Source organism: Heterodontus francisci, chromosome 22, assembly GCF_036365525.1.
Source record: "Heterodontus francisci isolate sHetFra1 chromosome 22, sHetFra1.hap1, whole genome shotgun sequence".
Classification (NCBI taxonomy): Eukaryota; Metazoa; Chordata; class Chondrichthyes; order Heterodontiformes; family Heterodontidae; genus Heterodontus; species Heterodontus francisci.
Genome location: NC_090392.1, coordinates 77,993,266 through 78,065,354, shown reverse-complemented (window position 1 = coordinate 78,065,354; position 72,089 = coordinate 77,993,266). Strand labels below are relative to the sequence as shown.

Below are 72,089 nucleotides of genomic sequence, written 5' to 3'. Positions count from 1 at the left end.
CGTGGGTGGAAAGAACATCTGCATACTTACAGACGTTGCTTGTGTGGACAAAGGACCATTCCTTGACACGTTCAACCCATAATGGATGCTAATCACCAGACAATGAGGGGCGGGGAAGCACATTCCAGGGCCTGCTGGGGTGATACAATCCACAGGGGCCAGGACTGGTTGAACCAGCTGGTCACATGACTAACTGGCTGGTCCAGGGTTTTTGAACTAGCCACAGAGAGTTTGAATTGATAGACTGTTTGCTCCTGGACTGAAGATCTCTCCTGTCTGCTCCCATCTCTTTCCCACAAACCTCTGAATCCACATGAACCCCAAGGGAGAAATGTCTCCTACAGCGAACAAGGTTTAAGAAGAATACTGGGCCCCAACACAAAGCAAGATCTACCTACAATCAAGGACTCTACAGTGAGCTCGAAGAACCGCAACAAAAACTCTTCAGATATTGCCTCAAACATTTCCACTTTATTTCTTTTCTTTTCTGTCTCTATCTGCCGGTGCGTATCGTGTATGCTAGCGTGGGCACGTTGTGTATCCATAGGCATAAACCGAATTAGAGTTAGAGTTTAATAAAGTTCAACCTTTCTTCTTTAAACCTACGAAAACCTGTTTGTGCTGGTTTCTTTGCCTTATAATTAGAAAGCATTGAACAAGGATTCACCAAGGGGGAATGAATGACAGTGTGTTTAAAATTAAACCCAGTTATGGTAAGACCAGGTGAAGGCTGAGAGGGCCCCCTAGACACCTTTCTCACCTAGTCGTATCAATATCGACGCATCAAAAACCTTCAATTGTGGAGCAACTAGAGGTGCATTTCATAAAATTGACCATAACAGATTTTAATTCCTGTCCCAATAATGATGTATTCTGTAGTGGGAACAGAACATGCCTCACATCCCAGTAAAAGTTAGGCTGAATATCTATAAAGGGCAACCAATAAAATATGAAGGATAGGCAATCTTTTCCCTCTCTCGGCTTCAATTATGAATGACTCGGTCATTGTCAGAGTATATTGTTTCTAGTCTATGGATCAACCCCCATCCATGAACTTTAATTCATCCTATAACCCACACCATATTGTACTTGCTCATCAACCCATCCTCACTAACTTGTACTGGTACAATCACCTCCGACTGAACTGAATTTAAAATACTCCTTTCAACAAATTCCTCTACAGCCTTACCGTACCCCAACAACCTCCACCAGCCTTACATCTCCTTCTGTGCATTCCAGTCTTCATTCTCCAGCCCTTTTGGTATTGTTCCCTTCTCCTCCCCCTCACACTTCACCACTGGTAGCAGTGTCTTCAACTATCCAGGCCCCACTCTCTGGAACTCTCTCCCTTGACTGCTCGGTTTATGTCTCCCTTTAAAAAGCACTCACAAAAACTCATCCCCAACCAAGCATGTGGCCAGCTCTCCTAATTCTCCCAGAATGCCAGCAACTCCTCCTTCCTCTGAAGTGTTCTACATTTTAAAAAAAAGGACCATATAAACACAAATAAAAACAGTGTTGGAAATACACAGCAGGTTTGGCAGCATCTGTGGAGAGAGAAGCAGAGTTAACGTTTCAGGTCTGTAACCTTTCATCAGAACTTCTGATGAAAAGGTCACAGACCTGAAACATGAACTCTGCTTCTCTCTCCACAGATGCTGCCAAACCTGCTGTGTATTTCCAGCACCTTATTATTTCAGATTTCCAGCATCCGCAGTATTTTGCCATAAAAATACAAGTTTGAGTTATTCTGTACTTACCATTTAATACTCTATCAAAACATGACCTGAAGTTCATAAACAGACTCCGACTGAAATTCTTATGGATAAAAAAAGAGGATAACTCCACTATTACAATTACCAGGCAATCTTCATCTGCTTTTGAATAGACTTCTTTAAAAAATGTAATTGCTTTACAGATGGAATTAAAGTTAAAGCTTGAAACGAAAATCAAACAAGAAAATGCACTTTTACTGTGACAACTACTGTATTTCCAAAACCAGAATTTCTCCACATATTTTGACAGCAGTACTGAAGGATTTTTACAATCTGGATGCTCACAGGCAAAGAACAAAACTAAAAAAGGATATATATTCACTAAAACTTAGCTGCTTGAAGACTCAGCATTTATTTTCAAGTCCTGATTGCTACTTAACTTTACCAGGATCACCATTTCAGAATTCGGTCAAAGCTCAAGGCAATCCCCACCTGCATTTGTATAGCATCACAGTAATCCTCACTTAATATTAACTGGTAATTACGTAGCATCTTTAACCTAACAAAATGTCCCAAAGCATTTCACAGTTTTTGGGGGTCGGGTTTAGTGGGATTAGAGGTGATGAGCAAGCAGGTAAGTTTCAGGCAGCTTTTGAAAGAAGGGAAGAAATGCAGCAAGATAAAGTTTAGGGAAGAGAACTGCAGAGTAGATTTGAAAGCTCTACCACCACCAGAGGCCAATGCTAGTCTCAGCCAGTAAGAAAATAATATACAGTAGTTCAGATTTAGTATTGTGGAGGGTGTGACCAAGGATTTGAGGTAGTAGAGGTTACAAATCAGAGAGGGAGAGGTTACAGAGGTTGAAGATGACTTAGTAAATTGCTGTTGAATTATCTCAGTAAAATCCTTAGTACAGTTTTAAACTGCAAGAAAGAATTTTTGTGAAAAGGGAGCTGTTTATTTCAATATAAAATGAAGTAAATAAATAATCCTTAACCCCTATCGTTTAATTTAAATAGAGTACAAATAAGTTTGTGTGTCTTTTCCTCATGTCCATGTTATACTCCATACAGCTCACCAACATAAATGCAATCATTTACTAAAGTTAAATTTTGTTACACACAAACAGCTATCCCATGTACGGTGATTAATCAACCATTTACCTTTCTACTACATTTATTTCTGGTTCTAAAATGGCATGAGCTGATGGGGAAAAGCTAAACACTAGCCCTCCTTCAAATGAGACTATTTCATTTTCAATCAGATGACAGAACTCTCACAGCCCAAAAGGGACATCAGTAAAAGAAAAATCTCCATCAGCACAGAGGTCAGAGGAACAGGGACAGAGGAAAGGAGAGTGGGGGGACTGCTATTAAACAATATTAAAACAGCTTGAGATACCTCTTATTTCACAATATTGTACCCAAAACAAATGTTGACAGGAAGTCTAATACTGTGCTATACAGAAGTCACTTGATTCTCAAAGTCCCGTATGCCAAAGACTTGCAGGTTGATAGGTTAATTGGCCATTATAAATTGACCCTAGTATAGGTAGGTGGTAGGGAAATATATAGGGACAGGTGGGGCTGTGATAGGAATACAGGATTAGTGTAGGATTAGTATAAATGGGTGGTTGATGGTCGGCACAGACTCGGTGGGCCGAAGGGCCTGTTTCAGTGCTGTATCTCTAAACTAAACTAAAACTAATGAATGCAAGTTTAACCAATTATTTCCTGCGAGCAAACAAATACTCATTTCAAGTTTATAAATTATTTTCTGGGGAGCATTCCTAACAGGTAAATCTGCTTATTTTAACAATTTTTAAAAAAAAAAAGTCCTTCAACTTCAATTTTTTTTCCCCAGGGCTTTTAGAGTGTTTGGTTTGAATGTTAAAATCTGTTTTAATTTTCACATTTTAAGCATAATTAGTAAGAAATGGGAATTTAATACAAAAACTTTGGCAATAACTAGACAAATGATATCAACTGTTTGACATATTATTCTACGTGGTCTTATCTAAACTTTCACAATGAGGTTCCAAGCTGAAACCACAGGTATATTCCAGAAAATATACTGTGTTGCAGCCCATCTTAAAGAGGAAACGTTGAAATATGTTGCGTACTAGAAATTTATCAACTACATCAGGAAATGTCTTAAACCCAAACATTTAAAGGCCTTTCTGCAACAACTTGAAATAAACTTTACTGTTTGTTTTCTTCAGAACTCACAAAGTATTTGCTTGTACAATCAACCAAAACAACACATGGAAATAGGATCTTGAGTCCCAAGTTTGGTTTCACTTTTTAGTTGTTCCATTTAAAAAGTACACCCAACCATTGGAGTTACATAAAATCTACTGCACAGAAACAGGCCATTCAGCCCATCTGGTCTGTGCTCCACAAATCTCTACTTTTTTTTAAAATAAGAGGGACACATCATTCACTTTTGCATCAAAATAAAACGTTATCTACTCTAACGACAGCCCCTCAGCTCTTATTAAAAAGAAATCCAAGTATTTGCAATAAATACATCAACGTCACTTGAAAAAGACAGTGCACGGGCATCGTCTATTCCAATAAAACATTCTACTTGCTGTCTGTCACATTGACTTTATCTCCAATGTTTGTACAAGTATATAGGTCATTCTCTTGATATAATGGGTGTGATAACAACGGGGGTAGTCATTTAGTAAACAGAATTTAGATTGAAGAGGATTATCAACAAGAAAATGGGGCAATAGTTTTTTTTAAAAACAGCAATTATTAGTCTTAAAAACAGGTAAAACAATTAAATTTATAGGCTGACTATCGGTAACTTCCGCATGCAACCATTAAATTAAACATTTGCAATATATATTGACAGGAATCTGCTTTTTTTTTTCAAAAAAAAAAGTGAAATTATTTAAGTAGTTTATGTCAAGGAAGCCTTTATTTTGTCGTTGTTGTTGTTCAGCTCCTGTACCTGTCCAAAGACCTGCAGCTGCTCCTTCGTGTCTATGCTCCTGCGCCACCGGCGATGGTTTTGGAGCACCGTCCCCGCACGTCGCTCGCTGAAGCCGGCCGCCAGGGTGGAAATCCCTCGGTCCTGCGGGTCGGTAGCCGATCCCCCGCCAAAGTGCAACGTCTGTGAACTGAAGTACGGCCGCCGAGCCATGCCAGAGGCCAGGAGAAGCTGCAGGAGGGCAAAACCCCACCGGACGCTCGCTCCGCCGCCCGCCATTTTAGCCCCGGTTGTGTTCAGTGATGGATTTTTTTTTTTTTCTGACGACAGATTTTATTTCTCTCGCTCGCTCGCTGCCCGCCCCTTTAAGTGCCTGACGCTCGAAGGGAGGGGGGTGGGGGCGGGGAGACAACTGTCAATCAAACAGTTATCCCGCCCTTCGCAGCCTGGGAGCAACGGTCGGAGGTGGCGCGAGGCGGAGGGAGTCAGCTGTCAATCAATGGGTCAGCTGTCAGTCAACCAGCTCGCCGTGCGCCGGTGCCAACGGACGGAGGTGGCGCGAGGCGGGGCGGGGCGGGGCGGGGGCCGTAAATCAGCCAGTCCAGCAGGGAGGCAGCAGGACGAGGGCGGGAGATCGCCTGTCAGGCAGCCAATCAGCGGGGGAGGGGGCGGGGAGTCAGCTGTCCATCAATCAATCAGCTCTCAGCGCTCATGTGCGGACAGTGGATGGAGGTGTCAATCATTCGGCCGCGGGTGCTGTGCCCGGTTCCTCTGAGGGAGCAGCGAACTCTGACGATGGATGTCATGTTCGTCTCCAGCTTTATCCTTTCTGCCACTCTTCCACCAATTTATCTCATCAGTCAGTTTACTGCTCTATCTGGCATCAGGTAGGGCAATACAGCATAGGAGGAGGCCATTCAGCCCTTCGAGCCTGTTCCCCCTTTTAACCTGATAGTGGCTGATCTGCAACCTAACCCCATATACCCACTTTTGTCCCACATCCCTTAATACCTTTGGATAACAAAAATCTATCAATTTCTGACTTAAACTTAGCAATTGACTCAGTATCAAATTCAGATTGTGGAACTCCAAGCTTTTCCCACCCTTTATTTATTTATTTAGAGATACAGCACTGAAACAGGCCCTTCGGCCCACCGAGTCTGTGCTGACCATCAATCACCCATTTATACTAATCCTACATTAATCCCATATTCCCTACCACATCTCCACCTTCCCTCAACCACCTACCTATACTAAGGGCAATTTATAATGGTCAATTTACCTATCAACTTGCAAGTCTTTGGCTGTGGGAGGAAACCAGAGCACCTGGTGAAAACCCATGCGGTCACAGGGAGAACTTGCACACTCCACACAGGCAGTACCCAGAATGGAACCCGGGTCCATGGAGCTGTGAGGCTGCGGTGCTAACCACTGTACCACTGTAGATCTCTCTCTCTCTCTCTTTTTCTCTCTCACTCTGCACAACCATCAGAAATAGTTTCTCCCTATCTGTTCCCCTTAATATATTGAAAACCTACATCAAATCACTCCTCAACCTTCTAAATTCCTGGGAATACAACCCTAGTTTGTGTAAGCTGTCCTCATTATTTAACCTTTGGAGTACAGGTTTCATTCTGGTAAATCTACGCTGCGCTCCCTTAAAGGCCAATATATCCTTCCTGAGGTGTGCTTTCTAGAACTGCTCGTCATCTGACCATTGCACCAGTGCTGCCTCTTTGCAAGACGATTCCAATTTTTACACATAAAGCTGCATCCTAATTTGTACGTTAGTATGTTCGTATTCCTCACTCAATCCAATGCATGCTTATACCACCTGAAGGAGTATGAATGAAATGCAATCAAGAAATATGCTAACAGGGAACTTCCATAAAATGAAATAGGGAAAAATGGATGGGATAGGATAGCATTCATATATGGTGTTCAAACTGGTTACATCAAAAGCCCCTTAAATTGAATAGTTTCATCAGAAAAAATCTGGAGATAACATTTTCTATATGAGGCCAGATAAACTAGACAGACACAGTGGCCTTATTTGTAAGGAGGGTTCCCTTGAGGAGTAGGGAGCCTGGTTTCAATGAATTCATGCAAGTTAAATTGGTGTTGGGAGGAAGGAACCCAGCACGAACCCCCCCCGCCCCCGCCCCATCATCTTAACCCATCACCCGCACTCTTGATGCAAGACGGACTGAGTTAACATTGAAACTATAGTGTTGATCTGGGGTCAGACTGAGTAAGGATGGTCAGTTAGATATTTATGACAATCTGGTAAGTTTCATAGGTTTTTTTCATGGTTTATTGCCAGTTTTATTGATTTCAATTTTGCAACTGACCATTAATACTGAATTCATAACCTTGACATTGGCAGCCTGCGACACTCCCATACCTGATAAAAAAATATATTTTCCAATAGATACAGGACAGCAACTATTTTAGTTTATCCTTAACTTCCAGAATATGTAAGGCCAGTAGTATCATAATTTTCAGTAATCTACATTTGTGACAAGTGGAAGGGATTGCAGACCTGCTGGCAAAGCTGTCTTGTGGTAGAGAAAACCATGGAAAGTTGCCAAATTGAACGCGATAAATCAGGTAATTTGTAGGCTGGCACCAGAACAAATGACCATGAAAGCTGTCAGATTATCACAAAAACACAACTGGCTCATTGATGTCCTTCAGGGATCTCTACACGTGATTCCAGTTCCATCTACATGGTTGACTCTTAAAGCTCCCATTGCAACTAGCAATAGGCAATAAATGCTGCCTTGCCAGTATCACCACAGCCATGAATAATAAAAAAAACTGCTCCACTACAATGTGTTGATACAAATGGACTGAATTACTTATGATGCACCACAGCTGGGAGAATGTTTTAATTAAGAAACCCCAATGGAGTTCCAAGGGCTGCAGTGCAGGATGCAACCAAAGGTGAACAGAGTAAAAGAGAAAGAGTTGAGGTAAATCAACCAGTCGGTTTATATAAGACATTAAATCAAAGCCCTGTCTACCTGATCTGGTGGTGAAGGTGGATGTTAAAGATCACATGGTCTGGCTATCATTCTTTCCTCAGCAACACCACCAAAAATAGATTGACTGGTCATTCATCTCTACCATTTGTGGAATCTTGCTGCATTCAAAGGGCTGCCACATTTGGGAACATACCTAGTTTGTAACTCCCATTTACCCAACTTTTCTCCATAATCCCTTTGATATCTAACAAAAATCTATTAATCTCATTTATGAAATCATCAATTGGCCAGCATTCACTGCCTCACGAGGTTGTTCCAGATTTTCATTATTCAATTTTGCCAATACAGCAGTCAGTGGACTTTAAAATAATTAATTACATGTGATGCAATTTGAGGCATTAAAGAATCACTTGGCACCATTGGTTAGTGATTAGATCATAGAATGGTTCCAACACAGAAGGAGGCAATTTGGCCCATTGTACCTGTCCCAGCTCTCAAGAGCAACTCATCTAGTCCCACTCCCTTGCCTTTTCCCCATAGCTCTGCAAATTATTTCTCTTCAGATACAGCATTACCATCACTCAATCCCCCACTATGAACATTCTGAGGGGTTACCATTGACCAAAAACTAATCTGGACCAACCACATAAATACTGTGGCTACAAGAGCAGGTCAGAGGCTGGGAATTCTGCGGCAAGTAACTCACCTCCTGACTCCCCAAGCTGTCCACAAGTCAGGAGTGTGATGGAATACTTGCCATGTGCCTGGATGAGTGTGGCTCCAACAACACTCAGGAAGCTCGACACCTTCCAGGACAAAGCAGCCCACTTGATTGGCATCCCATACACCACCTTAAACATTCACTCCCTCCACCACCGATGCACAGTGGCAGCAGTGTGTACCATATACAAGCTGCACTGCAGCAACTCATGAAGGCTCCTCCTTTGATAGCACCTTCCGAACCCGCAACCTCTTCCACCTGGAAGGACAAGGGCAGCAGACACGTGGAAACACTACCACCTACAAGTTCCCCTCCAAGACACACACCATCCTGACTTGGAAATGTATCACCGTTCCTTCACTGTCGCTGGATCAAAATCCTGGAACTCCCTCCCTAACAGTACTGTGGGTGTACCCATACCAGATAGACTGCAGCAGTTCAAGAAGGCAGCTCACCACCACCTTCTCAAGGGCAATTAGGGATGGGTAATAAATGCTGGCCGAGCCAGCAACACCCACATCCCATGAAAACAAAAAAGAGATAATTATCCAATTCTCTTTTGAAGGCCTCAATTGAATCTGCCTCTACCACACTCTCAGGCAGTGCATTCCAGATCCTAACCACTTGCTGCATAAAAATGTTTTTCCTCATGCGACCATTGCTTCTTTTGCCAGTCACCTTAAATCAGTGTCCTCTGGTTCTGGATCCTTCCGCCAATGGGAACAGTTTCTCCCTATCTCCTCTTTCCAGACCCCTCATGAGCTTGAACACCTCTATCAAATCTCCTCTTAATCTTTTCTTCTCCAAGGAGAACAGCCCCAGCTTCTCCAACCTATCAATGTAACTGAAGTTTAAAAACTTATCGGTCACAGAAGGAAGGAAGGCCTGAGAGATTAAAAAATTGCAGATTTAAAGTCCTGGGAGAGAATGAGTTAGAGTCATAGTTTCAGAAATAAATTTGAAATTGCAAACAAAAAGGGAGATTGTGATGGAGGGAAATAAAATGGAGATAAAGGAAAGAGATTGAAAAGAAAGTGCTGGAGCCAAGACTCATAACAGGATGAAAGAAGCCTTAAAAGAGAAAGGATTGATGGGTTACAAAAGCTAATTAGGTAAGGCTGCCCCATCAAGGAAACAGTTCAATTCTAATTATTTTAGTGTCACTATACTAATATTATTGCATTGCCATATTTATTTATAATTAACCTTATTCAGTATTTTTATAGCTTTTTTATAATACAGGATAATATTGTTTTAAAAATCCTTGGGGAAGGAGATAAAACAAAACAGTATATTTTTCAATGTTGTGGAAATTTATAATTACAAGCTAATTCCCATGTGGATGATTTATTTTCAACAGAATCACTGAGAGCATCTGCTCCTGGAGATTGTGGTGTTTGGGGCATAAGAGTAACAGGTGCAGCTCTTGTCCCACGTCAGCCAATTCACACTGAGAACAGCTTCTCTCCTCTGCTGGGTTGCTGTGATACCTGCCTGCTTCTATATTTAATTGGTGAGCAACAATTCTAAATTTAGTCAGAGTTAATCTATTGTATCTGTTCATATCTATAGATAAATACGCTTTGAATTCAAATATCAATTAAAAGGCATCCACAATGGCTCAGTTGATAATGAGAGCATGAACCAGTAGGTCCCAGGTTTGTTGAGTTAGCTGATCTCAGTGCAGTTGGTAATTGGAATGGTACAATTGGTCTCAGCCCCCTGAGCTGAGGCAAGTCAACAGGTGTGCCAACTGCTGATTTGTGTCCAGTGGCTCTAGGTGGAAAGTACATGTCTGGATGACATGTTCCGATGAAGGGTCACTGACCCGAAACGTTAACTCTGCTTCTCTTTCCACAGATGCTGCCAGACCTGCTGAGTAGTTCCAGCATTTCTTGTTTTTATTTCAGATTTCCAGCATCCACAGTATTTTGCTTTTATTATCTGGATGTCAGGTTTGGCAGGATTAAGTATGGCTATGGTGCCCCAGTGACTCACGTGAACAATAGGCACTTGGTGAAATAATTGAGTGCTCCCAGTAAACATGGGCTGCACCCCAGAATGAGTCAGAGGAGTTAAAAGTTTGCAATCTATTACAACTGCCTGTAAGATTCTGAAAAGATTGTGTTCCTAGCAAATATTCAGCTGGTACTATTAAAGAAAACAGATGATTTGCTAATGAACAAACAATTGCACACTAACTTCCACCAATACTTTGGATTGTTTACTGCATCACTGGTTACCTCATCGCAAAACAAGTGGCTGTGTTGCAAAACCACTGATGCTTGTGTGTTTTTGTGTTTGTAATTGCCTAATCAAACTGTATCTTGCACATTTATTACTCGCACAGAAATTTTCAACATTAATCTCTTTCACTAAATAAAATTGCATGCCCAGTTTTTCAATTCTCACAAAGGATCTAATAGTGATTATTTTCTAAGATAGAGATGATTTTTTAAAATCTGTTCTCAATATGTGGTTAACAATAGTAAAGCCACAATTATTGCTCACCTGCAGTTACTCTAAGAACTGAGTGACTTTCAAGACCATGTCAGAGGGTACTAAGAGTCAACCACGTAATGTGGTCCAGAGTCACATACAGATATACTATATACACATATAGTGAATCAGGTGGGTTTATAATAGGAATCCAAGAGCTCTTGTAATTTTGTTTTGCTGCTAGCCCGCAAATTGCCAGGTTTATTAAATTCAACTTCACAACTTGCCATGGTGGATTTGAACACATGTTGTCTGGGTTGATTGTCCAGTAGTATAACCATCCCATGGCCATAGACAGATAAAATGTGACTTTGAAAGACTGACCATCACAATGCATTCCTTCGTAAAAGTGAAGTACACATGGGGTGAAATTGGTCTTGAGCAAGAGTGAATCAGAAGCATGTTTTGGCCAATTTTCTTTTCCATTAACTTCAGGGCTACTGATTTGCTTTCACCCATTTTGTGCTGTTGCCCAAGACCGATATCTCAATTTTGCGCACAACAAATTCCTAATCCCTGTCATGTTCTCAGGGAGAGGTAGATAACACAGGCCAAATCTTTCACAAAGGGAAGAAATCCTGCTTAACCTTCTACAGTCCACCAGCTAGTCCTGGGAATGATTCTTGAGAGGCAAAAAAATATATATAAACTTCTATAAATCCTCACAACATTTAAGAAGTATTTAGATCAGCACTTGAAACGCCATAGCATACAAGGCTATGGCCCAAGTGCTGGAAAATGGGATCCGAATAGATAGGTGCTTGATTTCTGGCACGGTAAAGGCCGGCTCGAATCTGCAAAACAAACCCGACCCGAGTCCGACAGAACCACATCCAACCCCAAGACCAACCCGGCCCGAGTCCTTCCATTTTTTCCCGCGCCAGATCCGACCCGACCTTCCGTTTTTCGCTTTGTTGCTTATCTGCGGGAAAGAGGAGCCTGGTCGGGTTTTCGGTCTGAAACCTGCCACCTCTGGGAAGCTGATTCAGGTTGCAATTTTCAAGTGGGAAAGCCTTAATTGATATGGAAATGGGTTTCTTGTCCTCTTAAATCCAGTGGGATTGAAAATGGCTGTGGGTCAGATCAAGTCTGGGGCTCATGTAGACTACTTCCAACACTGAAGCTCCTGGTTGTCCTGACAGAAAGTTCTGCCATCCACAGAACCAGAGGGTGGTGAGATGTCATGGGGAGCTGGAGGCCTAGCACTAGGAGCAGGGCGGACCCTCGCGTCATTGATGTCCACCTGGATCTAATGCTGCAGACCGTGAGGGAGAGGAGGCAGGTCCTCTTCCCAGAGGGTGGCAGGAGGAGGCACCTCGTTGTGCAGAAGGGGCACCCCTCTGTTCAGTGTTATTCCCCCTCCGCCCCCTCTTCCTCTTCCTCTCTTATCTCCAGCTCCTCCCCGATGAGCTGTCTCCTTTCAGGGCTTCACTGTTCTCAAGGTCCACACGTCTCTGGAGGGCCTTATTATGGCAAATGCAGCAGACCACCACAATGACCGAGACCCTTGCAGGAGGGCATTGGAAGGTGCCACCCAACCAATCCAGGCACCAGAATCACATCTTCACAAATCCGATGGCCTGCTCAATGGTTGGCCTGCTCAGCAAGTGGCATTGATTGCTTCACCTCTGTTTGGGGCTCCCATAGAGGTGTCAGTAGCCAATCCTTCAAGGGATTTCCCTTGTTCCCTTGGATTCATTAACACACTTTGGGGGATGGAGTGAATATCCGAGGCAGCCTGGATTGGCGGAGGATGAAGGAGTCATGGCAACTGCCAGGAAAGCGAGCACAACCATGGAAGAAGCTCTTACTGTGCTAGCAGACCATTTGGACATTGAGGGATTGGACACTCTTCCTGTTAATGGATCTCACTGGCCAGCCACTGGGTGCCTTGATGGCCACATGGGTACAATCAATGATGCCCTGCAGCTGAAGGAATCCATCAGTGGCGTCAAAACCCAATGCCCTCTGTGCCAGCGCAGAACCATCTGTGTCAAAGTGGGTGCAGTCCCTGCTTTCCTGAAAAGGGATCCATGACCTGCCTAATGAGATGCCGACTGTGAGATGCCACCTAGGTCCAAAGCTGAGCCCTGGAACGACCAGGTTGCATATAAGGTCAGAGCACTTAAGACCTTGACAGCTGCAGGTAGTGGTTGCTATGGGAGCTGTGAGGCCTCAGGTCATTGTAGATCAGAGCACATAGGACTGAGACCATCTGCCCGGATAGGTGCAGCCTCCTAAGGCATTGAAACCCAGTCATTTGCAGGTATCTGACTCTTGGGCTGGCACCCAGTGTCTTGGGTAGCACCATCCGCCCCTTGCAGCCCCCTGCTGTGCTCCTCTGGTCTTCTGCTGCCGAGGAGGGTACATATGCTGCGGGTCATCCTGGCTGCTCTGTCCAATGTCAGAGTCGCCTGTTTCCATCTGACCTCCATCAGCTGGGCCTTTAACACTCACCAGGTGTTCCCATGCCATGCCTAGCTGCCACAGTAATGCCAGCAGGCTCATTCCCCTATCAGATCTTGTGTCAATGTCCAATGTAACATTTAATTCCTACATCTGCAACAATATCCTCAGTGAGACGGATCTGAGGTAGCTAAGCTTCATTTGCTACCCCTGCTTTAAATAAAACAGTCATTTCCATTGCCTTCATCTCCCTCCAGAATGCTCAGGCCCTCACTACCCTGCCATGATACCCCCATGGTGTTTTTCCCATTCCCAGCATTTAAAAATTGTTCCCTGAAACTGACAAGCCTGTTAAAGAGCTTCTTAATGAGCTCAACAGGCAATTAGTGTTATGGGATGCGCCCACCTGACTCGTTCCCTCCATGCCGGCTGAAGTTTAAAAATAGGATCGTGTTCTGGAGTCGGTGGGACCTAGTGCTGACCTCTGAAAACGCGATCTTCAAATTGTGCTTGCTGTTGTCCCCGCTCTCAACGGGGATTGAAGATCCAGCCCCAAGTCTCTTTCTTATGTTACCACCGTTGATTCTCCACAAAAAAGAGTGACTAGGAAATGGAGTGAGAAACCTGAGGCATAAACTTATATCCTGTGGTGTGGTGTTTCTTTTACGTCTAATGAATTACATGATATTTTGTTGTTAATTTTCCTTGCTTTGTACAATTTCTGTAAATCCTTTCCCAGTGGTTCTCAGGTAATATCAGATGTTAGTAATTTTTCCTCAATTAATTTTAAAAGGAGATTATCAGTTCATTTTAATCCCCTCCTTTCCAATCCAAAAATTACAGTTTCATCCAACTCCTAGGACTTTACAAGGTGAATATAATTACAGTTCCCTTGCAGTTATACAATATAATTGGAGTGGAATTAGCCTAATTTGCAATGTTTGACCTACAGTGACCAAGAGAAAAAAGATGACCTGCCTTTTAATGTAAGATAATATTGTGGAAGTGTTTAATTTTCATTTCCCTGATGGCATAGTGGTTAAATATGTCATCTGGTGTATTTCTGAGCTATTCAGATGCTCCCATGCTCCATCCCCAGTGTTCTGCCTTAGCTGATCAATTGGGTCAGAAGATGAAGCAGCAGAATTTATCTCAGCTGAGATGGGAAATCAACCAGAGTTCCTGCTTTTGATAATGTACTTAATGAGCACTAGAAAGTGTGTACTTGCAGATGTTGAGTGAATATGTACAACAGAAGCCAGTACCTTCAGATAAGGATTGGGGAAAACTGGAGAAAATACATAATTATTACTTTGTAATAATTCAATTCTAATATAATGTATGTCATTCCATTCTCTTAGTTGTATTCATTCTTATTTTCTTAATAGAGGCAAAGGTCAAGGTGATTGATGTCTATATGAATAATTAACAAATATACAACTGGTTAAGAAGGATCTGATCCAACTTGTTTCGTTGCTGTGCAACTTTGCAATTAATTCGGTTTGTTTTTGTCTCTTGTGCAGGACTGTTTCCAACGTTTTGGTAGGCAATAGCAATATTTTTGTTATAAAGAGAGTTGAGTGCATTAATGTGCTTTCATTCCCATATCTTGTCAAGAGAGATTTAAAATGCCTGTTCAGAATCTAAACTTAGAGCATTGTTACACATCTTTTCATTTCAGGTTGTCCAGTTTCTACCCTACCCTCAAACTCTTCCTCCAATCCATAGTCTATTTCTGAGCTCCTTACAGTAATCATCCATTTGATCAGAACGTTATGGATTCTGATCTCACTACAAGACTTGAGCATATAGTCTAAACTATTATTTTGGTGCGATACTGAGGAAGTGCTGCTTTGTCAAAAGTGCTGTCTTTCAGATAAGCTGTTCAATTTAAATTGCCTATTCAAGTATAAGATCCTACTTTCAAAGAAGAGCAGTAGAGGTCTCCTGCTATTCTGGCCAACATTTGTCCCTCAACCAACACCACTAAAAAGATTAACTGGTCATTTATGTCATTGCTATTTGTGGAACCTTGCTGTGTACAAACTACTTCCTGTATTTGCCTACATAATAACAATGACTGCATCTCAGAAATAATTCATTTGACTATGAAGCACTTTGGAATTTCCTGAAAAAGCTGCTGTATAAAGTGAAGTTCTTTCTGTCTTTCAAACTAGATTACCCTACTTTAAACTGCTCCATTAATGAGCTCCTCCGGTGCCTTTCACCGAGTTTGCCCAACACAATCCCTCACGCACACAACTCCGAGTCAAAGTACTGTACTGCAGGTTTTCAATGAAGTCATTGAATCTCCTTCACAGGGCAATAAACAGGGTGGTGCCAGCATCAGGCAAGTATGTTTCTGGTCCTGGGTTGCTGTTCATTTTATTTGCATGTGTTGACATCAATTACAAAGTTCACACTGCAGCAGAGGAGGCTTATTCTATCTGTAACTTTTTCCTGTGGTTAAATACTCTACCCTGTGTAATCATTGTAATTATATAGGTTCTAAATTCAATGTGTCACTTGTAACAATCTAATAGAATTGTACTCTTGGACTTAAAGCGGTAATCATGCTTCAGCAAAAGCTGTCCCATGTGGGTCAACAGTTTTCAATGTTGCGTTCACATTCTGACTTATTAATCAGCCCAAGGTGCCATGCTTTACACTTAAATTTTGAAGTGCATCCCACTCTTAATTGCAGACATGTCAAGATGCACAGAATCTACTTTTCAATCTTTTTCTGGTCAATCTATGGTTCTCAACTGGACACTGGGGCAGAACTCGGTGAAGGATGTAAGGTGCATATACCTTTGTATCTGGTACAAAGCAACATTTCCGGAAGCATGGGAAAGGTTGATCAGTTCTTCTGCATCCCTTTTTCAAAAACCAAGTATGCAGCTCCATTCCCCACACTCCCCCCACCCCCAACAATATCCATTGATTACTAACTTAACCATAAGACTCATATCGCATTAAAACTTTGTTGACCATACGTAAGATCTCCCTTTCACCAATAACTGTATTTTCTTTATTGAACCTTTTTGATATTTTGTGCAGTAATTACATATTTTTCTCCCCTCTCTTGAAGGCAGCCACTCTTGTTCGAGTACAGTTTTGCAGGTACCAGTCATCCTCCAGTACGTCACTTAAGAAACAATTCTTCAGGTGCGAACTTGGTTCGTGAGTGTTGCCAGGCTAGAGATTTGGATAGGAATACTCCATTCTTCTAAAAGTAGGCCAATTATCAACTCTGTGTATCATTCTATTGGACTCAGAGTCAAAGTGTGAAAACGGTAACTTATTTTGGTGAAGCTTGGCCATATCTTGTCCTGCTGTTGCCATTGTAAGGGTTTAGTTCCAAAGTTTGCATCTAAAATCTCTTTTTGTTAAGAAACTAACTGGCACCACCTAGGCAGTTGATGCTCTATTATCATTATTCTTTTGCTAGTACATGCCCTTGCAGAATACTTTTGCTTTGTAAGGGGAATAAATCATCAAGCAAGAATAATCAATATACATGAGAATCACCATCTCCAATGTCATCAACTGCCTCTATTCTGTATCCACTGATTCACTATCAGTTTCACAAACATACATCATTACTGAGAAAGGATGTAATTACAGTTCTGCATTTTTAGAAGGCCTGCTTGATGCAACATCAAATTTACACAGAAGAACTAGACAAGCACAGGGATCGCCTTGACTAAATGCCAAATGATCCTTCATCCAGCATGCCCATAATCTTACTGTTTGTATATGTCTGCAACATGTTACAGTCACAGTGAAAAAACTCTGCTTCGGGTCTGACCCAATGTATACTTGCGCCTCTGAATAGATGTCTTGGCACATATTAAATTAAAGCCCTATTTTCCATTGATGTGGTGGCATAGACGATATATACAGTGCAATTAAGGTAGCTGTTTGATGGTTACAAAGTATGTTTAGAACATTCTCCTTTGTAATATATTTAGAAACCAAATTCAGGCCTTAATGGTTAAGGTCCAATGCTAATCTTGTCAGAGTGGCAATGTATCATATAATAGTACAGCACAGAAGGAGGACATTTGGCCCATCGAGTCTGTCCTGGCTGTTTTGAACAGCAATCCAATTTGTCTCACCCACCTGCTCTTTCCCCATATCCCTGCAATTTTTTTTCTCCTTCAAGTATTTATCCAATTCCTTTTTGAAAGCCACAATTGAATCTGCTTCCAACAAACTATCAGGCAGTGCATTCCAAATCCTAACCACTCGTTGCATTAAAACAAAAAGTCACCTCTTTTTTGCCAATCACCTTAAATCTGTGCTCTTTGGTTATTGACCCAAACATGTCAAAAGAAGGATTCAAATTGGAGTACTTGTTGCTGACAGTAATGGTACTGGAAGCAAAAAAGCTTTAAAAAATTTAAAGCAACCAACGCAAAAACTCAGAAGAAACTAAGTGCCAACAGAGGGAAAAAAAAGACACACAAAAAGATTGAATCGGTGCAGAAATGGTCTTAATAATGTTTAATATTTTTAGTAGACTGTTTAAACCTACTTCTGAATATGGGTCAGTGCTATGCAACCCCAGATGGCCATTATGTATGGGCCAAAAATTTGCTGTTGAAATGACTGTGAGGCTAACAACACTCCCAGTTATTAATGTGTAAGTGCCACAACAGCTTCAGGTGAGAGCAGATGCATGAGTAAATGCAGAAATAGAAAAGTTGCTGTTGGAGGTGCACCGCTCTGCTGTTAGCTTTGCAAAAACAGCATCTCGCTGTCTGGCTGCCCATTCAAATGCATTGAGAGGTGTGAAGTTCCTGTACTTGCATGGTAGATACAAAGTAAACTCTCCACAGAAAGCTATGTCAAACCATTTGAAGTTTATGTACCCTCTTAGCAACAGGTTGTGTTAACTACTGCAAGCTGCCCTCTCAGGTACTGAAAATGGACATGTTATTAGTGTGGGGTGTCACTCTTTTCAGGTTTTAATTATTGGAGATTTTAAAAAAAAATTATATATTATTTTTACTCTTTTTTTCTGTCTCTCTTTTCTCTCTCTCTATGTACCCAATCTTTCTTTCCCTCTCTTTATTTCTTTTTGACATTGAATTCACCATTCTAACTTACACTTCCTTTTCATTACTTGCTCTGTTAATTTCATAATTCTTCAATCTGATTGGCTACAGAGATACACAGTTGCTTGCCCTGTTCTCTCAGATGCCCTGTAGAGGTTAGTGTGCCACTTCCAACTCACACTTTCAGCAACTTGCCACGTAAAATATCCTGGTGATTAAACGGGCAAGGGAAAATCTAACAAATGATGTCCACCGCTCATTGACCAGTTACAAAAACTTTTGCGGCATTATGATGGTGAAAGACCCAGCACAACATAAGGTGACATCCCATCTGTGTCAGTTGAAGCGTTGTGAATCAGCCACGTGGTAACAACAATACTCAAAAGGTATCACAGCCATATCTGATCCTGTACTCACTTGATATTTACACTCACATTTTGAGCAGGAGTCATTAGATAGCAATCTAGACTGGGAGTCCTGACTGTATTTTCCCCATCATAGCCCAGAGGCACTAAAGCCAATTTTGTAGCAATATCATGAACTCAGTCTCTAATGGCATTACAAATGGCACAATGGAATTTGAGCAGCATACTTAATCAAGTATGCCTGCAACTACATTGTATATTGCCAGCAGTTTAAAACAAAAACCACAAGGGCAGTTTGAGATATGCTGGTAGGTGCGCAGTCTCTCACTGTATTGTATTTATGGTTATGTGGCAGTTTAATAGCATTCTCTTCGTCAACATTACTGAGACTAACAATTCAATCTCCATGCAACAGAAATGTTAGCAGTCTGGTGTTTGAGGAAGCCATTTTGTTTGTTATAAATAATTATACAAATTTCCTTCTCAAGATCAATAAAAAAAAAAGGAACTGGAGTACCTATGTGAATTTTTAAAGTTCTGAATTTGAAACTGGGTTTTTATTATGCTCACAGACCAGTCAAGTAGATAAAACATTCCGAAGGGATCGTTCCCTCCGCGACACCCTGGTCCACTCCTCCATTACCCCCACCACCTCGTCCCCGTCCCAGGGCACCTTCCCCTGCAATCGCAGGAGGTGTAATACCTGCCCATTTACCTCCTCTCTCCTCACTATCCCAGGCCCCAAACACTCCTTTCAGGTGAAGCAGCGATTTACTTGTACTTCTTTCAATGTAGTATACTGTATTCGCTGCTCACAGTGTGGTCTCCTCTACATTGGGGAGACCAAGCGCAGACTGGGTGACCGCTTTGCGGAACATCTCCGCTCAGTCCGCAAGCAGGACCCTGAGCTTCCGGTTGCTTGCCATTTCAACACTCCCCCCTGCTCTCATGCTCACATCTCTGTCCTGGGATTGCTGCAGTGTTCCAGTGAACATCAACGCACGCTCGAGGAACAGCATCTCATCTACCGATTAGGCACACTACAGCCTGCCAGACTGAACATTGAGTTCAATAATTTCAGAGCATGACAGCCCCCCATTTTACTTTCATTTTTAGTTATTTTTTCTTTTTTTTTACATTCCTTTTTACATTTTTTACAATCTTTTTTTGCATTTATTTCATTTCATCTTAGTTTGTTCAGTTTGCTTACCCACTGTTTTTTTTCAGGTTGTTTTTCTTCAGGTTTGCACTTGCTGCTGTTCAATATTCAGTATATTCACACCTAATCTGTACTAATGCTTTGTCTTTCAACACACCATTAACAGATTGTTTGCCTTTTCTCCGTGACCTTTTGGTCAGCTATGTGGCCTGGTCCAATCTGCACCTTCTCCTTTGTTATATCTTGCCCCACCCCCACCTCACCTGTTTATAATCTGTGACTTTTCTAATATTTGTCAGTTCCGAAGAAGGGTCACTGACCCGAAACGTTAACTCTGCTTCTCTTTCCACAGATGCTGCCAGACCTGCTGAGTGATTCCAGCATTTCTTGTTTTTGTTTCAGATTTCCAGCATTTCTTGTTTTTGTTTCAGATAAAACATTCTGTTACTTACAGTGAGGGAAAAAAAAATGGACTTTACTTTACCCTTGAATTTGATTCTAAAGACAATAAATTAAATATCATATCTCCCATGAAAGACTTGTCAAGTGAGCTGAAGTCTAGATTTATTGCCCTGATTCTTATTTCAATTCATTGTTTCCCAAAACTGTTGGGCTGCTTGCTCGTTCAAATCATCCTTTCATTCTGCAAACTAAAGGGTTTAAAAACTTAAAGTTTGGTATCACTTAATCACTACTCCTACTTAATCTCATCTTTTCACTTAATTATTTCAACATTGGTGGTGTCCTGCTATGGGTATTAGTCATAGAGTCATACAGCACAGAAACAGGCCCTTCGGCCCATCATGTCTGTGCCGACGATCAAGCACCTACCTATTCTAATCCCATTTTCTAGCACTTGGCCCGTAGCTTTGTATGCTGTGGCGATTCAGGTGTTCATCTAAATACTTCTTAAATGTTGTGAGGGTTCCTGCCTCTACCACCTTTTCAGGCAGTGCGTTCCAGATTCCAACCACCCTCTGGGTGAAAAAGTTTCCTCAAATCCCCTCTAAACCTCCTGCCCCATACCTTAAATCTATGCCCCCTGGTTATTGACCCCTCCGCTAAGGGAAAAAGTTACTTCCTATCTAATCTATCAATGCCCCTCATGATTTTGTATCCTTCAATCATGTCCCCCCTCAGCCTTCTCTGCTCTAAGGAAAACAACCCTAGCCTTTTCAGTCTCTCTGCATAGCTGAAACGCTCCAGCCCAGGCAACATCCTGGTGAATCTCCTCTGCACCCTCTCCAGTGCAATCACATCCTTCCTATAGTGTGGTGCCTGGAACTGTACACAGTACTCCAGCTGTGGCCAAACTAGCATTTTATACAGCTCCATCATAACCTCCCTGCTCTTATATTCTATGCCTCGGCTAATAAAGGCAAGTATCCCATATGCCTTCCTAACCACCTTACCTACCTGTGCTGCTGCCTTCAGTGATCTATGGACATGTACACCAAGGTCCCTCTGACCTTCTGTACTTCCTAGGGTCCTACCATCCATTGTATATTCCTTTGCCTTGTTAGTCCTCCCAAACTGCATCACTTCACACTTCTCAGGATTAAATTCCATTTGACACTGCTCTGCCCATCTTACCAGCCCATCTATATCATCCTGTAATTTAAGGCGTTCCTCCTCACTATTTACGACACCACCAATTTTCGTGACATCTGCGAACTTACTGATCATACCTCCTAGATTCACGTCTAAATCATAAATGTACACTACAAACAGCAAGGGTCCCAGCACCGATCCCTGAGGTACACCACTGGTCACAGGCTTCTACTTGCAGAAACAACCCTCGACCATCACCCTCTGCCTCCTGCCACGAAGCCAATTTTGGATCCAATTTGCCAAATTGCCCTGGATCCCATGGGCTCTTACCTTCTTAACCAATCTCCCATGCAGAGCCTTATCAAAAGCCTTACTGAAGTTCATGTAGACTACATCAACTGCTTTACCCTCATCTACACATCTAGTCACCTCCTCGAAAAATTCAATCAAGTTAGTTAGACATGATCTCCCCCGACAAAGCCATGCTGACTATCCCTGATTAATCCCTGCCTCTCCAAGTGGAGATTAATCCTGTCCCTCAGAATTTTTTCCAATAGTTTCCCAACCACTGGTGTTAGACTTGCTGGCCTGTAATCACCTGGTTTATCCCTGCTACCCTTCTTGAATAATGGCACCACATTCTCCGTTGTCCAATCCTCTAGTACCTCTCCTGTGGCCAGAGAGGATTTGAAAATTTGTGTCAGAGCCCCTGCTATCTCCTCCCTTGCCTCACATTACAGCCTGGAATACATCTCATCTGGGGCTGGGGATTTATCCACTTTTAAACCCGCTAAAACAGCTAATACTTCCTCCCTTTCAATCCTAATTTGTTCAAGTATATCACAATCCCCCTCCCTGATCTCTACACCTACATTGTCCTTCTCCATAGTGAACACAGATGAAAAATAACCGTTTAAAACCTCACTTATATCCTGCGGCTCCCCACACAGATTGCCACTTTGGTCCCTAATGGGCCCTACTCTTTCCCTGCTTATCCTCTTGCCCTTAATATACTTATAAAATGCCTTAGGATTTTCCTTTATCTTGCCGTCAGTGTTTTTTCATGTCCCCTCTTCGCTCTCCTAATTATTTTTTTAGGACCTCCCCCGACACTTTCTATACTCCTCTAGGGCCTCTGCTGTTTTCAGCACTGAATCTGCCATAAGCCTCCTTTTTTTTCTTGATCCAATCCTTTATATCCTTTGACATCCAGGGTTCCCTGGACTTGTTGGTCCTACCCTTCACCTTAACGGGTACATGTTGGCTCTCACTGCTTCCTCTTTGAATGACTCCCACTGGTCTGATGTAGACTTTCCTACAAGTAGCTGCTCCCAGTCCACTTTGGCCAGATCCTGTTTTATCATACTGAAATCGGCCTTCCCCCAATTCAGTACTTTTTTTTCCGGTCCATCTTTGTCCTTTTCCATAACTACCTTAAATCTTACAGAGTTATGGTCACTATCCCCGAAATGCTCCCCCACTGACACTTCTACCACTTGTCCGGCTTCATTCCCTTGGGTTAGGTCCAGTACTCCTGCTTTTCTCTTGTAGGACTTTCTACTTGCTGGCTCAAAAAGCTCTCCTGTGTGCATTTTAAGAATTCCGCCCTCTTTAAGCCTTTAGCAGTAAGACTATCCCAGTTGATATTAGGGAATTGAAATCCCCTATTATTACCCTGGTATTTTCAATAAAAAAATAAATTTAGGGCATCTTTACATGAAGAGGGAGAACAATGTAATTCACAAAATATAACAAAAAGAACCTCCACACACAGCAGATACAGTCTCCTTGACATGCTCCAATTTTCCACCAGAGATTCCTTTTTATACACCTGTTTAAGAACATGTGAAATAGGAGCAGGAATAGGCCATTTGGCCTTTTGGGCCTGCTCCACCATTCACTAAGATTATGCCTGATCTTCTACCTTAACTCCACCTTCCTGCACTATCTCTATATCCCTCATTCCCGTAGTATCCAAAAATCTATCTTTCTCTGTCGTGAATATACTCAATGACAGAGCATCCACAGCTCTCTGAGATAGAGAATTCCAAAGATTCACAACCCTTTGAAGAAACTTTTATGGCCTGGTGAGGAGGGACTCTCAGGCTCCCCTCATGCCCTTCCTCTTATTTGACCACAACAGGGTTTATTCCTTTAAACAGTGGTTGTGCTTACCACCTCCGAGTGTTTTACCTTTTACCTTTACTGTGATCGTGAAATAACCAGACAGGTTTTCTTGAGTTTAAACAAGAAAGAGGTAAATTTATTATACTTAACACTTTATCCCCAATTTTAAAATATGAAAAAAAAGCTACACATTCACGCACCCATTCACATGAAAATCACACATGCACAAATAGATTACAGAGAGAAAAATAGAGTTGGTGGTTGGATTAAAGTCCAGAAGAAATGGAACTTAAATACACAGTCTGTGAAGTGGATGATCCGATAGTCCTCGGCTGAAGCTGTATTCTTGTAGTCCTCGCTGACCAAAGTGCACTTTCGCTGGCTTGCTTTATTCAGAATTTTCCTGAAGGCAGAATTGTGGTTGGCTCTCTTCTCCTGGTCGCTAGCTGTAGTAGTCGTTAGGCTTGTAGGGTCCCCCAGTCACAGATGGTTTTCAAACTTGATGTTTTCTGGGGAGAGAGAGAAAGGGAAGCAGCAGCCTCCTCTGCTGCTGCTGCACACTCAGTTACTGCTTGTCTCTTTGTCTGTGTAACAACTCCAAGTTTCTTCGAGAGGGACAGATAGTCACATGGTTCTCTCAATTCCCTTTGTTTTTAATAAGGTCCCAAGACTAAAACCCAAAACCTTTCTCAGGTGGGGTTGTCAGGATTAACCCCCAGAGGGACGTCTCCATTTATGAATGCCTCGAGATGGTTTGGAATGTCCTACTAACAAGGGTGATCTGGCTAATCTACTCAGTCAGCCAAAGCATTGTTCTGGCTGGACTTCTTGTTAGACTTTTTTGTCTCCAGTTTAATCTCCTGGTATTTCAGATACAAATTGCAGTGGCCATCTTGGCTGCTAGTTTTTTAAAAGTTAACTTGTAGGATTTTTCCACTAAAAGCCTCATGTAAGTTTTCAACCAAAGAAATTAATATTTCTCATTTGGCAGATAGGGTTTTCTTGACACTCATCTCAATCATGAAAAGCCAACCCTTTATTCTAAGACTGTGACTCCTAGGTCGAGACTCCCAGCCACAGGAAGCATCCTTCCAGCCTGGACCCTATCAAGCCCTTTAAGAATTTTATGTTTCACTGAGATCATCTTTCATTCTTCTAAATTCTGGGGAATATAGATCCAGTCTACTCAATCTCTCCCTTAGGACAATCCCGTCATCCCAGGAATTAGTTTTGTGAACCTTTATTGCACTCCCTCCAAGGCAAGTACAGAGACCAAAACTGTAGACAGTACTCCAGGTGTGGTCTCAGCAAGGCTGTATAAAATTGTAGTAAGACTTCTTTACTCTTGTATTCCAATTCCTTTGTAATAAAGGCCAATGTCCCATTGGCCTTCCTAATTGCTGAAGGAAGGTTTGTGGTGAAACTTGGAAGGTGTGTAGTGGAGTTCCCCAAGGGTCAGTGTTAGGAATCTTGCTGTTCCTGATATATATTAATAACCTAGACCTTGGTGTACGGGGCACAATTTCAAGTTTTGCGGATGATACAAAACTTGGAAACAATGTGAACTGTGAGGATAATGTAGAACTTCAAATGGATATAGACAGGTTAGTGGAATGGGCGGACATGTTGCAGATGAAATTTAATGCAGAGAAGTGTGAAGTGATTCATTTTGGTAGGTAGAACGCGGAGAGACAATATAGAATAAAGGGTGCAATTCTAAAGGGGATGCAGGAGCAGAGGGACCTGGGTGTATATGTGAATAAATCATTGAAGGTGGCAGAACAGGCTGAGAGAGTGGTTAATAGAGTATACAGTATCCTAGTCTTTATTAATAGGGGCATAGAGTACAAAAGCAAGGAAGTTATGTTAAACTTGTATAGAACACTGGTTCACCCTCAACTGGAGTATTGTGTCCAGTTCTTGGCGCCACACTTTAGGAAAGATGTGAAGGCATTAGACAGAGTGCAGAAAAGATTCACGAAAATGGTTCCAGGGATGAGGAACTTCAGTTATCTGGACAGATTGGAGAAGCTGGAACTGTTTTCTTGGAGAAGAGAAGGTTGAGAGGAGATTTGATAGAGGTATTCAAAATCATCAGGGGTCTGGATAGAGTAGATAGAGAGAAATTGTTCCCATTGGCGGAAGGATCAAGAAGAAGAAAGCACAGATTTAAGGTACCTGACAAAAGAAGCAATGGTGCCATGAGGAAAAACTTTTTCACGTAGCAATTCATTAGGATCTGGAATGCACTGAGAGTGTGGTGGAGGCAAATTCAATCGAGCCATTCAAGAGGGAATTGGATTGTTATCTGAAAAGGAAGAATGCGCAGGGCTACGGGGAGAAGACGGGGAAGTGGCATGAGGTAAATTGCTCTTTCGAAGAGCCAGCACAGATACAATGAGCCTCCTTCTGTGCTGTAACAATTCTGTGATTGCTTGCTCTACCTGTATGTTAACTTTCAGTGATCCATATACAAGGACACCAGGTCCCTCTGAATACCAACATTTCACCGTCAGTCACCATTTAAAAAAATATTTTGCTTTTCTATTTTTCCTACCAAAGTGGATAACTTCACATTTCTCCACATTATATTCTATCAGCTAAGTTCTTGCCCAGTCACTTATACCCCTTTGCAGCCTATTTGCATCCTCCTCACAGCTAACTTTCCCACCCAACTTTGTATCGTCAGCAAACTTGGATACATTACACTCAGTCCCCTCATCCAAGTCATTGATGTAGATTGTAAATAGCTGAGGCCTCAGCACTGATCCCCATGGTAGTTACAGCCTGCCAACCTGAAAAGTACCTGTTTACTTTTCCTCCAACTGCCTGATATATACCTGCATGAGTCTGTCACACTGAATCGCCGGGTCAGATCAGCCATATTTTATTGAATGGTGGGGCAGGCTTGAGGAGCTGAATGGCCTACTCCTGCTCTTATTTCTTATGTTCTTATGTAACACTTGAATTTTCAGGGCTGAGGTCCCAAAATCTTACTCATCAACATATTACATCTGTATCTTGATCGAATGGCCTCGACTTGACAATCATTTTTTTAAGGCAAATTGTTTTCTAATAAAACTGCTACAGGGTGTGTGCTGACATTTGCCACAGTTAGCACTGATGGCAGGTAAAACAATGGGCACAGGTACTTTTCCCATTATGGCTATCGACTTGAAATTCATGCCATACCTAGGTGATGCCACAGTGTGGCACAAGTGAATTTCATTTAGCATCACAGTGTGGTGGTGCTATCATGTGGAAGAGAATATGTACTGCAACCATCTGGCTTTTACATAACCACCTTGGTTACTTCAGCTTTCAACATAATTAGCAATTCTCATTTGAGAAACGTCTCTCTTGAAGGAGTGTGTTTTGTTTGTACAGGAAAGCAGCACTTCTGGAGCTGATCTAATCCATTTATATGATTGATACACTTGTCTAAGATTCATTTTCAATTGAGAAAATGAGGTGAAGGGATACGTGTGGGCACAGTCTGAGGATAGAAGAGAGACAGCTCCCAGGCCATTCTCAGGCCAATTAGTGTTGGTTCCTCTTTCACTATCACTGCTGGTATTGTCTCCTGTGTGCTAGTGGATAGGAGGTTTATCCAATTTACAGAGCACGTAGACAGAAGTCATAAACAAACTACTCATGGCTAACATTATATGAAAACAACATAACTGTGTACGGTTTAAATTGCAACTACCATATGCAATTACATGGTCGACTGGATGACACCCACATCTGCCTAATTTTGGCCTCTTATGGGCAATACCAATGTGGAAGGTTCTACTTTTAGAATTGAGCTGTAAGAGCAGACACAGTGATTGGTTCCCTTGGTGAATTGCAGTGGTCTTAGCGTTTTTTGCCTTCATGGGCCATATAGGTGTATACCATGAAGCCTCAGCAGCCTTGTGTAAAGTTGAAATCCATTATTACATTAATTTGCTGATACAGTTAGATCTTTGAATTATGATTTAGGATTTATACAACTTGAGGTAATAGCAAGAAGAATAGCTCTTTTCAAACTCCAGGCCCACAGAATTCAAACAGGGTGAATCAACAGAAGAGAAAATTGTCTGGGCTTTGAGGGCCTGTTTACCAAATCTTGGGGCTACATGTGACTGGCAAGCTGCAATTTGGACACTCCTGATGTTAAAAGTAAAATGCCAAGTCCGTAGCGCATTTTTATAGGCATTGTAGGTGTTTAATTATTGTTTATATTAGCCCTTTCAGTCTTAATACATAATGTACAGCATTGTACCTCAGGACCATCACATTGTATACACTTCCCTTTTACAAAAAAGTACTGCCCAAAGGCACATTAACACTTTGTGACAATTGAAATTAAATAGTTTAAAGAAAATCATGTCCCCTATCCGATAAGTGTTGGTTAATATGGAGTATGGATTGATGAAGGGTGGCCACTCTTCCTGTATGGTGCCAAACAATGAGTGTCAGCAAGTCATTTTGGCCACTGTGGGCATCACAGCTAAACCAAGTCCTGTTCTCACCCACTGTCATGCATTCCAGTAAGGATCACCAGACAGCAAACAGAGAGGGAACTCTTGCTACATTATCCACTCATTAGCCTAAAGCCACTGAGGCCAGTTATAGGGCCCTATACTGTCACCATGAAACAACAGCCTTCCCAGCCTGTGTTGATCATCACCATTTGCAGTGCATTTACTCATTAGGCCAATGAAGGAATCCCAAAAATATAATGCTTTGTAGTACTGGCTAACACAGAATGAAACTGGCAGAAAGCTGGGAGATAGTGGCACCAACACTCTTTTGATTACAGCAGATGCACAGCCCAGGTGGGACTACAGAGAAAAGTTAGCTCAGGTACAAAAAGCAGAACCTCTAAATTAATGTTGCATAAAGCATGCTTCACGATGCCAGTTATTCCTCAAATTGTTCAGTAATCGTGAAGTGATTTACAGAAAATCTCTCTACACTTCAACACGGTACATTGCAGAGTTCCTTCTACACCAGTTCCATGACCATAGATGGTAAATTGCAACCATAGTTGCCCAGTATGAAAACAAGGCCAGCGAACCATAGAGCACGTAGTCTTTATATGACGGCTGTTGAGCGTGGATCCAAGATCTTTCAGTCTCTATGAATATAGTCTCAATCAAACCCACAAGGAGGATGATCCCCCACACAAAGAGCGGAAGCAACGGGAGGTAGTTCTTGACTCTCTCTTTGCGTCCAGATGTTCCCCAGCTGGTATTGGTAATGGTAAAAAGAGAAAAGCATTTGATTGGCAGCAGCCCACTCAGGTAAAAGACAGGATACAGAGATACTAAGATCATCAGCAGACTTCCCTTCAGGCATGCAGCATTGATTGCTTTGACCAGTGCAAGGCCATGGAAGCAGAGGAGCACCCAGAGAATGTCCCAGAGAGACCCGTGGTAGAATAACTTGATGATGGCCACAATAATGAAGAATGGCAAAATCCCCATAACTACAGACTCGTACGCCATCCACAGACTTTGCTTATGCCACCAGAGAGAACTGTAGAACCACTCCATGAAGAATGACTTGGTCCATCGTATTTGTTGATTGAGCCAGCGCAGATATTGAGCTGGAGTTTCTGTGTAGCACCAGGCCTTGGCTGTATACCTAAGTAAAACAAAAATGAGCTTTAATTAATTAACCTTCATTATTTCTGTATTTGACTTTCATTTTACAATCAAATTTAACACACCTCTGCCATGTAATCAGCCAGTCAGTATAGCCAAGCTGGCCACAGACACTGAATGCCTTGGCCTTGCTGTCCCATCTCTGCCAGCCTCTTCAGCCATCTAACCATTGTCATCCCGTACACAACTTAACTGCCCTCTGAAATCGCCAAGCAAGTCGCTTAGTTGTATCAAACTACTAAAAGACACAACAAGAGTAAAACCAGAGAGACCACCCAGCATTGACCTAGGCACCGAACACAACAAAGGCACACCCAGCCCGATGGACCCTGCAAAATCCTCTTCACTAACATCTTCTTGCAGCAAAATTAGGAAAGCTGCCATAGACTAGTCAAACAACAGCCTGACGTGGTCACATTCATAGAATCAAACCTTTCAACCAGCATCCCCAACTCTTCCATCACCTGGGTATGTCCTGAGTGTAGCAAGGGAACAGAATTAACTCTGGGTGGGGGACTTCAATGTATTTCAATGTATGTCAGGGTATTTATATGGCTACTCCAGTTCAGCTTCTGGTCAATGGTAAACCCCAGGATGTTGATAGTAGGGGATTCAGTGATTGTAATGCCATTGAATGCAAGGAGCGATGGTTAGATTCTCTCTTGTTGGAAATGGTCATTGCCTGGCACTTGTGTGGCACGAATGTTACTTACCACTTATCAGCCCAAGCCTGGATATTGTCCAAATCTTGCTGCATTTCTACACGGGCTGCCTCTGTATCTGAGGAGTTGTGAATGGTGCTGAACATTGTGCAATCATCAGTGAACATCCCCACTTCTGACCTTATGATTGAAGGAAGGTCATTGATGAAGCAGCTAAAGATGGTTGGGCCTAGGACACTACCCTGAGGAACTCATGCAGCAATGTCCTGGAGCTCAGACGATTGACCTCCAACAACCACAACCATCTTCCTTTGCACTAGGTATGACTCCAACCAGCGAAGAGCTTTCCCCCTGATTCCCATTGACTTCAGTTTTGCTAGGGATCATTGATGCCATACTCAGTCAAATGCTGCCTTGATGTCAAGGGCAGTCACTCTCACCTCACCTCTGGAGTTCAACTTTTTTATCCACGTTTGAGCTAAGTCTGTAATGAAGTCAGGAGCTGAGTGGCCCTGGCGGAACCCAAACTGAGCATTACTGAGCAGGTTATTGCTAAGAAAGTGCCGCTTGATAGCACTGTCGATGACACCTTCCATCACTTTACTGATGATTGAGAGTAGCCTGATGGGGCGGTAATTGGCCAGGTTGGACTTTTCCTGCTTTTTGTGTACAGGACATACGTGGGCAATTTTCCACATTACAGGGTGGATGCCAGTGTTGTAGCTGTACTGGAACAGCTTGCTTAGGGGCACGGCAAGTTCTGGAGCACAGGTCTTCACTACTATTGCCGGAATATTGTCAGGGCCCATAGCCTTTGCAGTATCCAGTGCCTTCTGTTGTTTCTTGATATCAGGCGGAGTGAATCAAATTGGCTGAAGTCTGGCATCTGTTCTGCTGGGGACTTCAGGAGGAGGCCGAAATGGATCATCAACTCGGCACTTCTGGCTGAAGATTGTTGCAAATGCTTCAGCCTTATCTTTCGCACTGATGTGCTGGACTCCCCGATCATTCACGACGGGGATATTTGTGGCGCCACCTCCTCTAGTTAGTTGTTTAATTGTCCACCACCATTCACGGCTGGATGTGGCAGGACTGCAGATCTGATCCGTTGGTTATGGGATCGCTTAGCTCTGTCTATCGCATGCTGCTTACACATTTTGGCACGCAAATAGTCCTGTGTTGTAGCTTCACCAGGTTGACACCTCATTTTGAGGTATGCCTGGTGCTGCTCCTGGCATGCGCTTCTGCACTCTTCATTGAACCAGGGTTGGTCTCGTGGCTTGACGGTAATGGTAGAGTGGGGGATATGCCGGGCAATGAGGTTACAGATTGTGGTTGAGTACAGTTCTGCTGCTGCTGATGGGCCATAGCACCTCATGGATGCCCAGTTTTGCATTGTTAGATCTGTTTGAAATCTATCCCATTTAGCACGGTGGTAGTGCCATACAACACAATGGAGGGTATTCTCAATGTGAAGGTGGGACTTTGTCTCCACAAGGACTGTGCGTTGGTCACTCCTACCAATACTGTCATGGATAGATGCATCTGCAGCAGGCAGATTGGTGAGGACGAGGTTAAGTATGTTTTTACCTCTTGTTGGTTCCCTCACCACCTGCCGCAGACTCAGTCTAGCAGCTATGTCCTTTAGGACTCGGCCAGCTCAGTCAGTAGTGGTGCTACTGAGCCACTCTTGGTGATGGACTTTGAAGTCCCCAACCCAGAGTACATTCTGCGCTCTTGCCGCCCTCAGTGCTTCCTCCAAGTGGTGATCAACATGGAGGAGTACTGACTCATCAGTTCAGGGAGGGTAGTAATCAGCAGGAGGTTTCCTTGCCCGTGTTTGATCTGATGCCATGAGACTTCATGGGGTGCAGAGTTGATATTGAGGACTCCCAGGGCAGCTCCCTCCCAACCGTATACCACTGTGCTGCCACCTCTGCTGGGTCTGTCCTGCCAGTGGGACAGGACATACCTGGGGATGGTGATGGCAGTGTCTGTGACATTGTCTGTAGGGTATGATTCCGTGAGTATGACTGTGTCAGGCTATTGCTTGACTAGTCTGTGGGACAGCTCTCCCAACTTTGGCACAAGCCCCCAGATGTTAGTAAGGAGGACTTTGCAGGGTCGACAGGGCTGGGTTTGCCGTTGTTGTTTCTGGTGCCTAGGTCGGTGCCAGGTGGTCCGTCCAGTTTCATTCTGTTCTATTGACTTCGTAGTGGTTAGATACAACTGAGTGGCTTAACAGTTAAACAGGCAAAGGCTGCGAGGGAACCCTTAGACCCCTTTCTCACCTGGTCATAACAGAATATATATTAAAGCAAGTGATCCCATACCAACAGATCGGATCAAAGCTCTGCAGCCCTGTTACACAGAGATGTGCAACAACTATAGCGTGGAGATATTGTGGGACTTCAAATTACCCAACTATCGATCAGGATCATTTTAGAATAAAGGGAAAGGAGGGGGAGGAATTTCTGGATTGTGTTCAGGAGAACCTCCTTCATCAGTATGTTCTTGGCCCAACTAGAAAGGAGGCATTGCTGGATCTGGTGCTGGAAAATGACGTGGGCCAAGTGGACCATGTGTCTGTGGGGGAGCACTTGGTTAAGAGTCATCATTGTATCATAAGATTTGGACTTGTAATGCAGAAAAGCATGTAACGATATAAGGTAGAAAGGCTAGATTGGAAGAAGGCTCATTTCAATGCAATGAGAAGGGATCCAGCCAGGATAAAATGGAACCAAAAACTGACAGGCAAAACGATAATGGAACAATGGGTTATCTTGAAAGAAGTTGCTAAAGGAAGTGGGGGTGGAGATAGCGGAAGGGCTTGCCATAACCTTCCAATCTTCCCAAGGTACGGGGGAAGTGCCAGAGGATTGGAGAGTGGCAAATGTGACATTCTTGTTGTAACAAGTGTAGGAGGCTCATGTGAACCATAAATACCAGGATAGACCAGTTGGGCTGATGTAAAATTCAATTACTTTGCGCGGGCCACCTTTTCATTAATTCAATTTTGGCTGTTCAGTGTTGGTCATTATCTTCTCCCAGATGATACGCACCTTTTACCATCTGTGTTGCTTTGCTCATAATTTAATGATAAATATTTGTGGTGGCACCCTTGCAGCTGTGCGGGTAAATGCAGTGTCCAGAACGGTTGTGAGCTATACAGAGCAGGAACATTTGAATAATGTTACCTGATTTCAGCCGAGTGGCAGTAGATGGGTGGCCAGCTTGTGGGGGGGGGGGTGGGTGGGGAGGCGGCAGCAATGCATATCGGGGTAGATAAGGAGTTTATTTAATAAGTCAGGCTTCCTGCTCCTGATTACTAAATGGTGATGGCTGCTGAAAAATGAGTCAATTGAAGACAAGATTGGGCTTGGCTATGCTGGCCCCCATGTTTGAATAGTCTGGTGGCACTCATCATCTGGGCTCATACAAGAAAATTGCTAAGTATCAGCAGACTGCTAGTACCCATGAAACTGTAACACAACAAGAAGCAGTGCCTTCCAGATAGAAGGAGAGAAAGTTAGGAAAAAGGAACCATTAAAAAAATCTCAGAACTAAAGAATGTTCATTTTTCTTTTTAAAATACTGTCTAAGAAACACCCCATCTGTTTAAGTGGAAATAACAGGCTCTGGTTTATCATGTTGGCTACAACACAACTTTTTTATTACAGAGCTGAGCAGAAAATAGATGTGTCTCTTACTTGGTGGAGTAACCCAGACTAAGCACCCTGTTTGTCAGGTGACGATCATCCCCAAATGCGCACTGGATTCCCAGGAATCTCTGATTATACCAGGGTTCTAGTACCTGCTGGAGCAAGTTATTCCTGTACATCCCTGAAACAGAAAGACATTGTTAGAAATGAACACAGTTTATGGACCTGGTCTGATCAAACAGTTCAATATGCTGTGATGAATGATTCTCATAACAGATGTAGAAGTTAAATTGAGAGAGTTAGAAGTAAAAAGTCAGCTGAGCTATTGAGGAAGTCAGACAGGACTGTAAAAGCTTCTTTAGGTATGTGAAAGGGAAACCATTAGCAAGGATGAATGTGGGTCCATTGCAGGCAGAGACAGGAGAGTTTGTTGTGGAGAATAAAGAAATGGCGGAGAGACTAAACAATTACTTTGTTTCTATCCTCACGGAGGAAGACACAAAAAATCTCCCAGAAATACTAGGGAACCAAGACACTTGTAAAAATGTGGAACTGAAAGTAATTAATATCAATGAAGAGGTAGTACTCAAAAAATTAATTGGATTGAAAGTTGATAAATCCCCTGGACCAGATGAGCTACATCCCAGAGTATTGAAGAAGGTGATATAGAGATAGTAGATGCATTGGTGGTTATCTTTCAAAATTCTATAGATTCTGGAAGGGTTCCTGCAGACTGGAAAGTAGCAAATGTAACCCCACTATTTAAGAAGGGTGCGAGAGAGAAAATGGAGAACTACAGACCTGTTAGTTTGATGTCAGTAGTAGGGAAAATGTTAGAATATATTATAAAGGACGAGATAACTGGAATAAAAGCAAAATTCTGCAGATGCTGGAAATCCGAAATAAAAACAGAAAATACTGGAAATACTCAGCAAGTTAGGCAGCATCTGTGGAGAGAGAAGCAGAGTTAACGTTTCAGGTCTGTGACCTTTCATCAGTCCTGATGAGTCCTGATGATCAGTCCTCCCACACAGGAGGTTAGTAAACAAAATTAGAGAACATGGGATTGATACTGCAATGGATTGAGAATTGGTTAACAGACAGAAAGCAGAGAGTAGGAATAAAGGGTCATTCTCAGGACGGCAGGCTGTTACTAGTGGGGTACCTTAAGGATCAGTGCTTGGGCCACAGCTGTTCACAATCTATATAAATGATTTGGATATGGAGACCAATTGTAATATTTTCAAATTTGCTGATGACACAAAACTAGGAGAGAAATTAAGTTGTGAGGAGGATGCAAAGAAGCTTCAAGGGGATTTGGACAGGTTAAGTGAATGGACAAAAACATGGCAGATGTAATATAATGTGAATAAGTGTGAAGTGATCCACTTTGGTAGAAAAAAACAGAAAGACAGAGTATTTCTTAAATAGTGAGAAGTTGGGAAGTGTTGCTGTCCAAATAGACCTGGGTATCCTTGTTTATGAGTCACTAAAAGCTAGTATGCAGGTGCAGCAAGCAATTAAGAAGGCAAATGGTAAGTTGACCTTCATTGCAAGGAGATTTGAGTACAGGAGTAAAGACGTCTTGCTGCAATTGTATAAAGCCTTGGTAAGACTGCACCTGGAGTACTGTACACAGTTTTGGTCTCCTTATCCAAGGAAGGATATACTTGCCATAGAGGGAGTGCAGCGGAGGTTCACCAGACTAATCCCTGGGATGGTGGGATTGTCTTATAAGGAAAGATTGCAGAAACCGGGCCTGTATTCTCTAGAGTGCCAAAGAATGAGAGGTGATCTCATTGAACTTACAAAATTCTTACAGTGTGTAACAGGATAGGTGTAGATAGGATGTTTCCTCTGGCTGGTGCGTCTAGAACCACAGTCTCAGAATAAGGGGCAGGCCATTTAAAACTGAAATGAGGAGGAATTTCTTTACTTAGAGGGTGGTGAATCTGTGGAATTCTCTACCCCCAGAGGGCTGCAGAAGCTCAATCATTGAGCACGCTCAAGACAGAATTCGATGGCTATCTGGATACTAATGACATCAAGGGATATGGGGATAGTGGGGGGAAATGGCGTAGAGGTAGATGATCAGCCATGATCTGTCTGAATGCGGAGCAGGCTCAATAGGCCGAATGGCCTACTCCTGCTCCTATTTCCTATGATCCGATGATAGAAAAGCCAAACAACACCAATAGAAGACTGACAACACATCTCCCTCGTCTCTGGTAGTTTACCAATACTCCAATGGTCAGATCCCCATCTGAACTTTACTCTCTTGTTCTTCCGAAGCTTCAATACTCTTTCTTCTCCCTGCATTCTCACTGTGTTGAATTGAAGACTTATCACACTGTCTCCCATTCTAATTCGCTCTTTCCCAGTATTTAAAATTGGCAAATGCATCACCTCCCTCCATCTTTCCTTTGTACTACAAATGGCTGGCTTTTAAAAGCCAAACTTGACACCGTTACCATGTGACTTATCTTCTATTTGACTCTTGTTCAGCCTTGGTGTGTCCTTCATAATTGCTTTTTGTCTTTGGTGTCTAAAAGGTAAGGGCCACCACCCAGGCCAGCTATGCAGGAATTGCTCCTGAACCAGGGAGATCTAAAAGAGTTTTTTTTTAAAAACTATCTGGGGCCATGACATTCTCTAATAAGATCCCCAATTGCTCACATTCCTTACCTAGAGGTCCACTGATACATGACACACAGTCAAAGTAAGACTGGCAGGCTCGTTCTATATTGAATGTGATCCAGTAACGCAGGCTATTAATGAAGCTAACGAATGAGTCAGTGACATTGAGTATCCGCACTTCCCCTCCGACTGCTCCATAGTTTTCCTTTGAATCTAAAACTTTAACCAGTTCCACAGTTGCTCGTGAGTCTAGCTTTGTATCAGAATCACAGACCTAAAATATACAGAATTACACAATCCATTGATAAAGACATGCAATTCATAGCTAAAGATACATAATCCAATGATAAAGATACATAAAAGGTCATTTTATGAATTCACTCTGCTGCCAAGCGCAATCACCTATAGGCAGAGAATATCTGTATTTTAGGCACCTGATAATTATCTAACCATTACAATGAATCATCAGAAAATGGTGGCTCATGGTGCCAGAGTGCCCAATAGGCATTGCTGGCAGGCCAGGATCCCGTGGACTCATAACATTACCCCTATAATACATTAACAATTCATCTAACTCTATCTGGGCAGTCGTCAGCGACCCTCCAGAACATTAGCCATCAATAATATTGAGGTATATCTGACGTCCAACTTCAATATTATTACAAAGACTGTCTTCAGACACATATGGAATAATCTGGATACATCAACATTCCAAGCCTTAGTGCTAACAAGCCCAGCATCTTTGCAAGAGCATTCAATATCACAGCCTACACTTAACATTGTTGATGGGCAGTAATTTACAGCTGTACAATTCCTATCAATCAATATGTCACTTTCTTTGTCACTTTCCATTTCATCAGATTCAAAAATGTCAGCAGGAAATTCACCATCTACTTCACCTCCACCTTTGTTTTGCTGCGTTTTCCTCATTATTAGCACACAAATTTGTGTGATAAGAGATAAAAGTTAGTCATGTTGTGACTGAAAATAGGTTCCAAATGAAATTGGCATAGGTTTTTAATTGCATAAAGAAAGAATTTGCATTTATATCACACCTTATCACATCCTCAGGATGTCTCAAAGCAGTTTACAACCAATGGATTAGTTTTGAGGTGCAGTCACTTATTATTGAGGCAAAGGCAACTTATAAATGCACAACAAGGTCTTAAAAACAACAGATGAATAAACAGCCAAATGATCTATTTTTGATGGTATGGCTTGAGGGAGAAACATTGACCAGGACACTGGTAGAACTCCTGTGCTCCTTTGTATAATGTATTATTTCTTACAACCACCTGATGAGGTTGACAGGGCCTTGATTTAACCTCTCATATGAAAGATGCCAACTCTGATAGTGCAGGACTCCTGCAGTACTGCACTAAATGTCAGCCTAAAATTATCTATTAAATCTGTGGTGGGGTTTCAACTCATAACCTTTTCACTCAGAAGGTGAGAGTGCTGCCATCTGACAGAAGATAAGTAAGCGTAACCATGCTGGGTGATTCCAAGGGCTGAATTTTCGGGGCTCCCTGAAGGCCAGAACAGCAGTGGGCGGGGGGCCTAGAAATACCAACGCTGGCCGACGTGTCAGTTGCAGGACGCTGTTCCCGTCACCGGCCATTTTGGGGGAGATGTGTTCAGGGCCTGGGAAGATCGCCCACTCCTACTAGGCAGGCTGGCAATTAGGCTCATTAACAGCCTTGTTGAAGGTAAGTTTAAGAAGCTGACTGAGATTTTCCAACAAGCTCCAGTTTCCCGACACGATGTGGGGTAGATCAACTGCCTGGAGGCGGGCACCCAGCAATAGGCCAGGTGCCAGCACTCCTGGCAGGCCTACAGGCCCTCCCTGCCTGTCTGGGTTGGAGTACAGCCGAAGACCACCCTTTAGAGAGATTCAATCTCTGTCCCCCACCCCCACAGTGGTGTCCTGGCTGTCTGCTTTTTTATTAAAATTTTTTAAATGTGGCTGAGAGGGCACCTCCTTGTTGAAGAGCCCTTCCAGCTACTTACCTTGCACTGCAGCTGGCTGCTTCTCTGAAGCTGCAAGGCCTCTGATTGGCCAGCTTTGAAAGCGTGACTGGACAGGAAGCACATCTCCATGCCAAATAATGGCTCACCCATGTGAACATCCCGGAGGGAGGGGTTTCTGACCCGAAAACAAACCTGGCTCCAGTTTCCTGCTTCCATGATGAAAATCCAGCCCCATGATCCCCTGCTATAAAAAGAAAGACTTGCATTTATATAGTGTCTTTCATGATAATGTAGGAAATGTGGCAGCCAATTTGTGAACAGCAAGGTCCCACACACAGCAATGACATAATGACCAGATTACCTGTGTTTTACTGATGTTGGCTGAGGGATAAATGTTGACCTCAAAACAACGGGGAAACCTTCCCCTCTCTTTTTTGAAATGGTACTGCCTTTGCTCACGCCAACCTGAGAGGGCAGACGGGGCCTTGATCAATTGTATCATTCAAAAGATGACTATCAGTCTATTGCTAAATTGAAATTTATGTGAAGTCATTTCCAGTCTTCATCCCTCAAATAGTATTATGATGAATAATAGTAGTCTCAGGGATATCGGTTTCAGTTTCTCTTTACCTGCAATATTTTTGGCGACTAGATAGACATTTCCAGGAACAGATGAAAAAAGAATGCATATTTATGGACCTTGTAGCTTTCTTTATTGATTTGCTTCTTAAGGACCTCAACATGCTATACAAAGGGATAATTTTAGTTGAAAGTTGTAAAGTAGCCCAATAGCAGATCACCTTAGCTTGCTGTGCCTCGGAATGTGGGATACAGGTTTGTGCATGCCAGCCTCCGCACATTTGAGTTCCTTATCTTGGCTAGGAAGATATGGGAACCATAAAACAGATTTTATCTTGGTTGTGGTCTTGTTATTATGTCTGCCAGAGTTGCCTCTCTTTGCCACTGACTAGACAATTTCTTGACTTAAACTGATTGTCACAATAGGGGCAGGGAATTGCACGATGATCTGTACTGGTGCCACAATCACCATGTTTATTCCTTGTGTCCCAAATTGTACCTTCTTTGGTTTCAAGGTTGGCGATACCAGCTGCGACAATGCTTTGCCATCCCAAGTTGTTTGTTGCTGTTTCTTCCAAATTCTCTGTTGGTATTTTGCAGAGTTTCAGCATTGTCTTTAAATATCCTTGCAGTGCTTTTGTTGACCATCGTGACCACATGTATATGCACACAGTTCTCTGCAGAAAATGCATTTTGGCAGCCTCATTTTATCTATTCACGTTCCATTTGTTATAAGAACATAAGAAAAAGCAGCAGGAGTAGGCCATATGACCCCTCGAGTTGCTCCGCCATTCTTTTTTTTATTCGTCCTTAGGATGTGAGCATCACGGGCATATATTTCCAAGTCAGGGTGGTATGTGACTTGGAGGGCAACTTGATGGTGTTGATGTTCCCATGCATCTGCTGCCCTTGTCCTGCCAGGTGGTAGAGGTTAGGAGTTTGGGAGGTGCTGTTGAAGGAGACTTGGTGAGTGCTGCAGAGCATCATGTAGATGGTGCACACTACTGCCACTGTGCACCTGTGGTGGAAGGAGTGAATGTTTAAAGTGGTGGTTGGGTGCTAAGCAAGTGGGCTGCTTTGTCCTGGATGGTGTAGAGCTTCTTGAGTGTTTTTGGAGCTGCACTTGTCCAGGCAAGTGGAGAATATTCCATCACACTCCTGATTTGTGCTCATAGATGATAGAAAGACTTTGGGGAGTCAGAAGGTGAGTCATTGGCCATAAAATACCCAGCCTTTGACATGCTGCAGTCACCTTTGGTCACAAAGGTGACCGCGGTGACTGCAACAACTACCGTGGAATCTCCCTGCTCAGCATAGTGGGGAAAGTCTTTGCTCGAGTCGCTCTGAACAGGCTCCAGAAGCTGGCCGAGCGCGTCTACCCTGAGGCACAGTGTGGCTTTCGTGCAGAGAGATCGACCATTGACATGCTGTTCTCCCTTCGTCAGATACAGGAGAAATGCCGTGAACAACAGATGCCCCTCTACATTGCTTTCATTGATCTCACCAAAGCCTTTGACCTCGTCAGCAGACGTGGTCTCTTCAGACTACTAGAAAAGATCGGATGTCCACCAAAGCTACTAAGTATCATCACCTCATTCCATGACAATATGAAAGGCACAATTCAACATGGTGGCTCCTCATCAGAGCCCTTTCCTATCCTGAGTGGTGTGAAACAGGGCTGTGTTCTCGCACCCACACTTTTTGGGATTTTCTTCTCCCTGCTGCTTTCACATGCGTTCAAATCCTCTGAAGAAGGAATTTTCCTCCACACAAGATCAGGGGGCAGGTTGTTCAACCTTGCCCGTCTAAGAGCGAAGTCCAAAGTACGGAAAGTCCTCATCAGAGAACTCCTCTTTGCTGACGATGCTGCTTTAACATCTCACACTGAAGAGTGCCTGCAGAGTCTCATCGACAGGTTTGCGTCTGCCTGCAATGAATTTGGCCTAACCATCAGCCACAAGAAAACGAACATCATGGGGCAGGACGTCAGAAATGCTCCATCCATCAATATTGGCGACCACGCTCTGGAAGTGGTTCAAGAGTTCACCTACCTAGGCTCAACTATCACCAGTAACCTGTCTCTAGATGCAGAAATCAACAAGCGCATGGGTAAGGCTTCCACTGCTATGTCCAGACTGGCCAAGAGAGTGTGGGAAAATGGCGCACTGACACGGAACACAAAAGTCCGAGTGTATCAGGCCTGTGTCCTCAGTACCTTGCTCTACGGCAGCGAGGCCTGGACAATGTATGCCAGCCAAGAGCGACGTCTCAATTCATTCCATCTTCGCTGCCTTCGGAGAATACTTGGCATCAGGTGGCAGGACTATATCTCCAACACAGAAGTCCTTGAAGCGGCCAACACCCCCAGCTTATACACACTACTGAGTCAGCGGCGCTTGAGATGGCTTGGCCATGTGAGCCGCATGGAAGATGGCAGGATCCCCAAAGACACATTGTACAGCGAGCTCGCCACTGGTATCAGACCCACCGGCCGTCCATGTCTCCGCTATAAAGACGTCTGCAAACGCGACATGAAATCGTGTGACATTGATCACAAGTCGTGGGAGTCAGTTGCCAGCATTCGCCAGAGCTGGCGGGCAGCCATAAAGACAGGGCTAAATTGTGGTGAGTCGAAGAGACTTAGTAGTTGGCAGGAAAAAAGACAGAGGCGCAAGGGGAGAGCCAACTGTGCAACAGCCCCGACAAACAAATTTCTCTGCAGCACCTGTGGAAGAGCCTGTCACTCCAGAATTGGCCTTTATAGCCACTCCAGGCGCTGCTTCACAAACCACAGACCACCTCCAGGCGCGTATCCATTGTCTCTCGAGATAAGGAGGCCCAAAAGAAAAAGAAAAGAAAGAAGTAGCCACAGTCTTTATGTCACTCATCCAGTTATGTTTCTGGTCAATGGTGACACCCAGCATGTTGATGGGGGATTCGACAATGTTAAAACCTTTGAATATTAAGGGAAGGTGGTTAGAATTTCTCTTGTTGGAGACAGTCACTACCTGACACTTGTGTGGTACAAATGTTACTTGCCACTTATCAAGTATGAATGTTGTCCATGTCTTGCTGCAGGTGGGCACAGACTGCTTCATTGTCTGAGGAATTGCAAATAGAAATGAACAGTGTGCAATCAACTGTGAATATTCACACTTCTAACCTTATGCTGGAGGGAATGTTATTGATGAAGGAGCTGAAGATGGCTGGGCCTAGGATACTGCCCTGAGGAACTCCTGCAGTGATGTCCTGGGGCTCAGATGATAGGCCTCCAATAACCACAACCATCTTCCTTTTTGCTAGGTTTGAGTCCAAACAGTGGAGAGTTAGCCCCCTGATTTCCATTGACTTCAATTTTACTAAAGCTCCTTGATACCACACTTAATTAAATGCTACCCTGATGTCATGTAGAGTCACTCTCTCACCTAACCTCTGAAATTCAGCTCTTTTATCTGTGTTTGAGGTCTGGTGCTGAATGGTCCTGGCAAAATCCAAACTGAGAATCACTGAGCAGCTTATTTGTGGGTAAATGCTGCTTGATAGCACTGTCAATGACCCCTTCCATCACTTTGCTGATGACTGAGAGTAAACTAATAGGGCGCTAATTGGCTGGATTGGATTTGCCTTGCTCTTTGTGGACAGGACATACCTAGGCAATTTCCCACTTTGTCGAGTAGATTGTGCATCTTTAACTGCATTGTAGTAAAGATGAACCAGGTTATAGCTCCAGCTCTGCTCATAGAATGATACCGTACAAAAGGAGGACATTGGAGAGAGTGCAGAGGAGATTTACTAGAATCGTACCATAGATGCAGGACCTTAGTTACATGGTGACACAAGAGAAGCTGGAGTTCTGGGATCCAGTTAAGAATAATAGGGAAGATATTAGGAGTAGACCAGCACCAGTAATGGACAAAGTACTTACTGCAGGTGGTACCTGTATTGTGTTCACAAGAACACAAGAAATAGGAGCAGAAGTAGACAATATGGCCCATTTACCTACTGCGCCATTCAATACAATCATAGCTGATCTTGGGCTTCAATTCCACTTTCCTGCCCACTCCCCATATCCCTTGTGTTCCTGTGTTACCTCTTATAAACCAATGTAAAGATTCATTATATTATTGATTGAAATATTACTCCAACATTACTAATGGGACAGAAGTAAGAGCAAAACATTGGATACTGGAACTCTGAAATGAGAGCAGAAAGTGCCAGAAGTACTCAGCAGGTCTAACAGCATATGTGGAGAGAGAAACGTTTCAGGTCTGCGACCCTTCATCAAAACGGGACAGAAGTGTTGCTAAGCTGCGACAAGAAGAAATGAGGGTAACAAACAGGAAGAATCAAGAATTTTCACACATAACTAAAAAAGATTGATTCGACCTTCATCCTGAATTTATTTACTTTGGTCCAGCTCCTCTGGTTCCTGAGATACAGCAGCTGTGTTCATGACCAGATTTATTTTTCTGCTATCAACCACTCAGCAAATATGAGTCATAGAGTCGTACAGCATAGAAACAGGCCCTTCGGCCCACCGCGTCCATGCCGACCATAATGCCTATCTAAACTAATCCCACCTGCCTGCATTAATTATCAGCTGAATTATCAGCTTTTTTCAAGTATGTGATAGAATCTACAAGCAGTTATGAGCCATGAATCGCAGACATGGAATTTAATTTTTACAGGAACATTTTCATGTACCCTGGGAATATAATCAAAGATAGTTTCTAATTATATTTTCTTTCAGGTGTCAGCTGTAGCTTAGTGGTACACTCTCATCTCAGTCTGAAAGTTGTGGGTTCAAACACTACTCCAAAGACTTGAGCTGACATGCCAGTGCAGTACCTAGGGAGTGCTCCACTGTCAAAGGTGCCATCTTTCAGATGAAATGTTAAACTGAGCCCCCACCTGCCCTGAAAGAAGTGCAGGAGAGTTTCTAATGTCCTGGCCAACATGTTTCTCTCAAGCAATAGCTAAAACAGATAATTTGGCCATTTCTCCCATTGCTATTTGTAGGAGCTGCTGTGCACAAATTGACTGCCATGTTTCCTACATTACAACAGAGATGACACTTCAAAAGTACTTCACTAACTGTAAAGTGCTTTGGGACAACCAACAGACATGAAAGTCACTATAAAAATGCAAGTCTTTCTTTGTAAACCTTATAGAAATGTACAAATACTTTCTTAAATTTAAAGCAAATAGAAGAATACAGTCCCATGTTTACTCAGAAGGAGCCATTTCTCAATTAAACCAGTAATTGAAGTAATCATTCGAACCTTAATAAAGGATTCCACCTGAGATGTTAAGCTGCCTTTTCTGTGTCAAGTGTGAATGAAGGTACTGTGCATTTTTAGCATTTCGCTCCTTATTTTGGTGCAGACACAAGTTCTACCACAGTGTTGTCATGAGTCTGCATTCTACCTATCTCCAGTGTTCCACTTTTAGCTAAGCCAAATGAGTGACAGGATAGAATCAGTACGTGGGTTGAGATTAAGCTGAGTTTCATTGTAGCAAAAACAGAAAGTGCTGGAAATACTCAGCAGATCTGGCAGCATCTGTGGCAAGGGAAGCAGAGTTAACGTTTCAGGTGAATGACCTTTCATCAGAACGTTCTGATGGAAGGTCACTGACCTGAAACATTAATTCTGCTTCTCTTTCCACACACAGATGCTGCCAGACCTGCTGAGTAGTTCCAGCACTTTGTTTTTATTTCAGATTTCCAACATCTGCAGTATTTTGCATTTATTTGAGTTTCATTGTTGCTGTTCAAAATGAATTGAAAAGTTTAATTCCCAATGCATCATGAGAAACAGAAATAAAGAGGAAAAGAAAACTTCTTGGTGCCCAGTTTACGTTTGTAGAATTTTCTAGATCCAAAACAGGTTTATTGCACCCATAATGGATAGGTGGCAATCCTCCCTATACTTCAGCAAAACAGCAAGACAAAGGTAGTGATAGAAACATGTTGAATTACCAAGACATAAAATAGAAGCTGCCCAATCACTAGACGGCAGGAGCAAAAGGCAATAACATTTTCTTTAAAACTGGCGAGCAATGAGACAAGCTAGAAACATACTTACTGTAACTAATTCACACACAGCTTTATTTGGATACAATATGTGGAAATTAAGCATATCTGAGGCTTCCTTCGCATAGGAGAACAGGATAATGAACAATGATGGTTGCTGCAAAGCTTTGGGCCGCTACATTGTTCTAGTTACTTTCTCGGAGTCACTGACCCATCGTTCAATGTTCTGCCTTCTGTCTAAAGGGAGGGTGTTCATTATGTGACCTTTCTGAAAATTTTCTGAAACTGAAAATGCAGTTATATGCCTTTTCAGTGCACTGATGACCTAAGCAGTGTGCAGTTCTAGCCAACGTATTAAAACTTCAAAGATTTTTTTTCTGTTGGTGAAAAGCAATGAAAATAAATAAGATGGGCAAACGGGATATCTACAGACCAAAAGGTTTCTGGTTTGATTTCTAGGCTGCGCTATGTTAGCCAGAGAACATTAGGGGATCTGTATTTAGCCTTAGTGCCCCTGGGCTAAGGCGGGCTAAAATCAGCCAGGGCTCCTGCTTCTGATCCCCAACTGAAAAATGCACACGTGTCAAAGTCAGATAGGGATAGAACCAGTTTGGCTGGATATCTCCCTCACACTCCCAATCAAATAGGAACATGAGTAGACCATTCATCCCTCGAGCCTGTTCTGCAATTCCGTTCGACCATGGCTGATCTGTATTTTCACCCCATCTATCAATCTGGGTTTCCATAACCCTGAATACCTTTATCTAACAAAAATGGATCAATCTCATTTTCAATTAACCCCCCACCCCCCAACTCCAACAGCTTTTTTTTTGGGTGGGGGGGTGGGAAGAGTTCCAGATTTCCATTAACCTTTGTGTAAATAAGTGCTTCCTGGCTTCACTCCTTAATGAGCGAGATCTAATTTTAAGGTTATACCCCCTTGTTCTGGACTTCCCCACCAGATGAAGTAGTTTCTGTCTATCTACGCTATCAAATCATTTGATCATCTTAAACACTTTGATTTTAATCATCTAAACACAAGGGAATACAATCCTATTCTATGTAACCTGTCCTCATAATTTAACCCTTTAGGCCCAGTTATCATTCTGGTGAATCTGCACAGCACCCACTCCAATACAGTGTATTCTACTGTTATTCACATTCTAGGCTGACAAATAGGAACTGATACTTGGGTGATGTATCAGAGGACAGTCGATGGGACCATATGAGTGTGAGACAATGATTCACATTTATAATATTTTCTGACTAGCAAAGTTGTCTGAACTCTCAGCACATTCCTCAATTGGAAAATATCCCTCAAAAGGAGGAAAAGCGTTTAACTGAGGTGGGAGTCTATGAACAAACAAAAATAAATAAATAAAAAGCTCAAATCTTATACCCAGAATTTTTACGTTGGGTAAAGTTGCTTTTTTGTCAAAAATGTAACTTTAGGCTTGTAACTTTCTGCCTTCTCAAACTGAGATTATTGTGAAAATGTATGTTATCCAATTATAAAAAGTATGCATCAAAAATTTAAGGAACTAGAGGGGCACCTAGCATCAGGACCTTATTTACTTTTTAAAAAATTATATGACCAGCACCAATGTTCTTAAATTTTTCTTGCCTTGCCTTGTTTCTTATATGGCCTGTCTTTGGTTGCAGTGTTGTCATTGTGGAACTCATCACTAGAGGGTGTCCCAGAGCAGTTCAGGAGAACTCACTCCATCATGCTTCCTGTGTGGAGAACCTGTGCAACCCTTGCATACAGTACTTTCTCTTTGGTATTGCAGCCAAGAGTAAGATGGGTGTCCTTTTGTGTAAACTTTGGAGCTGGTACTTTCAGCTTTTAGGCCAATAGAGGTACAGTGGTGTAGCAGTAATGTTATTGAATTAGTAATCCAGAGGCCTGCACTAACTATCCAGAGAACATCAGTTCAAATCCTACCGTAGCCATTTGAGAATTTGAATTGTCTAAAAATCCTGGAAATAGTCAAGCTAGTATCACTAAAAGTGACCAAAAAGCTGTTAAGATTGTTGTAAAAACCCTAACCTCCTTTAGAGAAGGAAACCTGCTGTCCTTAGCTGGTCCCAGCCTCTACGTGACTCCAGCCCCACACCAATGTCGGCCTCTATGTGACTCCAGCACCACACCAACGTGGTAGATACTTAACTGCACTCTGAAATGACCTAGCAAGCTGCACAGTTGCATCAGTCTGCTACAGCAGTTCAAGAAGAAGGCCCATCATCACCGTCTCAATACAACCAGGGATGGGAAAAAATTGTCAGCCTTACCAGTGATGCCTACATTCTGAGAATGACTTAAAAGAACTATGCCTGAGTTCTCTGGGGAAGTTGAGTTCATAGATTCTCAACCACTGGGAGTGACCAGGAACTGTAAAGGAGCATTGAATCATAAGGAGGTCAGATGGAAACTTTGAAGCTCAACTCTTAAGTTTCAGAATTCTGAAGCAAGGGGCATTTGTTTGATGCAGGAGATAGATTTACACCAGTGTAAATATAAATTAGAGACATAGGCTTGTTGCACTGGTCATACCTGAATGTAATCCACTGAGTCCCCGATAGCTTTGAAGGCTGTGTACATTACTTCTCTCTTTCCTCCCCATTTCTGCATGATGCAAACACAACGTTTGGTCCTGATTAGTGACTCCACCTCTAACCTCTCAGGATTTCCAATACATGCCTCCCCATAAAACAGATTGACAGGGTCTCTGTACGGTCGTTTGTTGTCATCCTCCTCTTTATTCTGAATAACTCTATGAAAACTTCTGGAGTGATAGTTGCCCTCCCACACATACGTCCCATTATCTTCCTTGCAGAAAACCTCCTTGAACATGTCCATCATGTACTGGTCTTCTTTTGAGTTCCCATCAATGACCATGATAATTTTCAGCTTGTGACTTGGATACTCAATGTTCTTCACAGAGTTAAGGCACTGTGCCAGATATGAAGGGTCTTCCTGGTAAGCAGATATTATTATGGCTACCGACTTGGTGCTGTTGCATTGCAAGATTTTATCTTCTGTACTGCTACACTCGACCAGGGCAAAGATTGTTTGAAGGAAGAGATGGATAATGATCAGAGAGCCATATACCCCAAGCGAAATGAGTTTATAACCATCTAAGAGGAGCTGGAATCCTGCTACATATGCCCAAGATACACCAAGAAATAACAGCAGCGCAAAGACCATGGTACAAATTCTATGAGCTATTGAAACCAGTGTGTCTTTGTTAACCATGGCTGGAAAAGATCAAAGTTGACCAATTCTCAGTTGACTGTGGAATGAAAGAGACACAAAACCAAGAACTTTTGTCAACATGTATCAGTATGCTGATTCTAACATACCTTACTTCTACCCACCCATTATTCTCTATATAGTAATAGTAACTTGAATTTATACAACACCTTACCATAGAAAAATATCAAAACTCTTGACAGAGGCATAAGTTTAAAAAAATGCTGGATCAAAGAATGAGATATGAGGAGGAGTGACCAAAAAGCTTAGTCAGTGATGGATATTAGGGATGCTGTTAAAGGCTGAGAATTTGGTGGAGAGGCATGAGGGGGTGAAGGGAGGGAATTCTGGGGCTGAGAGTTAGACAGCTGAAGGCAGACTCCGTAATGGTTGGACAAAGGGAAGGGAGAATGTACAAGAGGCTGGAGTCAGAGGAATGGAGATTTTGAGAACTGGAGGTTGTAGGGCTGAAAGGGTGTAGGAGGTGAGGCCACGGAGGATTTAAACACAAAGATGAGAATTTTAAATTTGAAGGTTAGAGATGATGGCTATGTGGCACTAGTACAGAATAGGTGGCAGCAACAGAGTTTGGTATGAACTGAGGTTTATGCAGGCTGGAGGATGAGTGGTTTGAGAGAGTACATTGGAATAGTCAAGCCTGCTGGTAACAAAGGCATGGGTTTAGAAGCAGATGAGCTGAGAATGGGCAGAGGTGAGTGATGTTACAAAGGTGAAGGTAGGTTGTCTTTATGATGGACAGGGTGAGAAGTCAGAAACTCCGCTCAGTTGATAGAACATCAAGGGTGTAAACATCTGGCTTAGCCCGAGACAGTGGTCAGGGAAACATGGTGCTACAGAGTTTGCGAAGGGAACTGAAGCCAACAGCTTTGGTCATCGTAATGTTTAGCTGGAGGAAATTGCAGTTCATCCAAAGCTGGATGTCGGACAAGCAGTATGACACGCAAGAGGCAGTGGAAGATCAAGAGAAGTGGTGGAGACGTAGAACTAGATGTCATCAGTGTATGTGTGGAAGCTGGCCCGTTTCCTACAGTTGATTTTGCCAACAGTACGTAGATGAGGAGGAGGAAATGGTGAATGATGTATAACGAGAGTACACCTGAGTCAGAAGAGAAACCATTGGTAAAAATGCACGCGCTACATGTTATAGGTAAGAGTGGAACCAAGGGATAGCAGTCACATTGAGCTGGGCAATGGTGGGGAGGGGTGTAGGAGAATGGTGTGGTTGACTGTCAAAGCCTGTAGAGAGATCATGGAGAATGAGAATGCATAATGCATCACAGCAACAGCAGTCACAGTGAATGCCATTGGATAGGGCCATTCTAGTAATGTGGGAAGGATTTAAAATAGGGGGTTTCAAGAGAGAAGAGCATGGATCTTAGAGGAAAGGGAGGTTAGAGATGTGGTGATAGTTTGCAAGACAGAGGGGTCAAGGATAGATTTTTTTTTGAAGGGGGTCTAATCCAAGAAGGAAAGAGGAATTACCCACCTGCCCTGCATCAATTTCACACTAAGGCTGTTTTCAACAGAGTGGACAGTGATCATAAGCACATTGATCTCACCTCAAAAGCATCCCAAATTTAAATATGTGTGGTCTTTTATCCATCTGCAGTGTTTTCTTCCCTCTTCTGCTAAAGATGTTGACTGAGGTACAGGTTCCATAAACACCAGCAGCTCTCCAACATCTCACTTAAGTGACCATTCGTGATGCGTGAGCTTGGTCAATGAATGGGTGAAGCTATTCTCACATGGAAGTATCATAGCCAAACCCAATCCTGTATCCAACACACATTCATACAGGAGTTTAGCAGGAGTTCCTGGGCTACCTACTTTATGTCTTGGAAGTAGAGAGGTATTTTATTTTTGAAAATTTGTATAGATTCTAAAATTAAGTTTCATAAAGCTTTACCCCAATTTAATTCTCAATTCATTCTTGGGATGTAGGCATTGCTGGCATTTATTGCCAATCCCTAAGTTGCCCTGATACAACTGATTGAAGTGGTCCAGCAAGCCAGAGGGCAGTTAAGAGTCAATCACATGGACTACAGTGGTTCAAGGCAAGGGCTCAACACCACCTTCTCAAGGGCAATAAATGTTGGCCTTGCCGGCAATGCTCACATCCCATGAATGAATGATTTAAAAAAAAAATCATGGTGAGGGGCTGGAGTCACAAATAGGCCAAGCCAGGTGAAGACGACATGTTTTCTTCCCTAAAGGAAGGCATTAACCCTTTAATGTCACATATCAATGAACCTGTTGGGTTTTTAAGGCACTACAACAACCTATTTGTTTTTATGCATATAGCTTTTTATTAAAACCAAATTTGAATTCTCAAACTGCCATGATTTGATTTGAACTCCTGTTGGATTAATAGTCCAGGCTCCTTGATTATTAATCCTGTAACATAACCACTACACCAACATACCCACTATAAACCCAACACTTCCAAACCTGACCAAAAAAAAATCACCTGCTGGTAATTCTAATAAAAAGCAAACCTCGACAATATTTTTACAAAGAGGATGTGGCATATATAGGTGCCCAAAATTTCCGACCTTTGTTTTTTAAAATGAGATGTTGGGAGAGATACCATAAGGAATTAAAATATTTTTAAATTGTCAATAATCTAATTTTACAGAATTCAGACATGCCGTAAAAACCGTAAATATATTTTAGCACTTAAATATGAAATTAGCTATGACAGAAATCATGAACATTAATTTTTAAAAAGCAATTTTAGTAATAATTCCCACAATTTTTTTGATTAGTTTTACAGACATTTGTGGACAGAAAGTCTGAATGATGTTACCTCCAATCTTTGCTCCCCGGCGCAGTGACAGTTGGATGCACGTGCACGCGCCCGAATCTCGCTCCCGATTGAATCAAGCCGCGGGTGCGCGCGTGACCAGATTGTTAGTGGAGGAGGGGGTTCCCTCCATGGGACAAAGATAGGGAAACAACCCAATCAATGGGTTGTCAGCATAAAATAATACTAAACTAACCTAAAATACTAGTATATGGTAAAGAGAAGTATTTATATAAACTTTAATACATAGGCCACCATATTCTACATTACAAACCATATTTTAAGAGCTTTTGGGGAGTGGGAAGGCAGCCATACCTGAACCCAATTTTCTCCTCACTCAGTATTCACAGAAATGTACTTTCCAACAAACATGACTGGATGGCCACCTTAAGTGAGAACCATGGTTGATTTTTTTCCCCTTGCTTGACAAAGGGGCAATGAGACCAATTGTAGTTTCCCCACCATTGCCCTGACCAAGATCAGACCAGGGACTCCTGTATGCCCGAGTGCTGTACCAGGCTGTCTATTTGCCTACCGAGTCATCAGTAGAGATTTATTGGTACCAAACATCTAAAGCTGAGTCGGCCATGACTCATTATCCCACTCCAGAGATTTGACCACATAATCTAGGCTGACATGTACTGCAGTACTGAGGAAGTGCTGCACTATTGAAGGTGTTGTCTTTTAGATGAGCATGGCCCCTTTTGTGCTCTCAGGTGGATGTAAAATATTCCACAGTATTATTTAAGACCAGTGGAGTTCTTCCTGGTGTCCTGACCAGCGTTTATCTCTTACCAACACCACCAAAACAGATTATCTTGTCATTTAGCTCATTGTTGTTTGTGGGACCTTGCTGTGTGCAAATTGGCTGCCATGATTTCCTACATTACATTTGTGACCTTACTTCAAAAGTACTTCATTTCTGGTTTGATTGCCACTTTGAAATCTCCTGAGGTCGTGTAATGCAAGTTTTTCTTTCTTTGTATACTCCTTCTTAAAGGGGTTTGGGGGGGGGGGGGGGAGAAAGAGGGTCAAGAGTCAAGGACCAACAGCAATAAATATGATCAGTATTGTCACAAGGCTTAATGTGTTGGTATTAATGGTCTAAAAAAAAAAGATTTCACATAGGTCGATGCACTTTAATGTTGTATGAACACTGCAGCTCTTAATTTCCAGTCTTAAATTACTCCCATCACCAACGATAGGCATGTTCCCAATGGTAAATCATTCTCATATTGCCCCGCTCACAGACCTCTCTCTGGACACAACTCAAGTTTGTAAGGATACAATCTATAACTGTCCTGTTGGGTGTTTTTCAAGTGGTTATTCTGAAATTTTCTGAGACCTGCCATTAGATTTTAATGAAATTCCATTGACAATACAGCCAGAGTTTCTCCCCCATTTATTAATTCCTTGAAGGTGCAGTGACTCACAATAATTACACACTCAAAACCAAGTAAACAATTAAAATGACCTGAAAATATACTCAGAATAGTGATATTTAATGCTAATAAAACATTTATTTGGCAACATAATTTACACAGTAGGAAGCAGTAAATAATTGTCGAGGCAGTCGTTTGTAACAAAAAAATTGCACATTCTTGAACACACTTTTGAATACATAAAAATGTAACAATAATTTAAATACATAAAGCATTTGTTTGAAGAACAAGAGACTTGACATTTGAATTGAGGTCTGCCTGTTAGAGCTGCAAACAAATTACTACTCAATAACATGCCAAAAATTAGCTTGCCCCCCCAGCCGTATAGTCACAAAAGCGCCAGGCTTTTTAAATAGTGTGTATATATTTAATTTAATATAACCTTCCTTAATTTATTTATTGTCCGCTACTGTAAATTTTCTCCTGTTTGTAGACAATAGGGAACACAAGGACCGAGACACAACCAGGATCAACTCACTGTCAAGACACACAGTTTTGATACAGAACTAATGTGGAAAATATATAGTGTAGGGTTCATATTATTAAAGAGGAAATGCAACCTAATGTTAACTGAACACACTTGTGCCGGGAATGCAGTTTACAAGGTTTTTCATTTATTTTCAAGCCAATTTTAATTTGTTTCCTTGGCTCCAGTTTATTCATGTTCTCATCCTTCGACCATACCTATGTGAGTTGGCTTTGACAGCTGTAGTGGAGCAGCTAGCACATGTACAGCTCAAGAATCAAGTTCCTTGACTGGGGAACCCATTTCCAAAACAAAGCTCATCCCACCCAAAATAAGGCAAGCTTTTGAAATTTTGTTATACAAAAGGTGAACTTTTTTTTCTTGTTCTCCTCACAACCAACAAAGGCAGGTGGGTGAGTCCTCCCCAGGCTGCAGCCAATGCATTTTACAAGAACTGTTAGGACTTATTTTCTTTCCATAGTGGCACAGCTGGGATTGAATTCCAACAGCTGCAACTCATGCCCCATTCCTTCATGACACCAAGGGTCATTGTTCCAACCAAAGGCAGGCAGCTTTGAGTGACAGACAAGACAGAGAATCAACTCAGCACTTTGGTTGTGAAGTAGTGAGGTGTTTGACTACCCTATGACTTTCCCTATTTTCAAACTAAAATAGGCTGGTAAAAGGAGGAAAGAGCTCATCTTGTACAGGATTGTTAGCGATAAAGGTGTTTGGTTAAAGTAGGCTAATTACTCTGCAAAGCTTGAATTGGATAGTCAGGCATTTCTGTTTCATAAAACTAAGCTCCAATCATACAAGGCAGACTTTTCTGCAGAACGTATTAATATTGGAATAATCCTGCTGACATATAGTTTTTAAGAAACCTCCTTTAAGATGCTGTGGTCACTGGTTTGAGGCATACACGCCACTCAAAACCTCCAACCTCATGGGATGAGAGTTTTGTTACTTCATTGCAGGACTCAGCAAAAGCACAAAATAACAGACCTAGACTGCAGATAACAGCAGCGCTAGTGACCACAGTCACCTAGATGACAGAAGCACAAACTTCAATCCGCTAAAAAGAGTGCACGCGAGTGCAATGAGGGAGGGGGTTTAAGCAAATGGAGGGGAATTAGAAGGAAATGTAAAATTGGGTGGAAAAAGCTAGGGCATAAAAGCTGCACAATGGAGGTCAGACTGATGGCATATCCCCACAAGATTGAGAAAGATGCCACAGGACTTGAGTGAGTTAAAGTATAAAGTCATCAGCTACTTTTCAATCTGGTTTTAAAGAAAAAAATACATTTCAGTTTCTAGTTAAAGGCAGAATAAAGAGATCCTCCACAGAATTAACAGGAGATCAGTTTTGTGCCATAAAATATTTAGTTAAATGAAAAACCAAGGCCCATAGTGCAGGACAACACTAAATGTTAAAGAGGAAAGAATAAGAAAATCAGGAAGCTGTGGTTAGTTGTCCCAAAGCTTTGCTTTTAAAGACCTGAACATTTTAGGATGAAGGGAAGACTGAGGGAATTAAGGAGTCCTAATAGTCTTAATTATCATAAATACAGTACAACTCAATGACAAACTCAATAGGCAGTTAAAAACTAAAAGATCTCAGCCAATATCAGAGGAGAAAAGATTCCTGAAAAATATGATTTTACTTCAGAGTTAGATATTTCTTTTTTAAAAAAGACTTCTCCAGAGCAATTAATTCCCTACAACAATTCATACATTGTAGTCATGGTCAGGCTGTGGTGATTCAGAGTGATACAACAGCAACAACGAATCCCATGACCTAAAGTCTTGTGTCGCATTCAACTTGCCATTACTGGTACTGGGAAGGAGCCAAGACAGTTTCAAAATTAAATGGGACTACAGTTTTACAGTTAGCATTTATTAAATCTTGTAATGTTCTTCATTAAAATTCATCTAGAGAGTTCTATCAATGAGCAAATCTGTAATGCCTTGGGTTCTTAGAATTCCTTTACAAGGGGGGGTGGGGGGGGGGGGCAGTTTGAATTTTTCTTCTTAATTTTTCTCTGCAATATTCCTTTAATATTTAATAAATGAATCATCTCCAAAGGGGTGAATTACTTCAGAAAGGTTTGTCAATCTGTACAAAGGCTTGGGTGTCCAACACCTGTCCATATTCTGAATATTCCTAAATTAGACACCTATGGTATACTACATTGATTGCTTAGGTTTCTTTGGCAGCATTTATAGAGGATCACAAGGTAGGGACATAATTCAATCCTTCAGCCTTTGATCTAATCTTCCCAAAATACCAATCGTACCCATTCCCCAGTGCAGCATCGCATCCTTTCTTCAACAAAGCCAGTGCTCTGACCTCAATCATCCTATCCTGCAACACATTCCAGCTATTGATCACCTTTCTGTGTCAAGAAATATTGCCTGGTGCTTGACCTAAACTTGTCCATCACAATGCTGAACCAGTGCCCTCCCTCTTCAAAAAAAAGAGAAAAAGATCTTCAAAATAATGAAAAGTATACATAAGGTTGAAGTGTACAGCTATCTAACAGGCACATTAAGCCCAGGACTAGTGAACAAAAAGTACAAAGTTTGCAACCTGCAGTAAGGTTGAAAGCTAAGAAAACAAAACTTCCCCTCCCCCTGACACAATATACAGAACAGACTGCGAGAGAAAGGAGTTGAATCAAGAGATACCTTTAAAAAGCACTGGATCGATATCTATTGAGAAGTGAGATTGAAGATTAGAGTGATATTAATATCACTGCTTGATATTTTTTTCAGGGGAATATTAGGAAGGGAACTTAGTGGAGAGGGTCAAGCCCTAATATGAATGACCAGCCTCACACAGACTTAAATTTTGTTTTTATACCAATACTGCAAAACCTTGAAATCTATCAGGGAGCTTTAGTTAAAAATAGCATTCGTTTTGAAGTGGTCAGATCTGAAAGAGAAGTACAACCTAATTGGTATGGTCAATGGAAGAATTATTTAGTATTGTCATTCTGTTTGCTGGTGCTGCTCTGCCAGAGTCAGTGTTTTAAATATGGACATGATTTGAGGCTTACCCGTTCACTTGCAGCTTGATCCCCTTTCACTGCTGTTTGTGGCAGCGATGTCACAACGGATTCACAATATCACCTGTCATGTCAGTGAATCTGGCAGAAGGTTACTGGAGACCAGCTGTGGCATAAGCCTCATCTCCCAGCATTCCCATTTCAAATTGGAACTTCCCAAATTCAAGCAGTGGCAATGAGAAACAGATCAGTGATTCGCACGACTCCTAAGTCACCAAACTGAGGCACCTCATCCAGTGGCATACATCTTTTCAATGGACAGCAGTTGAGAGTTTAGAGCACACGACACAAATTCGTACAAAGAAAAATGAAATGACAAACCTATAAACTAGTAGCCTGTAAAGATATAAACCCCACATATTGAAAAAAATAAATACAATGATGTTACTACTTCATACAGCTGGGACAATCTTCTCCCAATGGTTCCTGAATAAAAAAAAAACACAGCTTTTTTCTACTTAAATAACTGAGTAGTCAGGAAGCATTTATCACATTTCCACACATTTAGAGTGGTTAAAATACATTTTAACATTACCATCACGGAGCTATAAGGGATTGATTTTAGGATTGGGCACCAACAGGGAGAGCTTCACCCACTGCACTGGAAGCCTTGCCCATTGACTGCAGGGATCTTCACCCAGCATCAGGGGAAGCCTTGCCCTCTGGGTGTAGAGAACCTCACCCAGGTGTGAGTCTTTCCAGCTCCCAAAGGGGAGGCTTCCCTGATGACTGTATGTCGCTAAAACTGCCCACAGCAGTTGGAATGGGAAATCAAAAACACAGAAAAGATGGGTAGCTGGAAGCAGAAAGCTAAACGCCAGTACAGAGCATCTTAATTCACCTACTCTGGGGAGTTTTTATTATTGAAAAAGACTCAGACAAAAACTTTGAAGCTACTATGGACATTATAATGGATAACAAAATGCTGAACAGAGATGTGCTTATATATATTTGGATTGATATCATAAGGAGAGATTCAAACTCCCTATTTTTCTGTCATGACTATATTAAGCTATTTAGGTAAACAACATCCTTCTCAAGGTCAAAGATTGAGCCTGAGAAATAAAATTTGCTGCCATGGCTTCAGAGACTTGTGCCACAATCACAGTCTTGATAATATTCATTCTCCGGTATCCCTGAGGGGGCTTAGTTTGGTAGGGTCCCTAGAGATGGCAGTGGGGTGGGTGGATAGTGGTTCAGGGAGTCAGAAAGAATTGAACTGGTCAAGTGGCAAGGGTCCACTCATCCACATCTCTCAATCCCTCTAAGTTGCAGTTTAATGATTGAGATGAACAAAGTCTGCAGAAATACAAGATATACAACAAGCTTTTACATAAACCCTACCTGCAGAAAGCAGTTTTAATCCAGAGTACAACCCAGGTGAAATACCACAGACAGAGGGATTAGAGCTCATTGTTAAATTGAATCACTTTTTAAACATATGTATGAACAATATGTAACATTTGCATCATCAGAAGTTTTGGCATCACCATCATTCCTGTCATTGATGTACACAAAAACATTTTAATAAATATATCAATATGCCTGTTAACACTTTTTGCACCTTAGGTTGTACAGCAGAAGCTGCTTTGTATGTCTGCCATTTTTATATAAGATTTCTATTATTACAGATCAACCGTCCTGAGCTTTATAAGTGGACAAATTAAAACATTCAGAACTTGGAACGGAAGTATCAATATACAGGAAAATAAGTGGATCTGAGGAATTCTCAAAGCGACATAGCTTTCATAAACTTATTTGTTTGCAAGCCCTGAAGTTAGGCTATCTTGAAACTCATTGCAGCATAAAATAAAAAGAGAAAATACTCAAGGTCAATCTGAAAGAAAACTTACCCACACTTGTTGACATAACAGTCACTGCACCGCAAAGTAATTCATTTATGAGCTGTTTCTGAGATACAAGATAAATGAATGTATTCCTTTGAGATGCTGTCTGACCACCTGTCTATTGAGTATTTCCGGTTTTTATTTCAAATTTTTTGCATGGGTTTTTTTGTTCCTTTTCCATATCACTACAGAATGATTTACTGATGAAAGCAACACTGGGTTCTGCTTCTCCAAACATTTTATCCTCATGAAGAAAAGAGCCCTCTAAGAGTTTAAGCTGCTAAAACATAACATGAGACTCCTGACAGGACTTTCCATATGTAAACATGAGTATTTGGAAGAAGTTCTCAGGTGACTGACCCCTCTACACTTCACACAGCCAAGTTCTCAAAAACCTAAAGCTTTACGCACAAAATATCTTTTGAGAAACTGATTGCACTAACAGAACGAGTTCTCTAATCAATGAGCACAGGAAATAGTTTCTACCATATTCTTGTTCTGGTTTTTAGTAGCAAAGCAATGCCATTGATGAGTCATTGAGCTCGCAGAAACAGAGAGGAGTTGGGGAGAAAAGTCATGGTATGAAAACAGATGCATACGTTTGCCAGCAGGAGCTCGGACACCCAAACTCCTTCTGAGTCTAACCAGCAAAACTTCCTTGTGACTGTTGCTCATAGGTTAAGAGGCCAGCTTTAATTATATAAAACTAGTTGTTCAGAGCCACTGGTCAGGCCCTCGGGAATATCTTGTCCCTCAGTTGATTCTCTGTTCCACTGAAGTATGCCTCCAAAGGCCAATATCTTGTAACGCTCTTGTACAGGAAGACTTGCTCTCAGTCTTGTGGAATACTCTGGTGGTGAAAATTAACTTAGGCAAGGTATCACATACCCCGCCCAATATTCAGTTCCATTGCTTCAATGGAAAGGAATATCAAACTAAATGTCTAACTGGTAGGAGATGCAATGTTACCCATTTTGCATCCCAATTCAAATTGAATTTCGCTACCCACCCCCCCCAGTCTTTTTCAGAAAACAGTAGGCATCTCTTTCTGTACTTATGCTGATATGGAGTGAATTTTGATAACTAGCACCCACCTCTGGATGATTAAGGAAGGAATGTTTAGCTGACTAGACTTGGCTGTTTTAGTACAATGAATTATTATGGGATATTGGATACTCCATTTGTTGTTCAGGAGATGGCATCAGAAAGAAAATGCAACAAAAAACAGAGGCAAACAAGATCGCACCAATTCCCAGGTTAATGCCATTTTTTTTTTGAGCTAAGCTCAAGCACAAACCCATGACCCACGAGCACCCCTCTCCCCATTTGTAGGTGCATTGGGTTACTGGGTCTATTGGGGCCTATAGAGTGCATTGGTTCCTTCAGGGCTTGTGAAAATTTGGCAGAGGGACCGAGCTTGCAGTAGGCAGCAAAAGCAAGTTATCACAATGCGCTGAAAGAAATGAACTTGCGTATCAGTTCATTGTTTAGAACATGCTGACATTGGAGAGTTGAATAAATAGAAATAATTACTGAACACAATAATTGAGTTTTGAAAATGTGCAGGTAGAAACAAGACAAGAATATAAATAGCCAATGGGCGAGGGCAACATATTTGCAATGATAAAACAGTCCATTGAATTGGGCTGCAAAGGTGAACACGCAAGGAACAGGTCTAATCAAGTCCCCCTGTGATTCAATAAAGCTACATAATTTTCCTTTTAATTAGTTCAATGTACTTTTTATTTAGTTCAGGAGTATGACCCTAAATATACACTGCAGCACTGTAATAGAAATTTGATGGTTCCACACAGCTTTTCAAATTGGAAAATGGCCCATGTTTTACACAGCACATTCTTCCAATGAGGCGCCCAACAGACTGACCACCTTCATTTTACCTAGAATTCATTACAGCCTTCATAATGAAGAAATCCTCACCCCCGTGGTTGGATTAAAGAAAGGATGATGTCCGAATACATCATTTTTAACCTAACTCAGCAGGTGGAAACCCAAGGGATCGGATGCATCACTGCTTTTACACCCCGTCCAATATCACTCGCCGCTGACCTCAATAGAGTGTAAATCGGTTGGGGTATAAAAAAAACCCCAATCTCGTCAGTTTCCCCATGGGCGGGTTAGGTTAAAAATCACCCCCAAAGAGAGAGGGTTTCGCTGTGCAATGCATGCAACAGTATCATAAACCTGTTTATAAGGATACTGTTTATGATTTTGTTAGAGTGCACAGAGAAATCCTTTTCTCCATCTTCATTGTTGGAGACATCTTGTCTGAGGTGAGAAAAAACAGTTTCACACTAAATGGTGCTAAGTATTGCCTACTAGATTCTGGAAGGGAATTTTAGGAAAGGGTGAACTCCTAAGACTGCCAGAAACAGTCTGCACCTAAATGCCCACCAGTTTGCTATTTGAGATCACTCTGTACATAGCCACGTGTTTATCAGGGAAAATTAATCCATGAATATTTATTGTCTGGACGGACTTGATTGGTGATGCAAAGACATCACCACGTGTAGCACTGTTTTTAAATCTTGGAAATGCCAGATCATCATTACTTACTAGACAACAGTGCGACTTTAAATATGCAGGATATTCACAGTGAGGGCAGCACAGTCATCATTAACTTCTGGCATTAATGTAATGCAACTGAAATTTCTTTCAACAACAACAACTTGCATATATTTAGCACCTTTAACACAGCAAAATGTCCCACGGCGCTTCACAGAAGCATTATCAAACAAAAACAAAAACAAAATACTGCGGATGCTGGAAATCTGAAATAAAAACATAAAATGCTGGAAATACGCATCAGATTTGGCAGCACCTACGGAGAGAGAAACAGAGTTAACATTTTGGGTCAATAATGAAAGGTCCAAGTTTTAGGGCTGGAGGAGATTGCAACAATAAAAGAGAGGCGAGGCCATGGAGGAAGTTGAAAACAGGATGAGAATTTTAAAAATGGAGGTGTTGCTTAATCGGATACCATGTAAGTCACTGAGCACAGGGGTGAATGAGACTTGGTGTGAGTTAGGACATGGGCAGCAAAGTTTTGATGACCTCAATTTATGGAGGGTAGAATATAGGAGGCCAGCCAGGAATGCATTAAAATAGTCAAGTCTAGAGGTAACAAAAGGCATGGATGAGGATTTTACAGCAGATGAGCCGAGGCAAGGGGCAGAGTGTGGCAAAATTACAGAGGTGGGAAATAGGGTGTTTAATGATGGTGCAGATATGTGGTTGGAGTTCAAGGTGGGGTCAAATAGGACTTCAAGGTTGCAAACCTTTCCTTCCTACAACCGTTGCTGGATTACAGTTCCGATGCCATTTAGCCAACTGTATCTTCCCCCACCCCCCACCCCCATTACATTCATGCATGAGTATTGCCAGCAAGTGTCAACATGCTATTCAACTACTACAGCGCATCACAGTCGAGCTCAGTCTTGTTCTCAACGAACATCAACACTTCCAGGAGGGGTCACTGGACAGCAATCGGGAGTAGGATCCCTAACCAACTTCACACTCTCAAGGGCCAAGGGCAATGAGGCCAGTTGTACCGCCCAGCCCCCACTGTAGTCCATTTCACATCAGGTATCTCCAAATATGTCAAAGATCAAACCTGGGAGTTCAGTGGTCTATGTGGAACAGCAACTTACTGGACAAATTTACCAAACCATTGAAGGAGAAGCAGCTGGAATTTCTGAAGTTAATTGCTTCATTTTGTGCTTGTCCCCTCACTAATCTCCATTCCCTCTGCTACCAGCAATCACACCATCCCCACCCCTCCCCAGTCTCGTGCCCCCATGCACACAGTTGCTCATTACGTACAATTTTAAGCAGACAGGCTTGCTGAGAGAATTGCAGATGCAAACTGATTCAGCCTGAAGGTACTACAACCCTGTAAGCGTCTCTCATGCCACCTGAGCAAGAGGGAAGGATCACTCCATGCCACTAAGATTCTTTTGCCTTTCTTCACTGAAGTTGAGCCCAAGGAAGTTCCTTTTACAACACCTGCGGTGATGGAATTATTTTTAATAATGTGTTGTTTTGGCAACATGCTTGAGAGAAAAACTACACAAAAATTTCAGAATATAAAATAGTTTAATTTTTGGTTTGGCTATTCCCTAACAGAATGTGATGTATAGGAACTTCCAGGGCACAATTCTGGCAAAATAGAGGGCAATGATTTAATATTCTCCTCACTGCTGAAATAGGTGTGGCGTGCAGACTCCAACACCAGAAGATTTTCTGTGACGAACGAAAGCAACCTCACAACCCACCGGACAGTTAAAAATCTCACTATTAAATAGAAATGCTTTGATCCCGAATCGTCCAAATATCCAAATGCAACAACTTAATTTTTCACAAGATGTAAAGTCACCAAACATCCAGTTTTGGACTGAGAAGTCAAAAAAAGATGTCCAGAAATTTCAAAGAGGTAACAGGTTGATCTCCATCTTCCCATCCCACCCACCCACCCACACACACACAAAAAAAAAATCACAGATTTGCTATTTTTAAACCTTTGGGATCCTTAGGTAGCACCGCACAGAACAATCTTCTAGTTGAGGGCTTAGGCAGTATTTGAAATAAGAACCACAAGAGAGTAATTTTCACCTTTTCCCACAGGCGATATGTGCTAGAGATTGCACACCCAGTGTAGAACTTGCCTTTCTTTTCATCAGATCATTCGGATGAAAATGCAGCAATGTCTATAATGGTGGTGCAGAAGAGCAGCTGCTTTACCGCCACCCCACACACTCATCATCACCCGCCCAAACACCAAATTACTGAAGACAAAATTTACCTCTACCTTTCAGGTGAGGAAAAAATCAGCCTGAAGATCTCCACCCTGAGAAAAAGAATAGCTCATTAGAAATCCAAGTTGGCCAGAAAAGGTTGACCTTCCATTAAAATACCTCAATGGTTTCTGAGCATCCCACAATTGTAACGCAGAAACTGGGGAAGTAGAGCTGATAAACTTCAAATGTATCTTTACAGAACAACACAACTAACTTAGGCTTTTTTCCCCAAAATGTGGAAAGAATTTTGAAGATGTGCATCGAGCATGTAGATTTTAGTTGAAACTTATATTTTCTGAATGTGAACTTTCTATTTTAAAAACCTATCCAAGGGGAAATGGGAAAAAAAATAGAGGAGTTGAGGTTCTCTCTCCAGTTTGCTTCAGGGTAGAAAGGAACCCATTTAAACAGCACTCAACTGATATAACACACCCTCATTACAAGGCTCTCAACTATGACACTCGAGCCTTAAAATGACACTGAAAATTAATGCAAGAAAAGGTGAACATGTTCACATTAAAGATCTCCGCTTATTGGAGGGTGAAGGATCAAGCCTACATTTAAATAGTGGAATAAGGAACTGACTATGGAAACATTGAAGTGATTCAAATACAATACTGCATAACGTTCAAGGCTTCCCACAGTCATACCATGCCCAAAATATGAGAATTCAGTTAGAACATTCGACTGATTCCTGTACTCCCAATACAGATTCTTGCTTGCACAGCACGCCAATTGGAGAATCAGTGATGCAACCCCACATCTAAGCCAAACTCCCTTTGAGGGTAGCCTCCCTGCTTGAAGTGCATAATTAGCCCTGTTCTCCATAGCCAGGCTATATGAACTTATCTCTGAATAGATTTCATACAATTGTGTTTTTAGAACAATTGCTAAAGCAGATCTCTCTAACAGTACACACAGTAAATAAGCCCATTTCCTGACTGTAGTCTGGTAACTGGGGAGGTGGAAGTGCAGCATATTTTAAATATCTGATGGTGGACTTCAATTCGAGATTTCCTCATGAGCCATTCCTTTGGCTTTAATTTGCAAATCATTTTGTTATTTGGCTTCAGTTGATTTGAGATAAGCGAGGTCCCATTGTTCCACATAAATGGAGCAGGAATCCTAGTCAACTTTGCTTCAAGAAAAGCATTTCCTTTTATCCATCATTGCTTCTGAAGCACATTATATAGACTCCCATGCCCCAATTATTGCTCCAGTACACCACAGGTCCTAGTGAAACTGTGTCACGCACTGTTCAAAAATATAACACAGACCTACAGCAACCACAAGGTCCCTCACCTACATTTAGATTCTCTGAAATCTATTCAAGTTCCATTCAAACTGGGCCTCAGACCTTTATCTCATCCTGACCTAAATATATTTGGCCCTGAAATAATATAAATCATTCATAATTTAAATTCAAGCAATCAGATGAAAAAAATACCAGTCCTGTCAAAACAAAAGTATTGTACAGGCATATAACACAATCAAATAATTAAAGCTACAGGACACCAGATGGTTGTTGAATCACACAATATACCAAGCATGGCAGTGGAATGAACCTGCTCATACAGACTATGTGGAAAGGGGAAGGAGAAGAAGTAGTAAGTGGAAGCACATGCTATTAATGGCTCTATCTTCCAGTGCTGGATGGGCTTCTCTTTCCTTTTTCTTTAGTCTTGGTACAAGATGTCCCTCCAGCTAAAACTGTGATTGGGGCCGTGGGTGAGCGGTAGAATAGGAGGATCTACCAGTTGCCATATACCCGCGTCTTCTAACTCTTCACAGGCGCAGAATCCTAGATATGGGATCTGTGGAAAGGAAAGAAAACATGAATCATTCAGCACAAGAGGAGGCCATTCGGCCCATCATGCCTGTGCTGGCTCTTTGAAAGAGCTATCTAATTTTTCTGCTTTAAGAGCCATTTAGCCCAACAGGTCCTGAATCTGAAACCCACCTTCATATCACAACCCTTCTTTAGAAATGCCTCTTTAACCTATTTCTACTATGATTGAATGCATCTCCGTAGTCACTTCCAATTCTATTAAAAATTTCATTTTACTTTAGTGTAGAAGTTTTAGGTGACTTTGTACTCCTAAAGAAGTAAGTTTAACATCTATGTCTTGGTATTGGAATCATACAACACATAAGGAGGCCATTTGACCCATCGTGCTCTTTGAAAGAGCTGTCCATTTCCTCTGCTCTTTTCAATATGGTAATTCCATAGCCTTGCAAAACTGTTCTTTTCAAGTACATGTCCAATACTCTTGAAAGTTGCTATTGAAACCCCTTCCACCGCGCCTTTCAGGCTGAGCATTCTAGATCATAACCGCTCACTGCATAGAAAGAATTCTTCTCTCTCCTCAGCTTCTGTCTGTTCCTGCAGCTGCTGTAAAATTGTACTATTTAGTTTATATTGCCTCTTCTCATTCTTGTTTCATACTCGCATCACTTCATATTTCACACATTAATAACAAATTTACTAGCAATGAAGTGATTATATCAAACCATCTCGAACACAGTAACAACAGAAAATTTAATGTTGGGAAATTGGCCTGTGATTTGTAGATTTTTGATTAATCCTTAAAGTGACTGGCTTAATTGCAAAGAAAAAGGTATTTGTTTCACTGATGTTTACCATTCCTAGCACTAGACCTCTCCCAGTCAACTTCAGTTTGAAACTGTCCCTTCCAAATACTGTCTCTGATACTCTATCTGCAGATAAGGGGAATTGGTGAATCTATTGTACTTGGATTTTCAGAAGGCATTTGATAAGGTGCCACATCAAAGGGTAGTGCTGAAAATAAAAGCTCATGGTATAGGGGGTAACAGATTGGCATGGATAGAAGATTGGTTAGCTAACAGGAAACAGAGAGTAGGCATAAATGGGTCATTTTCTGGTTGGCAAGATGTAATGAATATGTGCCGCAGGGATCCGTGCTGGGGCCTCAACTCTTTACAATTTATATAAATGACTTGGATGAAGGGACCGAAGGTATGGTTGCTAAATTTGCTGATGATACAAAGATAAGTAGGAAAGTAAGTTGTCAAGAGGACATAAGGAGGCTACAAAGGGATATAGATATGTTAAGCGAGTGGGCAAAGACCTGGCAAATGGAGTATAATGTGGGAAAGTGGGAAATTATCCACTTTGGCAGGAAGAATAATAAAAAAGCAGATTATCTAAATGGTGAGAGATTGCAGAGCTCTGAGATACAGAGGGATCTGGGTGTCCTAGTGCATGAATCGCAAAAGGTTAGTATGCAGGTACAGCAAGTAATTAGGAAAGCTAATAGAATGTTATCATTTATCGCAAGGGGAATTGAATATAAAAGTAAAGAGGTTATGCTTCAGTTATACAGGGCATTGGTGAGACTACATATGGAGTATTGGGTACAGTACTGGTCTCCTTATTTAAGGAAGGATGTAAATGTGTTGGAGGCAGTACAGAGAAGGTTTACTCGAATAATACCTGGAATGGGTGGACTGTCTTACGAGGAAAGATTGGACAGGCTAGGCTTGTATCTGCTGGAATTTAGAAGAGTAAGAGGCGACTTGTTTGAAACACACAAGATCCTGAGGGGTCTTGACAGGGTGGATGTGGAAAGGAAGTTTCCCCTTGTGGGAGAATCTCGAACTAGTTTGAAAATAAGGGGTCGCCCATTTAAGACAGTGATGAGGAGAAATTTTTTCTCAGAGGGTCGTGAGTCTTTGGAACTCTTTTCCTCAAAAGGCAGTGGAAGTAGAGTCTTTGAATATTTTTAAAGCAGAGGTAGATAGATTCTTGATAAGCAAGGGGGTGGAAGGTTATCGGGGTAGTTGGAAATTTGGAGTAATCAGTTCAGCCATAAACTTATTGAATGGCGGAGCAGGCTCAAAGGGCTGAGTGGCCTACTCCTGCTCCTAATTCGTATGTTTGTATAATTCCAGACATTAATCAGTTTGCATGAAGTCAATTATCTAACTTTCCTTCCTCTAGTGTAATCGCTACTAAGTCTGGGTCTCTGTTGCCAAGGTTCCCCTTCACACCCATAAAGTGGCCCCACTGTCCCCCTTCACCTGTCCATCCCTCCAATATTGACCTCGGTGCAGGTGGGCTGCCTTCAGGTCCTACGATTTTGACCTGCCCAAAGTTGGCCAGCTGCCTCTTTCCACTTGTCTCAGGTGAGCAACTGGCCAATGAGATGAAAACAGGACCTTGAAGCTAAAACAAGCCAGGCCTTGGACCTGATGATATCAGGCAGCCACATTTCCCCACCTACCAAAACCCACTCCCAGTTAACATCACCCCCTTCAGTAAATGTTTACTAACAGAGGTTAAGGGCCCAGAGTGAATAAAAGCCAGGGACTGCCACTATATCACAGTTGAAAATAATTCCCACCCCACTGTAGCATTCTCTGTCCAAGTTGGAGGGCACATAACACACTGACCTTTCGAACCACCTGCACAAAGTCCTTGGAATTGCGCACAGAAAGACCCTGGAGCTGCCGAGTGCAGGCCTCAAGGGAGGAGGCATGTGCTACAATCAGAACACTGTTACCTGAAAGACAAGAGCGAACCAGTCATTCCAAATGACAATCCCATACGAGGAAGAGAACTTGCATTTATATAGTGCCTTTACAACCTCGGGTCCCAAATTGCTTTACAGCCAGTGATGTTCTTTTGAAGTCTAACTGCAGTTGTAATGTAGGAAACGTGGCAGCTATTTGCTGACAGCAATGTAATAATGATGGAAAAGTCCTGGGGAAAATTGATGTCCAGAGAGATTTGGGTGTTCAGGTCCACTGTTCCCTGAAGGTGGCAACGCAGGTAAATAGAGTGGTCAAGAAGGCATACGGCATGCTTTCCTTCATCGGACGGGGCATTGAGTACAAGAGTTGGCAGGTCATGTTACAGTTGTATAGGACTTTGGTTCGGCCACATTTGGAATACTGCGTGCAGTTCTGGTCGCCACATTATCAAAAGGATGTGGATGCTTTGGAGAGGGTGCAGAGGAGGTTCACCAGGATGTTGCCTGGTATGGAGGGCGCTAGCTATGAAGAGAGGTTGAGTAGATTAGGATTATTTTCATTAGAAAGACGGAGGTTGAGGGGGGACCTGATTGAGGTGTACAAAATCATGAGAGGTATAGACAGGGTGGATAGCAAGAGGCTTTTTCCCCAGAGTGGGGGTTTCAATTACTAGAGGACACGAGTTCAAAGTGAAAGGGGAAATGTTTAGGGGGGATATGCGTGGAAAGTTCTTTACGCAGAGGGTGGTGGGCACCTGGAACGCATTACCAGCGGAGGTGGTAGACGCGGGCACGATGGAGTCTTTTAAGATGTATCTAGACAGATACATGAATGGGCAGGAAGAAAAGAGATACAGAACCTTAGAAAATAGGCGACATGTTTAGAGAGAGGATCTGGATCGGCGCAGGCTTGGAGGGCCGAAGGGCCTGTTCCTGTGCTGTAATTATCTTTGTTCTTTGTTTTTGTTCTTTGGAACCCCCATCCCCCAAATCCAATGTGTATGTGTCAGAAATTGAGCTTTCTGGTCGAAGAGCTTCCCTGGCAAGAGCCAAAGCAAGTCAGGAGCATCTCCTAATAATTTAATAGAAGCAGGAGTAGGCCATCCGACCCCGTGAGCTTGTGCTGCCATTCAATAAGATTGTTATTATAAGCATTAGCATTAAATAGAACACCAGGCAGCCATTTTGCGCACCAGGTCTCACAAACAGCAACATAATGGCCAGCTAATCTGTTTTAATGATGCTGGATGTTAAACAAGAAGTTGCGAAAGCTGCTACATAAATGCAAGTCTTTTTTTCTTACTTTTTTTTATTTTGTTCCAGCCTTCATCTCAAACTCTGATGGGTCTGTCATACTCATTATGTTATTGAAGTAATCCCCAACACCATTCCCTTCCAAATATCAACTAAAAATACTGTAGTTTCCTTACAATTATTCACAATGAGTCTCACAGTTACCTTTGACTTTACATTCAGCCAGGATATCCCTCATCACCTGGCAACTCCTGCTAATATACGTCTCATAGGATTCAGAAATCCCCAGTTTGTTCACCGGAAAATGAGGTCTGCAATATATAAATTGCCAGTTAGAAAGCGGCATCACGAAGTCAGACCAGTGACGTGCAAAGAACAAGACGGGCAGCATTAAAGGCCGGCTCGGGTCTGCAAATGAAACCCAGCCCGACAGAACCACATCTGACCTCGAGCCCGACCATCAGTTAACCTACCTTCGTTTTTTCACTTTGTTGCTTATCTGCACAAGCTTAAAATAACAAAACCACCTTTCAAGCCCAAAAGGTCGGCAGGTCCTGTCAGGTTCGGGTTGGGTAGCCGGCCTTTAGGCAGCATGATGGTGTAATAACTACCCACACCCGCACCAAATAGTGTGAGATGATGGTTTTGTCACCCCATCCAAATGTGTTTTCAACTGAAAGAGAGCTTCCTGGAAGAACTTGCTAGCAGGAGCCAAAGCAAGTCAGAAATATCTCATAAGAACATTAGAAATAGGAGCAGGAGCAGATCATACAGCCCCTTGAGCCTGTTCTGCCATGCAATAAGATCGTGGCTAATCTTCTACGAAGGACAGCATTACCCCTGAAATAATCAAGAGTGCCAAGCCTGCTATACTCTCAGCACTACATGAACTGCTATGCCTGTGCTGGGACGAGGGAGCAGTACCCCAGGACATGCGCGATGCCAACATCATCACCCTCTATAAAAACAAAGGTGACCGCGGTGACTGCAACAACTACCGTGGAATCTCCCTGCTCAGCATAGTGGGGAAAGTCTTTGCTCGAGTCGCTCTGAACAGGCTCCAGAAGCTGGCCGAGCGCGTCTACCCTGAGGCACAGTGTGGCTTTCGTGCAGAGAGATCGACTATTGACATGCTGTTCTCCCTTCGTCAGATACAGGAGAAATGCCGTGAACAACAGATGCCCCTCTACATTGCTTTCATTGATCTCACCAAAGCCTTTGACCTCGTCAGCAGACGTGGTCTCTTCAGACTACTAGAAAAGATCGGATGTCCACCAAAGCTACTAAGTATCATCACCTCATTCCATGACAATATGAAAGGCACAATTCAACATGGTGGCTCCTCATCAGAGCCCTTTCCTATCCTGAGTGGTGTGAAACAGGGCTGTGTTCTCGCACCCACACTTTTTGGGATTTTCTTCTCCCTGCTGCTTTCACATGCGTTCAAATCCTCTGAAGAAGGAATTTTCCTCCACACAAGATCAGGGGGCAGGTTGTTCAACCTTGCCCGTCTAAGAGCGAAGTCCAAAGTACGGAAAGTCCTCATCAGAGAACTCCTCTTTGCTGACGATGCTGCTTTAACATCTCACACTGAAGAATGCCTGCAGAGTCTCATCGACAGGTTTGCGTCTGCCTGCAATGAATTTGGCCTAACCATCAGCCTCAAGAAAACGAACATCATGGGGCAGGATGTCAGAAATGCTCCATCCATCAATATTGGCGACCACGCTCTGGAAGTGGTTCAAGAGTTCACCTACCTAGGCTCAACTATCACCAGTAACCTGTCTCTAGATGCAGAAATCAACAAGCGCATGGGTAAGGCTTCCACTGCTATGTTCAGACTGGCCAAGAGAGTGTGGGAAAATGGCGCACTGACACGGAACACAAAAGTCCGAGTGTATCAGGCCTGTGTCCTCAGTACCTTGCTCTACGGCAGCGAGGCCTGGACAACGTATGCCAGCCAAGAGCGACGTCTCAATTCATTCCATCTTCGCTGCCTTCGGAGAATACTTGGCATCAGGTGGCAGGACTATATCTCCAACACAGAAGTCCTTGAAGCGGCCAACATCCCCAGCTTATACACACTACTGAGTCAGCGGCGCTTGAGATGGCTTGGCCATGTGAGCCGCATGGAAGATGGCAGGATCCCCAAAGACACATTGTACAGCGAGCTCGCCACTGGTATCAGACCCACCGGCCGTCCATGTCTCCGTTATAAAGACGTCTGCAAACGCGACATGAAATCGTGTGACATTGATCACAAGTCGTGGGAGTCAGTTGCCAGCATTCGCCAGAGCTGGCGGGCAGCCATAAAGACAGGGCTAAATTGTGGCGAGTCGAAGAGACTTAGTAGTTGGCAGGAAAAAAGACAGAGGCGCAAGGGGAGAGCCAACTGTGCAACAGCCCCAACAAACAAATTTCTCTGCAGCACCTGTGGAAGAGCCTGTCACTCCAGAATTGGCCTTTATAGCCACTCCAGGCGCTGCTTCACAAACCACTGACCACCTCCAGGCGCGTATCCATTGTCTCTCGAGATAAGGAGGCCCAAAAGAAAGAAAAGAATCCATTTATCCACCCAGCCCCATATCCCTGGATTCCCTTCATGCCCAAAAAATCTATCAGTCTCAATGTTGAATATATTCAATGACTGAGCATCCAAAGCTCTCTGGGGTAGAGTAGAGTATTCTCAAGATTCAAATCCTCTGAGTGAAGAAACTTCTCCTCCCAGTCCTAAATAGCTGACCCTATCCTGAGACTATGATCTCTAGTTCTAGACTCTCCAGCCAGGAGAAACAGCCCATCAGCATCTACCCTGTCTAGCCCTCGAAGAATTGTATACATTTCAATGGGATCACCTCTTGGTCTTCTAAACTCAAGAATATAGGCCCATTCTACCCAGAATCACAGTTGCACTTCAGTAATGCAATAGAATGTGTTCCAATGTGAAACTTCAAACAGTAGCAAGTTCCTCCCGCAACCAACACCACCAGATTAACTGGTCGTTTATCTTATTGCCACTTGTGGGATCTTGCTGCACGTAAAATTTCCCTGCAAACTTAATGGTCAACCGCATTTCAAAGTAATTCATCAGATGTGAAGAGCTTCGAGGCACTTCTAACATTGTGATATAATAAATTTAAATTAAGTGCTAAGTGTTTTTAAATGCCAAGCAATATAAAATATTGAACATTAACCATGGAAGGAGTAGATAGAATCTACAGCACAGAAACAGGCCCATTTGGCCCAACTGGTCTATGCCATTGTTTATGCTCCACACGCGCCTCCTCCCACTATAATTATCGCTTCCCATCCCCTTCCTGTAGCCCTCTATTTTCTTCACCCTCGTGTAAGCATCAAGCCTCCCCTTAAATGAATCATTGCTCTGTGCCTCAACCACTCCATGTAGCAATGAGTTCCACATTCTCACCACTCTCCATGGAAGGAAATTCCACCTAATTTCTTCATCTGATCTCTTACTGGCTATTTTATATTTACTCCACCTTGTCTGGAATGACCAACAAGTGCAAACAGTTCCTCCACATCCAGCCATAATTTTGAAGACCTCGATCATGTCTCCTCTTCGTCTTTTTCTTCCAGGGATAGAGTCCCGGCCTGTTCAATCCATCCTGATAGTCACATAGACTCAATACCAAGCCCAGATTAGGAACTTTGACCTCAGGTGCCTCCTAGTGATAGTGATTCACATGCCCCACACCCTAACCTGCAACTGCACAGACACGATGGGTCGAATAACCTCCTTCCGTGCTATCATTCTATGACACTATGGACATACCAAGATGGTTGTCAAAGGGTTTAAATTCATCCCATAAACTGGTTCAAGACCAATTGACTTGACCCATACAAGGGGAAGAGCC

General features: G+C 42.4%; 3 protein-coding genes across 6 annotated transcripts in view; all 3 read right to left on the bottom strand.

Moving 5' to 3' along the window:
* sorl1 (sortilin-related receptor, L(DLR class) A repeats containing) overlaps positions 1-4,987 on the bottom strand; it is a 185,587-nt gene extending 180,600 nt beyond the window's left edge. For both annotated transcript variants that reach the window (XM_068054134.1, XM_068054135.1), the window contains exon 1: positions 4,677-4,987. In XM_068054134.1, coding sequence (XP_067910235.1) covers positions 4,677-4,934 — 258 coding nt within the window. In that variant the 5' untranslated portion in view covers positions 4,935-4,987. The remainder of the gene's footprint in view (positions 1-4,676) is intronic.
* Positions 4,988-28,491: 23,504 nt separating this feature from the next.
* LOC137381578 (hyaluronan synthase 1-like) lies at positions 28,492-47,988 on the bottom strand. Its single transcript, XM_068054272.1, has 4 exons — positions 47,287-47,988; positions 36,197-36,422; positions 33,560-33,692; positions 28,492-29,167 (listed from the first exon to the last, which is right to left on the bottom strand). Exons 1-4 carry the CDS (start codon positions 47,986-47,988, stop codon positions 28,492-28,494), a joined length of 1,737 nt encoding a protein of 578 aa, XP_067910373.1.
* A 4,321-nt stretch (positions 47,989-52,309) lies between these two features.
* Positions 52,310-72,089, bottom strand: part of LOC137381476 (ubiquitin-associated and SH3 domain-containing protein B-like) — a 159,756-nt gene continuing 139,976 nt past the window's right edge. For 2 of the 3 annotated variants that reach the window (XM_068054132.1, XM_068054131.1), the window contains 3 exons: positions 68,419-68,525; positions 66,881-66,990; positions 52,310-64,260 (listed from right to left, as the gene is read on the bottom strand). In XM_068054132.1, coding sequence (XP_067910233.1) covers positions 64,123-64,260; positions 66,881-66,990; positions 68,419-68,525 — 355 coding nt within the window. In that variant the 3' untranslated portion in view covers positions 52,310-64,122. The remainder of the gene's footprint in view (positions 64,261-66,880; positions 66,991-68,418; positions 68,526-72,089) is intronic. The other variant, XM_068054133.1, reaches the window with a different exon arrangement.

What these genes read in the sequence shown, in the direction of transcription:
- LOC137381578 (XM_068054272.1), bottom strand. Translation starts at nt 47,988, where the DNA reads ATGGTTAACAAAGACACACTGGTTTCAATAGCTCATAGAATTTGTACC. An exon ending in ACTCAGTGGATTACATTCAG is followed by an intron (nt 36,423 to 47,286) that starts GTATGACCAGTG and finishes TGTATATTTTAG; the next exon opens with GTCTGTGATTCTGATACAAA. An exon ending in ATGTATCAGTGGACCTCTAG is followed by an intron (nt 33,693 to 36,196) that starts GTAAGGAATGTG and finishes TTTCTGTTTCAG; the next exon opens with GGATGTACAGGAATAACTTG.